The 52,835-nt window shown below is 44.7% G+C and overlaps 1 pseudogene; it reads left to right on the plus strand.

Annotated features, from left to right (window-relative positions):
* The first annotated feature begins 5,685 nt into the window (after window positions 1-5,685).
* Window positions 5,686-19,786, plus strand: LOC140474330 (beta-1,3-galactosyl-O-glycosyl-glycoprotein beta-1,6-N-acetylglucosaminyltransferase 3-like; annotated as a pseudogene).
* The last annotated feature ends 33,049 nt before the right edge of the window (window positions 19,787-52,835 follow it).

The following is a 52,835-nucleotide window of genomic DNA, read 5'->3' on the forward strand; positions in this document are numbered from 1 at the left end:
GAAATAGGGGATCAGCAGTAATCTTCTGAGAGTGAAGATGAAGATAAAGACAAGGACATTGAACAGGGTGAACATACATGAGCGCAGGCATACCTACATTATCGGGTAATGCACTGTCAAAGACAAGAAAACAGAAAGAACTGAATTGCAACACACGTCTAGGATGAATAAACTGGGTTTAGACTTCCTCATGTATAATTGTTTTTGGTTATATGGTAGCAACCATGGTTCGGGCAAAATATATGTGGACCAAGTTATTTTTGTAATCATCCAACCCATTCCTGTTGTTGAGTAAATGTTTTCTTAATCATATTAATGTATGCTTGGTGAAGGTAAAGGTAAAGTCCACATAGTCTGAGTAGACCATGGGTTGTTCTCATTACAGAGAGATGTGTATACTCAGTTTGGACTGTTTAGTATCTACACATCATAGACCCTTCAAACTGTTGAGGAGATAGCAGCAGTCAGTGAGAAAGGGACATGAACATAGCTTGCTGCTAAAGTTCGGTAGTTTTATAGCCTGCAGTCAAAATATGTAATTCAGTGTAATGTCAACTCTCACAATAGTAAGTTAAGAGCATTCCTGAGGCATTTTATAAGAATGATCCCAGGAATAAAAGGTTTGTCACATGAGGAGTGGTTGAGGACTCTGGGTCTGGACTCAATGGAGTTCAGAATAGTGAGGGAGATCTGATTGAAACTGACAGAATACTGAGACCCCATGGTAGACTGGATATGGAAAGGTGTTTCCACGAGTAGGAGAGACTAGAACCAGAGGACATAGCCTCAGAATGAAAAGGTGATGCTTTAAAGCTGAGAGAAGCTATAGACCGGTAAGCCTGACATTGGTGGCGGGCAAGTTGTCGGAGGGAATCCTGACGGACAGGATTTACATGTATTTGGAAAGGCAAGGACTGATTAGGAATAGTCAACATGACTTTGTGTGTGGGAATTCATGTCTCACTAACTTGACTGAGTTTGTTCAGAGAAGTAACAAAGAGGATTGATGAGGGCAGAGCAGTAGACGCAATCTATGTGGACTTCAGTAAGGCGTTCGACAAGGATCCCCATGGTAGACTGGTTAGCAAGGTTAGATCTCATGGAGTACAAGCAGAACTAGCCATTTGGATACTGAACTGACTTTGAGGTAAAAGACAGAGGGCGGTGGTGTAGAGTTGCTTTTCAGACTCAAGGCCTGCGACAGTGGTGTGCCACAAGGATCGGTGCTGGGTCCACTGCTTTTCATCATTTATATAATGATTTGTATGTGAACATAGGGGATACAGTTAGTAAGTTTGCAGATGACACCAAAACTAGAGGTGTAGTGGATGGCAAAGAACGTTACCTCAGAGTACAACAGGACCTTGATGAGATGGGCCAATGGGCTGAGGAGTGGTGCGTGTATGGAACGAGCTGCCAGAGGAAGTGGTGGAGGCTGTTACAATTACAGCATTTAAAGGGCATCAGGATTGGTATTTGATGAGGAAAGGTGCAGAGGGATATGGGCCAAGTGCAGGCAATTGAGTCAAGATTAGGTGAGGAGAACTGCTTGGCATGGACACGTTGGATTGATGGGACTGTTTCTGCGTTGTACATCTCTATATCCCCCTCCACCCAGTACACTCCTCCCTATCTCTTTAACCTCATCCAGCCCTGACACCTTCTCTATCTCCTGAACCTCCTCCGCCCCCTACACCCCACCCTATCTCTGAAACCTCCTCCAGTCCCAATAACCTTCTCTTAGCTGTAACATCAATGCTCATTATCACTCCATGATGTCAGCCCTCCTGTGATTCCAGCCTCTTGACCATCCCCTGATTCCATCACTCCACCGGACTTCAGCTGCTTGGGCCCTCCATGTCATCATCTCATGAGACTTTGAGCAATTTGCATTTCCCTTCTCTGATGAAGCCTGTCCATTTTTTCCTGGAAACAATGTTAGACCTGTTGTGGATTTACTAGAGTAATTCAGGAAGGGTCCCTCAACAGCACTTTGTAAACCCAACATCAATATCACCTTGAAGACAAGGCCAGCAATATGATGCAACACTACTCCTTCTGCAGTTACTCTCCACTTCACCCTTAATCCCAACTTTGAAAATAATCATCCTTCCTTCAGTTTTTCTGGGACAGAATCCTGGAACTCTCTCACATGTGACTTTGCATTTGTGGTCAGGGTTCTTAAAACACAAGGACAGTGGAGTTAAAGAGGAGAGTTCGTTATCATTTATGCCGGAGAGATTCGGGGGATGGGTAACAAGGCTGTCCCAGTCAGTGATGCCCACTTCATGTGAATCCACAAACAAGTATGTCATTGTGATGTTGCCATGGGAATGCACATTACATTCCTGTTCTGAGGGATACACAGGAACAGTAGGAAATGAGACTTGGTCGAATCAGTCAAAGAGCCAAGATGTTTCACATCAGTATCCCAGCGAGATGTGGACAGTTACAAGGGGAGTCAGGGTGAAACAATACCTGCTGGAGTGTGATGACCTTCATTGATCAGCTCTCTGAATATTGGAGTTGGGATGGTGTGCTGAGGTTGGACAGGAAGTTGGTAAGACCAGTTCTGGAAGACTGTGTCCTGTTCTGCTCACGCTGCTGTAGGAAGGATATTATTAAAATGGAGACGGTTCAGAAAAGATTGACCAGGATGATGCCAGGAGTACAGGGTTTGAGATATAAAAATACACTGTGGAGGCTGGGGACATTTTACAAAGAACATTACAGCACAGGAACAGGCCCTTCAACCCTCCAAGCCTGCACTGACACATTTTGCCTTCCATATTAAAACTGTCTTCACTTACAGGATCCGTATTCCCCTGTTCCCTTCCTATTCATGCCTGCTGCTGGATGCTTCTTGAAAACTCCAATTGTGTCTGCTTCCATTGTCTGTTCTGGCAGTGTGTTCCATTAACTCACCACCCTTTCCCCATGATAAACATGCCTCACATATCTCTTTTAAACACCCCCCTGACCCCTCCACCTTGAACCTGTGTCCCCAAGTAACTGACTCTTCCACCCTGAGAAAAGGCCTCATACTTTCCACCCTATCCATGCCATTCACAATCTTATAAACTTCTATAAGGTCGCCCCTCAACCTCCTGCATTCCAGTGAACACAAACCCAGTCTATCCAATCTTTCTTCACAGGTAAAATCCCCCATTCCAGGCAATGTCCTGGTAAACATTTTTTGTCCCCTCTCTGAAGGATCCACATCAGAACTGTATGTGTTTTTCACTGCAGCATAGGAAATTGAGGGGTGACCTTGCTGAGGTTTATAAAATCATGACAGTGATTGATAAGGTGAATGACAAGGGTCTTTTCCCTCGTGTGGGGGAGTTCAGACTCAGGGCCATGTTTGGAAGGTCAGAGGAAAAAGATTTAAAGATTGAGGAGCAACTCTTTTTTCCCCAGAGTGGTTTGTGATGGAATGAACTTCCAGACGAAGTAATGTATGTGGGCACAGTTACAATGTTTAAAAGATGCCATCTCTTGATGCCAGTCGTTTTTTTTCTCCATTCTGTGCTACTGAATGCCCAAATTTCTGTGACATGCATTTCCAGAGGACTAACATGGCAAGGGAGTACACGTTAAATAGGAGGACCCTGGCAAGCACAGAAGATTAGATGGATCCTGGTTTGTGTGTTCCAGCCATCCGTGAAGGCAGCAGGAAAGGCAGGTAAGGGAATTAAGAAGGATCAAAGCCACTGAATACATGAGCAGGGAGGTGTCATGTTGGAGTTTTACAGGATTTTGGTGAGACCACAGCTGGAATACTGTGTGCAGTTCTGGTCACCGCATTATAGGAAGGATGTGATTATACTGGAGGGGGAGCAAAGGAGAACCACCAGGATGTTGCATTAGATTGAGCATTGCCTAAACCTGCAGGAGTGTGTGTGTGTGTGTGTGTGTGTGTGTGTGTGAGTGTGAGAGTGTGAGAGTGGCTATGGTAACCCACCTAGCCTGCACATCGCTGGACATTATGGGCAATTCAGCATGGCCAATCCATTTAACTTGAACATTTTTGAAATCAGCGCACCTGAAGGGTACCCAAGCAGACAACATGCAAAAACTCCACACAGCCACCCAAGGCTGGAATCAAACTCTGGTTCCTGGTACTGTGCTCCAACAATGCTAACCTCGGAGCCACTCTCGGCCAGGGGGATTTTATTTTGGATTCATATCAACTTGCTGTGCCCACATTCACAGCTTTATTATGAATGGTCAAATCACCATAATTCCAATTTCGCATCAGAGAGAGATAGAGACAGGGATGACGGGTGGTGAAGTTTGATTCAATTTGATTTACATTTGTCATTTTTTTTACAAATAAATTCATGGGATGGGGGCACCATTGGCCAGGCCAGTGTTTATTGCCCATCCCTAATAGCCCAGAGGGCAGTTACGAGTCACAGTACAAACAGGTCCTTCCCGTCTCCTGGTCCTCTCTTCATCCAAGGGTTACCCCACCCACATTGTTGTGGGCTCGATGGAAGGTTCTTTCCTGAAAGAGCATCTCAGTCCAGGCTGGGGTGTGGGTTATTGGACTTGGCTGGCTCTGTGTCGCTCTGGTAGTAGATTCTCCGATCCAGACTGTACACCATCGCGATCCTCTCCTTTACTTCACCCGGGCGACACCAGTCCAGGAACGGTCGGAGAGAAGCAGAGACCGGGGAAGGAAACGCCTGTAACCAGGCAGGCAGACAGGAGGGAGGTGAGCCTGGACTCCGACAGAGAAACAACGGAACATTGGCTGGGTTTCATCCAGAGGAGGGCGGGAGGAGTTACTGAGAGAGACAGGGAGAGGAGGTAGTGAGAGAGGGAGAGAGGAGTTACCGAGAGAGAGAGTTACCGAGAGAGGGAGGAGTTACTGAGGGACAGAGAAAGAGAGAGAGGAGTTAATGTGTGTGTGTGAGAGAGAGAGGAGTTACAGAGAGAGAGGAACGAGATAGAGGAGTTACTGAGGGAGAGGGATGAGTTAGTGGAGGAGAGGGATTATAGAGGGAGAGGGGTTATAGAGGGAGAGGGATTACAGAGGGTTAACGGAGAGAGGGAGAGGTATTCCAGAGGGAGAGCAGTTCCGGGGGGAGAGGGAGTGAAAGTCGGAGTCATTCGTTGAATCTTGGGGAAAAGGAAAGACAAGAGTCTAACAAGGAGAGGGGACTGGCTGCTGCGACCTCTCCAGCAAATTGCAGCCACTCCTTCCCCACGGCCTGGTGGAGGCAGTGCTGTCCAGCACAGAGAGCATCCATTCTGCATTTGCCTATCGCCTATAGGCTGGGGACACTGCCCTCTGGGAAGCGCTGTGCCCAAGCTGAGCCAGCGTTGTACCCGCTGGTCGTGCCTCAGATCAGCGATGTGTGTGCTCAGTGTGGTCTTGTTGTGCCAAAGGATGCTGGTCCAGAGAGGAGGGGACCGGCTGACCCTCAGGCTGGTGAAACCAGGCGCCAGTCCAATGCAGGAACACCTCCTCCTGGTCGAGGAGAACTCCACCTGCTGGCAGATCATCCAGGGGGACAGGCAGGAGGTGGAAAGGGCCCTCCTCAACTCCATTACTATCTTCCTCAAGCACCAGGCCGTCACTGAGGGAGATTTCTGAACATGACCCGAAATTGCAGATCGATTGTGAGGGCCCGTAAGTATATCACTGTCCCCCTGAGCCCTGAGGAGTAACACTTCCCCTTGGCTTACTCCATGGTCATCCACCAGAGCATTGAGATGTTCGAGAGGCTTCTACGGAGCATTTACGCCCCACAGAATGTCTACTGTGTCCACGTGGACCGCAAATCCCCGAGTCAATTTCATGCGGCCGTTCGGGCCATCGCTTCGTGTTTCCACAATGTCTTTGTCGCAGCGAAGCTGGAGTGGGTCACCTATGCTGGCTGGAGCAGAGTTCAGGCAGATCTCAACTGCATGAAGGAGCTGCTGGAGAGCCCTGTTCCCTGAAGGTACTTCATCAACGTGTGTGGCCAAGACTTCCCCCTGAAGACCAACCGGGAGATAGTCCGCAGCCTCAGAGCTCTGAACGGCTCCAATGTGATTGAGTCGGATCCTGCACCCAGGTTCAAAAAGGTAACCGCCTTCCTGTCTGCTGGGCCTCTCTCCATCCAAGTGTTTTCCATCCTCCCTCCCTCTCTCTCCCCCCTCCAGTTCTTCACTCCTGCCTGTTACAAAGGGGTAACGGAAGGGTAAACCCTTTGTAACCCCTCTACCCCTATAACCCCTCTCCCTTTTGTAATCCCTCTCCTCCACTAACTCCTCTCTGTAACAAAGAGAAACAGGGTTGTTAGAACAGTTCAATTGCATGGAGGGAGGTTCAGAATGTACAAAGGAATATAGGCGGAGTTGGAGAGTTGAGCTGCAAACAGAATAGAAGGGCAATTGACGTTTCAGGTCGGAAACTTGCATCAGAACCCGGGGCGAGGAAGGGGCTGCAGAATGGGGGTGTGGGACTGGGGAAAGGTAGGTGGGATGGCAATTGGTGGATGCAGGGAGAAGGTGGCTGTGATTGGACAGTGGGTGGGGTGGAGCAGATGGGTGGAAGGGAACATGGTCAGGTGAAAGGGATGGGGTAGAAAGAGGAGGCTGAGCCTGGGATAAGGAGGGATATAGACTGATTACAAGAGTATACAGGAATGTAGGTAGGTTAAGAGTGTAGGAGAAAGTGAGGACTACAGATACTGGAGATCAGAGTCAGGTGTGTGGCACTGGAAAAGCACAGCGGGTCAGGCAGCATCTGAAGAATCAATGTTTCGGACATAAGCCCTTCATCAGGAATGAGGTTTGTGGACCAGGAGGCCAAGAGATAAGTGGGATGGGTGTGGGGCTGGGGGTGGGAGGTAGCTGGGAATGTGATAGATGAAGGTATCGGTAGGGGGGCGGGGGGGGGGGTTGTGGAAGGTCAAGCGGACAGGTGGGAAGGAAGATGGACCAGTCAGGAGGGTGGTGCTAAGTTGGAGACTTGGGACTGCGAGAAGGTGAGGTGGGGAAATGATGAAACTAGTGAAATCAACATTGCAACCAGACAGATCAGGGTTCCAAGGTGGAATATCCAAGCATCAGGACCTGCATTCCCTTGGTGGGAGGGGGAGTTAGTGTTCCGCCACGGGGTGGTGGGGTTGGTTGGTGTGGGTGTCCCAGAGATGTTCTCTGAAACAATCCGCAAGTAAGAGTTCTGTCTCCCCGATGTAGAAGACACCACATTGGGTACAATGGATGCAGTAGATGACATTGGTGGAGGTACAAGTATGTTTGTCAGATGTGGAAGGATCCTTTGGAGCCTTGGACGGAGGTGAGGTGGGGGGGGGGGGGAGGTGTGGGTGCAGGTTTTGCACTTTTCAGAGGCCAGGGAAGGTGGGTTGGTGAGGGGTGTGGATCTGACAAGGGAGTTGCAGAGGGAACAGTCTCTGAAATGCAGATGGACTGCAGAGGGAAATATGTCCCTAATGGTGCAGTCTGTTTGTAAGTGGCAGAAGTGGTGGAGGATAATGCAATGTGTCCGGATGTTGGTGGGGTAGAAGGTGAGGACCAAGGGGTTCTGTCCCTGTTGCGTTGGGAGGGGTGTGGTTCAAGGGTGAAGGTACAGGAAATGAAGCAGATGCACTGGAGGGCATTGTCAACCATGTGGGAGAGGAAGTTGTAGTTTTTGGAGGTAGGACACCATCTGGGATGTTCTGTGGTGGAATTGGTCCTCCTGGGAACAGATGCAGCAGAGGCAGAGAAATTGGGAATAAGGGATAGTGTTTTTACAGGGTCAGGGTGGGAGGAGGTGTATTCCAGGTAGCTGTGGGAGTTGGTGGGTTTGTAGTAGATGTCCACGGTTAGTCGGTTGCCAGAGATGGAGAGGTCCAGGAAGGGGAAGGAGGTGTCCGAGATTGTCCGGGTAAATTTGAGGTCAGGTTGGAAGGTGTTGGCAGAATTAGAATTAATGAACTTTTCAACCACCTCATGCAAATACGAGGTAGTGCCAATCCAGTCATCAATGTAGTGGAGGAAAAGGTGGGGAATGGTGCTGATGGATGAAGAGGCAGGCATATTTGGGGCCTATGTGGGTGCTTATGGCGACCCCTGAAGAGTTAAGAGTGAACAAAAAAAAATGTAAGTTTGGTTCAGAGCATGTAAAGGATTATTCTGAGATTGATAGTGAAATAGTCTCACAAACTTGATTGAGTTTTTTGAAGTAATAAAGAGGATTGATGAGGGCAGAGCGGTAAATGTGATCTATATGGATTTCAGTAAGGTATTCGACAAGGTTCCCCATGGGACACTGATCAGCAAGGTTGGATCTCATGGAATACAGGGAGAACTAGCCATTTGGATACAGAACTGGCTCAAAAGGTAGAAGACAGAGGGTGGTGATGGAGGATTGTTTTTCAGACTGGAGACCTGTGACCAGTGGAGTGCCATAAGGATCGGTGCTGGGCCCTCTACTTTTTGTCATTTACATAAATGATTTGGATGCAAGCGTAAGACGTACAGTTAGTAAGTTTGCAGATGACACCAAAATTGAAGGTGTCGTGGACAGCAAAGAGGGTTACCTCAGATTACAACAGGATCTGGACCAGATGGGCTGAGAAGTGGCAGATGGAGTTTAATTCAGATAAATGCGAGGTGCTGCATTTTGGGAAAGCAAATCTTAGCAGGACTTATACACTTAATGGTAAGGTCCTAGGGAGTGTTGCTGAACAGAGACCTTGGAGTGCAGGTTCATAGCTCCTTGAAAGTGGTGTCGCAGGTAGATAGGATAGTGAAAGCAATGTTTGGTATACGCTCCTTTATTGATCAGACTCTGGAGTACAGGAGTTGGGAGGTCATGTTGCGGCTGTACAGGACATTGGTAAGGCCACTGTCGTAATATTGTGTGTAATTCTGGTCTCTTTCCTTTTGGAAAGATGTTGTGAAACTTGAAAGGATTCCAAAATGATTTACAAGGATGTTGCCAGGGTTGGAGGATTTGAGCGATAGGGAGAGGTGGAACAGGCTGAGGTGGTTTTCTCTGGAATGTTGGAGGCTGAGGGGTAACCTTATAGAGGTTTACAAAATTATGAGGGGCATGGATAGGATAAATAGACAAAGTCTTTTCCCTGGGGTCAGGGAGTCCAGAACTAGAGGGCATAGGTTTCGGGTGAGAGGGGATAGATATAAAAGAGACCTAAGGGGCAACGTTTTCACGCAGAGGGTGGTACGTGTATGGAATGAGCTGCCAGAGGATGTGGTGGAGGCTGGTACAATTGCAACATTTAAGAGGCATTTGGATGGGTATATGAAGAGGAAGGGTTTGGAGGGATATGGGCCAGGTGCTGGCAGGTGGAACTGGATTGGGTCGGGATATCTGGTCGGACCGAAGGATCTGTTTCCATGCTGTACATCTCTGACTGTAAGTGGGTACTGCAGATGCTGGAGATTACAGTCAAGATTAGAGCAGTGTTGGAAAAGCACAGCAGGTCAGGCAGCATCAGAGGAGCAGGAAACCCCAACATCAGGAATAACTTCCCAGAGACCATTATCCAGTCACCAACTCACCATTTTGTTTACACATGGAGTCCTTGACACGGATCCAGCTTCCTCAGAGCCAGCTCAGAGTGAACAGAACATCTGATCATCCTGTTTATTTTTTTTTCAGAAGCAGCCTCAGGAGTAGCAATCAAAGTCATCCCCAGGTGTAGGTAGGCCCAGGCAGCAGCAGCAGGGGTGCAGGCGAGGTCCAGGCTTCAGTCGGAGGAGCAGGCCCAGACTGTAGCAGCAGTGGTAGTAGTAGCTGCCTGTACAGCTGAGCACAGCTTCAAATTAACAGAAATAAGCAGAAAGAAACCCCAGAAAACAATCACAACAAACCATGAAAAAAAATTAAAAATAAACTCCTCCTCAGTAGGAAGACACCAACAGCAGCACATAAGACACACTGAGGCTGTTTTGAAGTCACTCTCCTCAAGAGGATTGAAGAGTCCTTTATATGCTGATCCAGCTCCCCTAGAGCCAGCTCTCAGTGAGCAGATCCCTTGACATGCCTGTTTATTTTTCTTCCACTTCCACCCGATAGCAGTCATGCTTATTTTTCCCTAGTACCCATGTCAAGTGTGTTGGTGTTTTTCACTGCATCTGACAAATGTGTAAATCTTAAATTTATGTGGGAAATAGAACTCACTCACTTCATTAATTTCAGTCCAAGACAAGATCTGCAGCAGCAGTATCATCAGATATACTCTTGCAAGAGTGGTGTCTACAAGGTAGGCACACAGTACAAAACCTTGATACAATTCATTTCCCTTTCCCTCCTCCCACTACTCTAAACCCAGTGCCCATTCCTCTTGTTTATCTCTTGCCTTATCTGGCCTTGTGCGTAACAGTACAGGTTTTGCTTGGCCATTTCACCACATCCCTCTGTGGTCTATTGTTAGCGTATATATCCTCCTTCACTGCAATCTGCTTCCTTGCTTGCTAAAGCAACATTTCCTCTCATTCTTCGTTCACACTGAGCCTTATGACCTCTTGATTGTGGTTTTTGTTTTTGCAGAAGCGGGAAACAGATGCTTATAACTGTTTGTACAAGTATATCTAGCTTAACCTACACTCCCCTTCCTCTTTCATGATTCAGCTTTGTGATTTTCGCAGACAACATTAATAATTGCTCCTCACAATTTATATTCCATCACCAGGAAGAAAGGAAACAGACAGTCCTGTTTATTTATATTTTATTAAACAATTCACAGTTTATACAAACAATTACATTTACAGCTGTATACAGAGAAACAGCAATTTTACAAGGGAGGGGAATGACAAAGCCAAGCCCTAAACCCTGACATTCAACCGGTTTTCAGGGAAAGGAGGACAAACCTCAAATCCCTGTTTCAATCATTACAAACAGTAACAATGACATTCATACATATAAGACAGTCCACTTGTGCAATAAACAGTACATACAATACAGACCCCCCAAAATCCCAGCAAGTCTTCTCCCCACCCCACCCCAATCCCTCCCACCTTCTGGCCACTCTAAGGCAGCACGCCCCTACGTACCTTCCAGCTCTCGATCCGCCCTGACACACCTTACGACTGGGGCAGCAGCGCTGAGGACTGCTTCTGGCTCTCTGTCTGCCCCTATGCACCTTCTGGCTCTTGGCTGCTCTGAGACACCTTCCGACCACGTCTAGGACAGCCCATCCAGATTACCCCTTCTCAGGACAACTGCACTCAGAATGGCCTACTCATCTACTGGCTCTCGGGGCAACTGGCATCAGGGTGGCCTACCCACCCTCTGGTTCTCAGGGTGACAGCTTTCAGGACAACCCATGAACATCCCAGTTCACAGTAAGGCCTGCAGACCCAGGGACACACAAGACAGTGCAGGTGATAAGCCCAACAAGAAACACAATAGAGTTAATTGTGAAAAAACAGAGTCCTTTCTGGTACACAGAGACCAAATATACAGTCGTCAAAAAAAATAGAGTTCTCAGGAACAGAGTCTACTCCAGTTTACAACATGTGTTGTCAGAAATAGAGTCCACTGCTAAAAACAAGGTCTACAACCAAGGGCAGAGTCCACTCCCAAAGGCAGCAAATGCACACCCCACAGCACACAGGTGTTCAGTCTCCATGGAGTCCTGGCACATCCTTGGAGAGCCAGGCCCACTCACAGGAACACAGTACATTGTAAAGGTGGTTAACTCACAGGGGTTTTGGTCCACTCCTGAAGGGAAGGTCTTCTCCCAAACTCCAGGATACAGCAAGTGCTCACCTTCCAGCACACACACAGATGTTCAATCTTCAGAGGCCCAGTCTCAGAGCTAGACCTCCCCATAGGAACAGCTCCTCTGGTAAAATGTATGTCTTCCACAAGGGCCAAGTCCAAACAGTGAGGACACATACAAAAAACAAAGAAAACTAGAGTCCAAGGGCTAAGCCCTACCACAAAATTAACATTGTCCTTTTCTCAAAAGTGAAGAAAAGAGTAACACACAGACTATAACCAGTCAGTGAAACAACAGTCCCCTAATGAGAACAGAGTTACACCTGAAACACAGTATGTGCATCAGGAGTTTAACAATCAGTCCTCCCTAAAGGAATACCAGTTAACAAACTGGCTAAATAATTCAGCCAGTTCAGGAATCAGGTTTCCCCCACACAAAAAACAAGCAGAAACCAACAGAAACACACTGATTGTGACCCAGCCAGCACAGTCAGTCCCCTAAATTGAGAAGACCGCTGAATCTCCTGTTAATAAATTTTATTAAACAGTTACAAAACAGTTTACAAAAACAGTTAACATTTACAACTGTATACAAGAGACAGCAATTTTACAAGGGAAAGGAGCATTCCCCGTTTCTTTTTTTATTTTATTAAACAAATACAAAAAAGAGGTTACTGCACAACAGTTAACATTTACATCTGCATACATCAGCAATTTTACAAGGGAGAGGAGCAGCAAAGCTAGGCCTCAAGGACTGTCCGCCCCAGTACCCACCTGGGGTGACAGCGCTGAGGACAGCTACCCACCTTCTGGCTCTCGGTCTGTCCCTACATACCATTGGGCTCTCACCCACCCCGATGGGCCATCTGGCCAGTGGGCTATCCTGGCACACCTTTCGGCCACCTCTAGGACAGCCTGTCCCCTTCCCTGGGACGACAGCGTGCAGGGCAGCCCACAAGCCTTCTGGATCTCAGCCCGCCCCTACACGCTTTCTGGCTCTTGGCTGCTCTGACACAGCTTTCGACCACCTCTAGGACAGCCCGTCCCGATTACCCCTTTTCGGGATGACGGTGCTCAGAATGGTCTACCCACCATCTAGCTCTCGGAGAGACTGTCATCAGGGTGGCCTACCCACCCTCTGGCTTTCGGGACAGCCTACCAACCTTCAGGTTCACAGGATGGCCTACCCACTCGCCGGCTCTCGGGGTGACAGCTTTCAGGACGACCCACGAGCCTCCCAGCTCACAGTAAGACCTGCCAGACCCAGGGACATGCAAGACAGTGCAGGTGATAAGCCCAACAAACCATATGACAGTTAATTACCATCAAACAGAGTCCTTTCTAGTCCAGAGTCCATTAGTACAGACATTTTTCTTCAAAATGTAGAGTCCATTTCCAGGCCTGAGGGGTGGAGAGAATGCCATACAAGGCCTTGATGAGACCACATCAGAATCAGTCTGTACATTTTTCTCTCATTTAAAACAGCAAGTTTCACCTGCCTTTTTCCTAGGATGAAGGGTTTATCTTATGAAGGAAGGTTGAACAAATTGGCTTTTACACATTTAAGTTTGGGAATCTGAGAGATCTTTTTGAAATGTATAAATTTCTCTGAGGGGACATGATAAGGTAGTTGATGGGACATTGCTTTCTCTTGTAGGTTTGACAAGATGTTCTGGAGAATAAGATATCATCAGAGTCCTACAGCACCGAAACATACCCTTTCGTCCAACTCATCCATGCCAACCAGGTATCCTAATTGGAACTAGTCCCATTATCCTGTGTTTGGTCCATATCCCTCTAAACTTGTCCAATTTATGTTGTCTGTTAAATCTTGTAATTGTACCCACTACAACAATTCTTTTTGGCAACTTGCTCCGTATTTGCACCACCCTCAGGTCTCACCTTAAACCTATGCCCTCTGGGTTTGGACTCCCCCATCCTGGGGCTATTCACTTTTATTTATTTCCCCCACAATTTTATAAACCTCTATATGGTCACCCTTTACCCTCCAATACTCCAGTGAGAAAAGTCATAGCCTATCTAGCCTCTCCTTATAACTAAAACCCTGCAGTCTTGGCAACATCTTTATAAATCTATTCTGCATCCTTTGCAGTTTAACAACACCCTTCCAACAGCAGGCCGATCACAAATTTACCCAGTACTCCAAAAGTGGCCTCACCAATGCCTTGCAGAATTATTTTCCCCTGAGAGGGCTGTTGCACTGTGTAAATCTCTTCTGTACGAAGTTGTGAAGGCTGAGTTGATGAAGTTATAAAAGGGTGAGCAAGTGACCTTTTTTTAAAAAAAGATAAGGACCCCGGGGCAACCGATAGAAATGTGGAATTGAAATTGCAACCAGAAGAGCAGTGATCTTCTTGAATGGTGGAGCAGACTTGAAGGGACGAATCGCTGACTTTTGCTATGATATTGGTGGAGACAGGTTATGCCTTAGTTCAAGTAAAGAGGAGGGAGTTTTCTGACCACTCAGCTAAGGGCTTTGGTGTCCCTCCTGATAACATGAACCTTGAAGTTAATCTCCCTCTGCGCCAGTCACAGAATTAAAGAATTCTTGCGGAAGGATGCCATTCAGCCCATCGTGTATGTCATTATTCCACATCTAGTATCAATTTCCTGCATTTCCATACTCAACTCTGGCAACATCCTTGTAAATCTTTTCTGAACCTTTTCAAGTTTCACAACATCCTTCCTATCGCAGGGAGACCAGAATTGCATGCTGTATTCCAGAAATTGCCAAACCAATGTCCTGTTCAGCCACAGCATGACCTCCCCAATCCTACACACAATGCACTGACCAATAATGGCAAGCGTAGCAAACGACTTCTTCACTACCCTATCTATCTGCGACTCCTTTTTCAAGAAACTATGAATCTGTATTCCACGATCCCTTGTTTCATCATCACTTCCCAGACTTTACCATGAAGTGTATTATTCCTGCCCTGATTTGCCAAACCAAAATATAGCACCTCACATTTATCGACATGAGACTCCATCTGGCACTCCCGGCCTATCAGCCCATCTGATCAAGATCCCGTTGTACTCGGAGGTTGACCTCATTGAAATGGACAGGATTAAGGGGCTTGACTGGGTAAATGCTGAAAGGATGGTTCTCCTCATGGGAGAGTCCAGGTCCGGGGGGGGAGGGTATTGTCTCAGAATAAAGGGGCACCAGTTTGAGACTGAGATGAGGTGGAATTTCCTCTCTCAGAAGGTTGTGAATCTTTGGAATTCCTTGCCACAGAGAGCTGTCCTTGTATATATTTAAGGCTCAGATGGATAGATTCTTGCTCAGTTGGGGAATTAAACGTTACGGGGATAGGGCAAGAACATGGACTTGAGGAATGTTGAATCAGCCACGATCCGAGTGAAGCTGGCTTGAGGGACCAAATGGCCGACTCCTGTCCCGACTTGTTAATGGTCTTAAATTTACTGATGAAACTGTTCAAAGATGTTATCGCACAACTCTGGAACAGAAGCGACTTGAATCTGGGTCTCTGAGGCTCACACCGCATGGATCCTAGTTTACTTTATATCATGCACTTGACATTGATGCTGGTAGTTACGGCTGCAATTCGCACCAACCTGCCTTAGATCAAATTAATGAAGCAAAGCCAGTGCAGGGTTTCAAAAGATAAGTCTCCAACCTCGCATCATGCATTGATGAAGTAGCTGAGAATTTGGATGCAGAGAATGTTGTCTGAACTGGATTCAATGAAGTGTTTCACTAGGCACGAGATAAAAATGGCTGGACAACAAAATTGACAACACAAGCCCTGATTCATGGATTTTGTTTTGGACGAGAGGTTGGTAGGTGGGAATGATCCACACAGCTGGGACATTTTAAATATCAAGACCCGAAGCAGGAGAAGATGATTTGGCCCTCCATGAGGCCCACCATATTATGTGATCCTGGCTAATCCTTATCTCAATGCCATACTAACACTTTCTCCCATGCCTTTGATGCTTTTGAAACGTAAATATTTGTTAATCGCATTCTTGGATATATTCAATGACTCAAATTCCACGGCTTTCTGTGGTACAGAATTCCATAATTTCGCTATCCTATAAGTTAAGAAATGTTTCTGCATCTCAGCTCTAAATAGACGACTGCTTTTATTCAATATGTCAGTGATATCAATCTTGGAGTATGTGGCAAAATGCCCATATTCGGGGCAATGATAAACCTGGAGGATTGGCAAATGGTGAGGATGATGTGAATTGTCCAGAGTCACCACAGTGAACAGACAGCATCCAGTCAGAGGTGAATACAGAAGAGTGTAAGGTGATATGTTTTGGGAGAAGGATGTGGAGAGGTAATAGAAATGTAATGGCACAATCGTAAAGAGTGCGCAGGATGAGAGGGATCTGGCGATAAACATTCATCAACATTAGAAGATGGAGGAGGCCGTAAGAGGGTAGAAAAGCAGAAGGCTTCATAAATAGAGGCATTGATGCCAATAAATGGGTGAGTTATGCTGCATGTCGAATTGGTTTAGCCCCAGTTGGATTGTTGTAGTCATTTCCAGTGACTATAAAACGATGTGAGGGCCCTCAGGACAGGGAGGAGAGTTCGCAGAATGGTGCCAGGGTTTAAGTTGGATGGCTCAGTTGGAAAGGTCAACGATGCTCCCATTGGAACAAAGGAGATTGGGGTGAGGTTTATTCAATGGGTACAGGGTGAGCACTCAGTAATGAAGACAAGGAAATATACGTCACTGTTCACTGATTGTACAAGTGCAATGGAATGCAGATATAAGATTTTGGGTTAGAAGCATGGTGGGGAGGTCTGAGGAATTGAAATGCAAATGAAGCCTAAACTACATTTGTATGAGACGATGGCAAGTTTTGATGTAAGGTGGATAAAAAAAGATCTGTTCCCATACATACAAGGAACAAGAGTAGGCTATTGGCCCTTTTGATCCTGTTCCACCATCTACATTCCTGCATACCATCGACAATCTATCCTCCCCATGGTAACCAAGGATCCATATCTCCCATGCATGATGCTACAAGGACCGAGGATAAAAGATATCTTTTGGTACAATGTAAATAAAGTGTCTTGTGTCTTGCGGAAGGGGTGGCACGGTGGCTCAGTGGTTAGCACTGTTGCCTCACAGCGCCAAAGACCTGGGTTCGATTCCAGCCTTGGGCAACTGTCTGTGTGGAGTTTGCACATTCTCCCCATGTCTGCGTGGGTTTCCTCTGGGTGCTCTGGTTTCCTGCCACAGTCCAAAGATGTGCAGGTTAGGTGAATTTGTCATGCGAAATTGCCCATAGTGTTAGGTGCATTAGTCAGGAGTAAATATCAGGTAGGGTGATGCGTTGCTCTTCAGAGGATTGGTGTGGAATTGTTGGGCCAAATGGCCTGTTTCCATACTGTAGAGAATCTAATGTGTGGTGTCCTTCACTCTGAGGGAGGAGCTTTGGATTCAAGTCCTATTCCAGGAGTTGATGGCCATAGGAAGGTGTCTTCATTGCTATTGTGAGACTCTCAAGGGTATGGGCCAAGTTCTACAAAATGGGATGAGAATAGCTTGGAGCTTGTCTTTTTGACCAGTGCAGACACGATGGGCTGAAGGGCAACTTATTATTTTGGTGCTCTAAACCTCAATAACCAGAAAGCACGGAGTCATAACATCATACAGTATGAAACAGACCCTTCAGTTCAACCTGTCTGCGCTGACCAGTCATCCCGATCTGACTGAGTCCCATTTGCCAGCCTTTGGCACACATCTTTCTAACCTATTCCTAGTCATGTACACACCTAGATGCCTTTTAAAGATTGTCATTGTACCAGCCGCCTCCACCACCTCTTGGTAGCTCATTCCAGGCACACATCACCCACTGCATGAAAAAGTAACCCCTCAGGTCTTTCCCCTCTCACCTTAAACCTATGCTCCTAGTTCTGGACGCCCCCACCGTTGGGAAAAGACCTTTCGCTATACAGCCAACCTGGAAGGAATCAAAATGGGGCAAGAACAGAAAAGGAGGTCAGCTCAACAATTCTGAGCAGCAATAGAAAAGTGCAGCCAAGCACGTACGCAAGCTAGCTAGCTTACTGAAACTGGCTCCCATTAAGTGAGAAGGCAGGAAGACCGAAACAACACTCAACAGGTGTTGTAGAAGTTTAAGGTCAATGATCTAATGCTAAACGTCACGTACCTAGATCAGGATCTGATTGATCATTTGTGTTGCTAAGGCTTGGAATCAAAATGTAATGCGTGAAAGGGGAACGCTGATTTGTCTGTAAAAGTGTGATTGCAACTGCCTGTTTCAGACTCTCCAGGCAAGGGTGGGCTTTGACCCGGCTGGTTGAGTCTTCTTGCATGTATGTGATAAAGGAAGCTGTGTGAAGTGTACTATCATCTGGCTGATTATTTCAACATCTATCCATGCTCCTCCTGATTTTATGAACTTCTGTAAGGATACCCCTCAGCGTCTGACCCTCCAGGGAAAATAGCCCCAGCCTATTCAACCTCTTACTGTAGCTCAAACCCTCCACTCTCGGCAACATCCTGGTAAATCTTTTCTGCACCCTCTCAAGTTTAACAACATCCTTTCTTTTGACGGGTGACCAGAATTGTATGCAGTATTTTAAAAGTGGCCTCACCAATGTCCTCTACAGACAATAGATCACACTTGGTAATGGCAAAGGCATATCAGAGATAGTCAAAGATACTCCTACTTATAGACAATAGGTGCAGGAGTAGGCCATTCAGCCCTTCGAGCCAGCACCACCATTCATTATGATCATGGCTCATCATCCACAATCAGTATCCTGTTCCTGCCTTATCCCAATAACCCTTGATTCCACTATCTTTCAGAGCTCTATCCATCTCTGTTACAGCTGCAACATTACATCCCAACTCCTATACTCAATGCACTGACCAATGAAGGTAAAGGTATCAAACACCTACTTCACCACCCTGTCTATCTGCAATGCAACTTTCAAAGATCGATATCCCTGCACACCATGACCTTCTCTCTAAGGCAAAAGCTCTGTGTTCAAGTCCCACTCCAGGAGTTGATGACCACAGGAAAGTGTCTCCATTGCACTGGTGAGGCATGAAAGGTGATGTTCCCAGTGCTGGAAAATGAGACTGGAGTAGCAATGAGCCTGTTTTGCTAGCGCAGTCACGATCGGCTGAAGGATCTATTTTTCGGGTGCTCTCAACCTTTATGACCAGCGGTCATAGTTTGAAGTCTATTTTTGGAGCCAGATCCACTGGGAGTGTTTGAGGATGGGTTTAATGTTTACTCAGCGAATGAGCATTGGGAGATGGTTTGGGAGGCAGGGATATGGGGAAATAGGCAGGTGACTGGCACTAGGCAATAAGAGTGAGAAAGGCCTGAGGGGCTGAATGGCCATGTTCTCCACTGTAAGGTGAGTAACTGAGAGAAGGAGTGTGCATGGATCTTGCTGGAGCTGGGGGCGAGGAGAGTGCAGAGGAGTTGGGTAGGGAAAAAGCCATAGGCGAAGTTGAAAAGCTATCATTTCTACTTTCTCGTCTCTCTCACTCTCTCTTGCGCTGGCAATAGAAACGTTGGCAATACCACCACGATACCCTCGACCAAGTCATCTTGACGGCGCAACTGAAAGACCAGCCGAACATCAGCACCTCCATCTTCGTGGGCAGTGCCTACTTCATGGCCTCCAGAAAGATTGTCAGCCATGTGTTTGACAGTGCCGAGATCCAGGCCTTCCTCAAGTGGTCGGAGGACACCTACAGCCCGGACGAGCATGTGTGGGCTACCCTGCACAGAATGCCCAATGTACCAGGCTCCATCCCGTACACCCAAGCAGCCACCAGGACTCTAGGCCGGGCAGTAAAGTGGTCCTTTGAGGCTGGTGACGTTGCGAGGGGTGCCCTATAACCTCCCTGCACGGGAAGGTATCGCCACTTGGTCTGTGTGTATGGGGCAGGAGATCTACATTGGGTGGTCCGTCAGAGATATTTCTTTGCAAATAAGTTTGACCCCAACATGGACAACACGGCAGTACAGTGCATGGAGGAATATCTCCGAAACAGGACACTTGGTAAAACTGGGGCTGGGTTAGAGGTTGGGACAGAGTAAACCTCGGTGATGGTGATAGGGGTGGTGGGTGAGACATCGGAAACACTGAGAGACTGGGCACTGTGAAACTGGGCACTGTGAGACTGTATACTATAACACTGGCTGCTGTGGAGGCCAGACACTGTGAAACTGCATGCTGTAACATAGCCACTGAAGCATGAGGCAGTGTGAAGCTGGGCACTATAGTGTTGGGCACTATGGAGATTGGATACCTTAATACTATCCACGGTAACACTGGGCGCTGTGAGACTTAGCACTGTAAATTAGTTACTGTGAGAGTCAAAATGTGTGGTGCTGGTAAAGCATGGCAGGTCAGGCCACATCCGAGGAGCAGGAGAACCGATATTTCAGGTATAAGCCCTTCATCAGGAATGTGGGGGAGTAAGGAGGTTGAGAGATAAATCGAGTGAGGGTGGGGCTTTTGGGGAAGGTAGCTGGGAAGTTGCTCAATAAATCCAGCTGGGGGGGGTGATTGTGATTGATCGGTGGGGAAGGTCGAACATATAGTTAGGAAGGAAGATGGACAGATCAAGAGGGGAGAGCCGACTTGGAGGGTTGGATCTGGGATGAGGTGGGGGGAGAGGAGAGATTTGGAAACTAGTGACGTCAATGTTGATGCCATGTGGTTGAGGGTCCCAAGGCAGAAGAGGAGGTGTTCTTCCTCCAGTCGTCAGATAGCTTGAATTTGGTGGTGCAGGAGGTGTCATTGTGTTGAAGTGGTTGGCCACAGGTCGATGGGGTTGTTTGTGCCCAGTCTCACAGGGACACATCCACCAATAATACTCAACACTGCACGAGTGGGCACTGCATTACTGGAACACTGCACAAGTGGCATGTACAGCTGGACACTGCAAGACCAGTGTTGTGACCATCACTTTTTTTTATTTTTCTCATTTTGGTTTGGAACTGAGTCCAAATTGAGAATTGAACTTTGAACAGTGACTAGTTCTTCTTTAAAAAAAACTGGACAGACAAAAGACTGATGTTTGCTGTTAGGATCTGGCCAGGAAAGGTAACGCAGGTGAATTACTGCTCTCTGAACACAGCAGACGCTTCAGCACCGAGATGTAGTTCTGCTCAGGGACTGACAGCTAGATGGATATTGAATGGGTCAGTGAGTAAGAGGAATGCTGCCAGGCAGGTAATCACAGAGAATGGTGAGAAAGAAAGCAAAAACCATGAGTGACCTCGCTCTGACTGGATTTTGGGCTTGGAGGAAGTGCTTCTTTGGAAGTTGCTGGACTGGTCTGGTCTTCTTTTTGGTTTGACTTTGTCTAGATATTTCCCCAGTTGTTAACTTGTTAAAAGGTCTGAGATGAGAATGTGAGTCTTCGGGAATGAGTATTAGTCTCCACAGGTCTGCAGAATTTGTTCGCATTGACTGGTGACTTTAAGTTCAAACATGGTGTACAGTTCTTGTGCCTGTAATACAACCCAGCATCAAAGGATTTCATGATGGCCTATTATTTATCATTGAAACTGTTATCAACTGGCAAATTAAAATTTTAAACAATTTTATCTCTTAATTGTCTGCTGGTGTGCGAATTGGAGGGGTGCATGGGTTTATGATCATCTGTGTTCTGCTGAAGTGACATAAACAGAAATTAACAATTTATTCAGTTATAAACTTGATATCCAAGATCTGTTATTTGTAAATTCTGGTTAGGAACAATTGAACGATTTTGAGAGTCATTGAATGGTTAAATATCACTGTGTTGCAAATCCAGTGATCGGGAGGTTGGTTTTGGTTCAGCTTCATTTTCCTGTGTCACTCTGGACACCGTAGCCCCAGGCACATTATCTCTGGACATTGTCACTCCCTGAATGACACTATCACTCCGGTTACAACACTGTCACTCTGGACACTATCACTAAATACTGGGAGATCAGACTGTGACACTGGACAGTGTAATGCTGGACATTGCGATGTCATATGTTTTAACTATAGACACTAACACCGGAAATAGTGACACTGGATATCATTTGGATGCAGATAGAAATGAAAACAGTCAAAAAGAAAACAAATGAGATAGAATCTACTTGTAGAAATGGGAACTAAATGGGACTGAGTGAGAATGATTCTGGCTGTTTAATGAACAGAAATCAGAACACTGCAATAATGTCCACATCTAATTGAGGGTCTCGGGGTGGATTGTATAAAGAATACCAGGTATGCGGAGTGTGTTTCAGACTGGAATCTAATCGAGGGGTTCAGGGTGGTTTCTGTACAAATGACGGAAGCTGACCTATGTGTGTGAATGTCCCGAGTTAGTCTAACATCCATGGATTGTTTAATGGAGCTTGCTTCATACTTCAAGGACTCAGACATCTCCATTTTATCCGTCTCTCACCAAAATTGACAGGGCAATGACAGCAGAAGCTATACAAAGAGAAATGTTGCTTCTGTAATGCCACATGTAATGCCATCTGTATACATCCAGGGCAGGAACAATCCTGGGATTGATAAGAGTAAATCTCCCTCCACTCCATCCTCATCAAACACTCCCAGGACAGGGACAGAATGGTGTTAGGTACAGAGGAAGAACTCACCTCGACATTGTTCCCATCATTGTTCCTTTGGCCATGGGTTTCAAATGCCATCCCCACACTGTCATTGACTATAGATCTGTCTCTGAATTTTGTTTCATCATTTAGGGATGTATTCAGCCCAGTGAGCCCTCACAGCTCTCTCTCCCTCATAGGCATAGACAGCGTGTCTGTCTCTCCTCTTCTGTCTCCCTATTTCTTTCCCTGTGTGTGTCTCTCTCTCTCTCTGCCTCCCTCCCTCCTCTCTGCTTTCTGTGGGTTCGTGACAACATTGCGATGTTCGGAGAGACTGTGCCATGAATGTCACAGTGTTTGCTGTGTCCTGGAGGGTGGAGGACTAGCTGGTGGGCAGTAAACAAGGTCATTTCCAGCTCGGTGAGCTAGTACCACCCCAGCCTCAAATTTACCTGGACCGTCTCAGACTCCTCCTTCCCCTTCCTAGACCTCTCCATTTCTATCTCGGGCGACCGACTCAACACAGACATTTACTCCAAACCGCCCGACTCCCACAGCTACCTAGATTACACCTCCTCCCACCCTCCCCCCTGTAAAAACGCCATCCCATATTCCCAATTCCTTCGCCTCCGCCGCATCTGCTCCCAGGAGGACCAATTCCACTACCGAACAGCCCAAATGGCCTCCTTCTTCAAAGACCGCAATTTCCCCTCCGACGTAGTCGACGATGCTCTCCACCGCATCTCCTCCACTTCCCGCAGCTCCGCCTTTGAACCCTATCCCTCCAATCGCCATCAGGACTGAACCCCACCAACCTCCAGATACATCGTATCATCCTCCGTCATTTCTGCCACCTCCAAACAGACCCCACCACCAGGGATATATTTCCCTCCCCACCCCTATCAGCATTCTGGAGAGACCACTCCCTCCGCGACTCCCTCGTCAGGTGCACACGCCCCACCAGCCCAGCCTCCACTCCCGGCACCTTCCCCTGCAACCACAAGAAGGGCAAAACTTGTGCCCACACCTCCCCCCTCACCTCTGTCCAAGGCTCCAATGGATCCTTCCATATCTGTGGCAAATTCACCTGCACCTCCACATACATCATTTACTATATCCGCTGCACCCAATGTGGTCTCCTCTACATTGGGGAGACAGGCCGCCTACTTGCGGAACGTTTCAGGGAACACCTCTGGGACACCCGCACCAACCAACCCAACCACCCCGTGACTGAACACTTTAACTCCCCCTCCCACTCTGCGAAGGATATGCAGGTCCTTGGCCTTCTCCATCGCCAGACTCTGGCCACATGACGCCTGGAGGAAGAGCGCCTCATCTTCTGTCTAGGAACCCTCCAACCACATGGGATGAATGTAGATTTCTCCAGCTTCCTCATTTCCCTCCCTGCATCTTATCTCAGTCCCTACCCGCAGATTCAGCACCGCCCTCTTGATCTGTAATCTTCTTCCCGACCTCTCCACCCCCACCCCTCTCCGGCCTATCACCCTCACCTCCTTCCACCTATTGTATTCTCAGCGCCCCTCCCCCAAATTCCTCCCCCCCCCTTTTATCTCAGCCCGCTTGGCACACTAGCCTCATTCCTGAAGAAGGGCTTATGCCCGAAACGTTGATTCTTCTGCTCCTCAGATGCTGCCTGGCCTGCTGCGCTTTTCCAGCACCACACTTTTTAACTCTGGTCTCCAGCATCTGCAGTCCTCACTTTCTCTGAGTTAGTACCCAGTGGGGCTGCCTGAAGGGTCACTGCTAAAGACACAGACACTTTCAATTGATAGCAATGAGTCGCTGAAGGGAACAAATATAATGTTTCCAGGTTCACTGAAAAGACCTACAGTGGGTGCGAGAGAAAGCTGTGGGGACGACCAAAGATATGGGCAACTTCACTGACTGAGGAAGGAATTAGCAGATGGAATATAATGTGCAGCAGATATTTCCAAGCTAACTTAGTGACTGATTAAAATTCCCATTCCTTGCCCAGTCCATCCTTCTACACCCAAAGGTGATTTGTCCCTGTGGGACAGCAGTGTAGGTCAAACTGCGGGACATGAAGATGGGAACTGTGAAGTGTTCCCAGTCTGAGCCACAACATGAGGAGCACAAGGATTGAGATGATTATCCTGTCATGGAAGTTGAATGAGTTTTGGAAACAGGGTCCCTGTGATTGACAACACTATAAACTTGGCAGCATCCAGAACCAAAGTAAGGCATCAGAGAAATCACAGATGGAAGTGGGAAGGGACGGGGCAAGGGCAGAAAAAATCGAGTCAATGTTCTGGGGACATGAGTTTGAATCCTATCGTGGCAGATGGTGGGAATTGAATTCAATTTCAGGGGAAAAGGAAGGAGTCTTCCCCATTAAAACATTGTTGTGAAAACCCGTCTGATACATGAATGTGCTTTAGGTTAGGAAATTTGCCATTTGATCTGGTCTGGCTTACATGTGACTCCAGACCCACAGCAATGTGCTTGACCTTTAACTACCTTCTAGGCAATTGGGGATGGAAAATAATGCTGGCCCAACCAATGATGCTCCCATTTGTGAACAAATTTACATGAAGTTCTCCAGCTCTGGTAACCTCCTGGTAATCTTCCTGTGCCAACTCTCCAAGATTGATGAATTCTTTGGCAATGCAGTTCAGTTCAGTTCCCAGTTCAACATTTAGCTCAATTAACAGGGTTTGTGTAGCTCTAATTTTTAACGTTAGCTTTAATGATTAATTGCATTAGGTACTTATCTGTGATCGTCACTCAACTAGTCAAAGATCATAGAAGGAGAAAGTGAGGACTGCAGATGCTGGAGATCAGAGCTGAAAATGTCTTGCTGGAAAAGCGCAGCAGGTCAGGCAACATCCAAGGAGCAGGAGAATCGACGTTTCGGGCATAAGCCCTTCTTCAGGAAGCCCTTCCTGAAGAAGGGCTTATGCCCAAAATGTCGATTCTCCTGCTCCTTGGATGCTGCCTGACCTGCTGTGCTTTTCCAGCAACACATTTTCAGCAAAGATCATAGAATCCCTACACTGCAGAAAGAGACCATTTGGCCCATTGAGTTTGCATCGACCCTCCACAACCCAGGCCCTGGTGTTGACTCGGGCTGCTTCAGGCACAGCCAACTCCATTTTCACCTGTAGCTCCATGATCAGCTTGTCTTTCTCCCTGCCTCATAATTATTCATCCCTTTGTCTGCCAGACTGCTCTTCTCTCTCTCTTTCTGGGCTCCATCCATTGGAGGAGTGGGCACAAGTAAATTGTTCTCTCTTACTGGTCCCCTTCATGCGAGTTTCAGGTCTAGTCTGGTTGACCATCTCCTCACTTGTTGACAAATTTGGTCCCTAGTGCTGCTACTGTGAATGTGATGCTCCCCAGTCAGAATCTGTTCTCCATCCTTGCTATTTGAAGCACGTCTTTGAGGTGGTGTTTAAAGGGCAATCAACATTTAGGAGTGAAGTGATGTAATAATCAGCAAAAACAACCTAGACCATGTCTGTCTTGCTACCAGTTGTTAGGAAGAAGTACTTTACTGTGTTCATTGTGTGTGTTGCCAATTTCAATGTCGAAGCTAAAACCGGATAGCATTCCTGTTTTCATTCCTCACTCATGTCTGAAACATACATCTTTAACCGTGCATTATATATCAGTCAGAACTATTTAATGTCTTCTGAAAACACTTCTGGGCCAGACCAGGTAAGATTCCCAGATTCCCTTTGGTGAAGGACATGAGTGAAGCAGATGTGTATTTACAGCAATTGGTGTTTGGTTCTGCAATGGGACTATGAAACTAACTTTCAATTCAAGATGGATTAATTATTTGAGATTAAATTCTGCCAATTGCTGGTATTTGCATCCTGGGTCACTGCATTACAAGTCCAGTGAGGTTCCCCCAGTCCAACTACATCACAATTTACATTATTCCCCAAATATCAACACCTTAGTTTCCTACAGCACTGTCTGTGTGTGCAGCAGCTCATTTGATTCTCTCTCCCCCACCACTTACACCCATTTGTTACTGTGTAGCTGCTACAGTTTCATTTCAAAATGTGTGCATTTCAGTTGGAAAAATACAAATGATTCTGTAATTTTAACTTTATTAATTGGTTGGTTATTACTCATTTATTTCATTCTTAGATTATGGATTAATCAGTTCATTTCAGATGGAAAGAGGTAGCTCTGATCACTGAGATAATGCAGGGCTGGTGTCTGAGTATTTGTGTGATCAAAGGATCAAGAAGTTACCAACTATTTGGACTCGATATTACAGTGTGGTGTATTTCTCTCACCTCTATAAAGGATAAAGCAAAACACATGAGCCATGACATTGACTCAAGAAAAGCAATTCCTGGAATTCCTGAAATAAAATGGGAGTGATGTGGAGTCTTCCTTGTTTCAACAAGCTTCAGTGGAAAATTTCAGTAGCAGCTGGTGAGCGTTGGGGTGTGGGTGATAGTCACTGTCAAGCAGAGGGAGATGGACCTGTGATTGTGAAGGGTTTATAGAATCCTAGAGGTCTACAGCACGGAAACAGGCTTTTCAGCCCAATTTGACGATGCCACTCAGTTTTCACTGTTAAATAGTCCCATTTGCTTGTGTTTGGCCCATATACCCCCCCAGTTGTCGCTCACTCCCAGAGAATATGGATAAAGAGGACTCAGCACTAGCAGTGCCGCTAAATTTCATGTTAAAATGGTGAAACTTAACAATAAGTCTCTAAACAGAAAGTAATCCTTCATGTCGAGGAAACAGCAGTAATGAGGTGAGGTGATGTAATGCACATGGGCAGGACAACAAGACAAGGAAATACATGATGAACAATAGGACCCTGGGAAGCATTGACAATTAGAGAGATTTGGGGTGAATGTACACCAGTCTCTGAAGGTAGATAAAGAATGGAGATAATATACTTGCTTTTATTAGCCTGACATCTTGTTTCTGTCCTTGGGATTTTCACTTGCGATCTCTTCCTCCTTTGAACTCTCTTTCTCTCCTTCCCTCCATCTGACTGTCACTATCTCATTCTCTGTCTGTTGGTTCTTCTCTTTTTCTCTCAATGCATTTTCTCTCCCTCTTTCTCCCTGGGCCCTCTGCTCTGTCCCAGTGGCAGGGAAGGGGGATTGGGAAGATTTGGACTTAGTGCCAAAAGTTGCTGTACAGTTCATGCAGTAGGATACACATTTCCCCTGTCTCTCCCGGGTTTTACTTTCACTGTTGTCCAAACCAGGCCGGGGGTGGAGGGATGAGTGGAAGGGGCATAAAGTATCTTTCTCATTGAGTGTGTGATTGATTGGCTGCAGACTGGAATCTTGCTGTGCATTACAGCAGTCAGTCAAAAGACCAGTTAGTCTCTGAACGTACTCACCATGTCCTTCAGCCCAGGGGTTGTGAGTCTGCGAGGGGAGGCGGAGTAGCCGTGCCCCTGAGTTTTTGAGCAGAGGAATGGGAAGCAAGGAGGTGGTAAAAGAGAGCCAGGGAGAGGGGGAGTGTTTGATGGGGCTTGAGGGGGGAAGGGGCTATTGTAGGAGAGAGAGAGATGAAGGGGTGAGAGGACAAAGAGGCAGATTATGAGACAGGGTGGAAAAGTGGTCTCCCCACGTCGGGGAGTAACAATGCCATTCGGGGCAAGGCCTGAGTAGCTGGACAGCACCAGGATCATTTAATGGGGGGGGGTGTGGGAGGAGGATGGGGGGTTGTTGGTGGTTGTGGTGGTAGGGAGGCATAATGGGCTGAAAGGATTATCTGTGTGATGTGAAGCTTCCATAGTTCTGGGACTGGGATCTTGCTGTGCATGAAAGCAGTCAGTTACAGGCCAGTTGGTCCAGTCATTAATCTCTGCGCCAGGGAGTGGGGCTTAGCATGATATGGAGGACAGCAAAATATTTGTGAGGGTACACATTTGGTTAGGAATATATTTGGGAGGGCAAAACAATTGGGGAAGGGCAAACATTTGGGAGGGGAGTAAAATGGGGACAGAATAGGGGGATGCAATATTGTGTGGGCACTTTCAGATCTAATAGAAAAAGACAGAGTGAAAGAGAGAATGAGAGAGAGAGAGAGAGACAGAGGGAATAAGTGACAGAGAGAAGAGAGGAAGAGTGGGGATGAAGAAACAGGAACAGACAGAGAATAGAGAGATTGAGGAGGAGGAGAGCAAGCGAAGAACAGAGAGAGAGAGCGCGAGAGAATCTCAGAGAGGGAGAGAGAGAAGGGCAGATGGAGACATAGGGAAGAGAGAGAGAAAGATGGAGATGGAGAGAAAGGGAAGGACAGTGAGAGGGAGATAGAAAGAGGGAGGCAGACAAAAGGACAGAGAGAGAGTGAGAGAGAAAATAGGAAAAGTCAGACAGGGACAAACAGAAGTTAAGACATGGACAGACTGAAGTGGTGATACTCATATTCCAGTTAGTCCCAGCTCTCTTGATGGTGTCTCATATTCCCTCTCTCCCATGAGGTTTGCTTCAGCCTGGGAATGTATCAGTGTGTTGTATATTTGTGAGTAATCTCGGTGTCTGTGTCTCTGTCCAATGGAGTGTCTTTTGTTTTGGGGGTTAATTCCCTCTTTCTCTTGTGTTTAAAATGATCCCCTCTGCTGAACACCCCGTGCCACTGCACAAGCATCAACAGCATTTCCTTCGAGTGAACTTTTTTGGAATTGAAGTAACAGGTTGCTATTCCATCAAAAAGTCTGATCCACTTCATTACTCCCTTGATGTAAAACATGCTGTGCCAGCAGCTACCCTGACATATACAATGTACTGGGGGAATGTTCAGCTCAGTGTTGTTGTTACTGCAAACATTTATAAACTTTCAATTGTTAGCTGGCAACAACAAGTCCTTTCAATATTAGCTTACTCCCACCCTGATATACTTTCCAACCATCAATAACCACAAAGCAGTCTGGGGTTATTCAGCATCGAAATGTGATCTTCAATAAATCACCTCACTTTCACACAATGATTCAAACAACATGAAAAATGACAAATAAAAACTGGAAGAACTGCGAATGTTGTAAATCAAAAACAAAAACAAAAGTTGCTGGAAAAGCTCAGCAGGTCAGGCAGCATTGGCAGAGAGAAATCAGAGGTAATATTTCAATTTACGTGGCCCTACCTCGAACTGTCATCCAAACAGGAGCTGAACGTACTAAACTGCCCTATGTGAGGTCAGTTCCCTGAACAGCCATCCCCAACCAGCAAAGGGTCTCCTCACGTACAACTACCCATAAAGTGAACACAGGCGAGTAGTCATTCCCACTCACCTCCTTTCCAATCATCCAGAATGCAAGGAAGATGCAATAAAAATTCTAAGAAGCAGATTGGCTAAAATTGCCCAGCAAGATCTTGAACTGACTTGTACGACGGCAATTATAACGGTTGGAATTTATATGTCTATATAAATCTGCTTCTGTGGTGTGAATCACCATCACTACTTGGACAGACATCCCATGTGACAATCGGTGCAATGATGTCCCACACCATGATGCAAAGAGCATCTTGTAAATCATGGTTGTCAGGTGATTCATATTCTTTTAGCAGTGTGCTGCTGATGGACTAGGAATCAACTGATGATCCATTTACAGTTTCCAACCCACGAGTCTCTCAATGTTGAATTTCAGTTCAACTGGAGGGCACAACAGAGAGAAAGCACTGCAGATGCTGGAGATTAAAATTAAAGAGTGTGGTGCTGGAGAAGCACAGCAGGTCAGGCAGCATCCGAGGAGCAGGAGAATCAACATTTTGAGCATAAGCTCTTCATCAGGAATACACAATAGCAGCACTGACTTTCACTCTGTCGGGCCAAATGTTCTTGATCCTGATTGGAGCCTTGGAGCAGCACAAAAATATCAAATATCCAAAATCACACGTCAGTCACCATAAACCAACTTGGCTTTCATCTGTGAAAAATCCTTTTGGACCAACCAATTTCCACAGTGGTGAGGCCACTGGACCAGGTCCAATAACAGAGATTTCACAAGGTTGATGGAGTACTGCATCAAGGTTCCTCACAGTGAATTGGTCTAAAAATATATCCGGGCATTTATCTCTAAAATGTCAGTACCAACAAAATAATAATAACAAAAATAAATACTTACGCAAATTACTAGCCTAAAATGAAATAACAATCCCAAGCAAATGTACATGGGAGTATCTTCACATAGACCATTATCGTTTGGGGAACATCAAAGGATAACAGCAACAAAGGGCAAGATGGGAAACGTCCTGTTTGACAAAGTTGTTTGATCCTCTGTGGGACAGCTGCTACCATAACACTCCAGATCTCAGTGTTTGTCCTGTTAAACTGCACCACAGCATTATGCCTCTTTTTACAAATAGCATAACTCACATGTCTTTTTGACAAACAAATAAATCAACAATGCACATCATAAATGGAACCCTGTGCTTAACACCGCTCCCAGTGGGCTGTCCTCACAAATATTATGTCTCCACACATCCACTGATTGATGAAAACACGCAGATAGTCAATGCCATCCGTGCTCACCATCAGTTATCACTCCATAATGACTTGCTCAACTCACCTTTTGCTAATATTGTTGCATTTGGAGCAAGCTGCCTGAGCAAGATCCACTAACAACACCTCTTTCCATCAAGGAATGGGAAACACCAGGTGTTACTGAGAAGTGGGTCATTACAAAACCCATCTGAGAAATAGCAGGCTTTAAACTACTACAGGGAAAGATTGTCTTGTTGAACACTTTCTTGACCAGATAGGGTCAGTGCTCAGCTAAATTCCATCAATGTGGCTTCAGTGTATACACATTCTGTACAGCATAGAGAAACCCACAATACTGCATATTACTGAGGAGCCTCCAATCTGACAAACTATTCACTTTAAACTCAGTTAGTGAGCACACTGTCATCTGGCATATCAGACGTACAGTGGAAATGTAGAGATTTATATAATTTAAGTTGTTACAAGATTTACCTGGCACACTAACAATGTGAAGGAATGTGTAGCATGCTTTCAAGATAATTAGCCTTGGAAAGTACATGTTGTTGTTTGTGAAATAATTTCTCCCTTCCTGCTGCTGGCAATGTATCAGAATTGGAGAATTATCTCAAAATTGAAGAACAGACAGTTCCAGAGACTATTTTATCTTGTGTGGTATCTCATTATTTTTAAAATCATTGAATGATAGCAGGTTTATTTTAATGATGTGATATCATTGAGATTTATGTTTGTAATTCAATACTCCAACGACTGGATAAATCTAATCCTATTAGGTCTCAAATGCTAATTCCAACTTGTATTCAAATAACAAGACTTGCATGATTTCACCCACTATCAGTCCCATCAATATTGAAATATCTTTCAATATTCCTTTCAGCGATGACCTTCATTTTGCTGAGGCTAGTCAGCCAATCAATACCTCATGTTGTAGAACACCTTGAAAGCTGTTTTACTAAATACAGTTATCCCACTGCTTTTCTTGTTAATTCAGTTTTGCAACCCATTTAGGAAATTCAATCTGTGAATGAGCACTCTGGTACAGAACCAAAAGCTGATGCTGACCACAACAACTGCTAGAACTCACACTAGGTAATACTTTCTTAAAACAAATACAAAGAAAAACAGGAACAAATTCAGATCCTTATCCTCAGAATTCTCAAATGACAGAATCACAGCGAACAGAAGAGGCCCTTTGGACCATCATGTTTGTCTCACCAAAATGACACTAAATCTACATCAGTCCAATTTTCCAGCTCTTGGCCCATAGCCTTGAATGTTATGACATTTCAAGTGCTCTTCCAAGTACTTTTCTGAGGTTTCCGATTTCAATTTCAGGCCCCTTATCAACCTCCTTCAGGCCCCCTTTCCTCATGTCCCCTCTAAACCTCCTGCCTTTCAGCTTTAAAATTATACCACCCTGTTATAGGCCCTTTGAGTAAGGGGAACAACTGCATTCTATTCACCCTGTCTATGGACTTCATAGATACTCCGATCTCGGTTCTTAGTGAAGCAACCCGAGCTTATCCAGCCTCCCTCTTCACAGCTTAATTGATACAGCCTAAGCAACATTCTGCTAAACCTCCTTTGCACTCCCTCCAATGCAAACACATCCTTCCCATGCTGCGGTGACCAGAAATACACACAATAGTCCAACTATGGCCTAAACAAAGTCCAACAGCACTTCCCTGCACTTATAACCTACGTCTTGACGAGTAAAGGCACATATCCTGTATGCCTTCTTAACTACCCTATTAGCCAGTCCTGCCACTTTCAGAGATCTGTTAACAATTACCTTAAGATCTTTTGGTTGCTTTATGCAGCCTGGTGTCCTCCCATTCACTGAGTACTGCCTTGTTTTGCAACTTCTGGCAAAATGTATCACGTGAGGGTTTATCAGGATTAAATTTTATCTGCCGTTGATCTGCCTGTTTGACCAATCTACCTATTTTTGTTTGAAGCCTCAGAATATTTTCCTCACTGCCAACCACCCAGTCAATATTTGTGTCATCACAAACTTACTTAGTATCCCCAACCACCCCCATCCCCTAACAACACACATTCACCCACATACATGAACAAACACACATGCAGACATACACACACTTACTCACATACACGCGCACACACACACACACTCTTTACTATCATTTACGAATATCACAAACAATGAAAGATCCAAAATTGATCCCACTGGATACCAGTCTCCAATTACACTAACAGCCTTCTTTCAGCTTTGCCTCTGCTTCCTCTGACTGAGTCAATTTGCTAATTTATTCTGAATTCCATGTGTTTTTACATTAGTTGTCAATCTCCTACGTGTGGCTTTGGGACAGTTCAGTGACTCAGTGCTTAGCACTGCTGCCTCACAGCACCAGGGCCCTGGGTTCGATTCCAGACTGGGGTGACTGTGTGGAGTTTACACATTCTCCCTGTGTCTGAGCAGGTTTCCTCTGGTTGCTTGTTTTCCTCCCACAGTCCAAAGGTGTGCACGTTAGGTGAATTGGCCATGCTAAATTGCCCATGGAGATAGGTGCATTAGGCAGGGGTAAAGGTAGGGGAATGGGTCTGGGTGGGTTAACCTTTGGAGGGTGAGTGTGGACTTGTTGGCCTGCATAGCCTGTTTCTATACTGTAGGGAATTGAATATAACCTTGTCAAAGGTTTTGCTAAAATCCATATAAACTACATCAATTGCCCTACTCTCGTCCAAAGACCTGGTCACTTCCTCGAAAAATTTCACCACACTTGTGATGCATTTTGTCCCTCTGACAAAACCACGCTAACAAAAAAGAACAAAGAAAATTACAGCACAGGAACAGGCCTTTCAGCCCTCCAAGCCTCTGCTGATCCGGAACCGCAATTAAAATCCGTCGCCTATTTTCCAATGATCTGTATCCCTCTGTCCCCTGGCCATTCATGTAGCTGTCTAGATACATCTTAAACGACGCCAGCATGTCCATCTCTACCTCCTCCCTGTGTAAAGAACTTTCCACGCATATTTCCCTTAACCCTTTCCCATCTCACCTTGAACTTGTGACCCCTAGTAATTAAGTCCCCCACCCTGGTAAAAAAAGGCTTCTTGCTATCCACCCTGTCTATACCACTCATGGTTTTGTCGACTTCAGTCAGGATCCCCCCCTCAAACTCAATCTTTTTAATGAAAATTATCTTATTCTACTCAACCTCTCTTAATAGCTAGCACCCTCCATACCAGGCAACATCCTGGTGAATCTCCTCTGCACCCTCTCCAAAGCATCCACATCCTTCTAGTAATGTAGCAAACAAAACTGTCTGCTGTATTCCAAATGTGGCCAAACCAAAGTCCTATACAACTGTAACATGACCTGACAAATCTTGTACTCAATACCCCGTCCGATGAAGGAAAGCATGCCGTATGCCTTCTTGACCACTCTATTGACCTGCATTGCCACCATCAGGGAAATATGGGCCTGACCATGCAGATCTCTCTGTATGTCAATTTCCCCAGGGCTTAAGTCCAAAGATGTACAGATTAGGTGAATCGACCTTGCTAAATTACCCATCGTGTTCGGGGATATGTAAGCAAGGTGCATTAGATAGGGGAAGTCTAGAGAAATTGGTGTAGGGGACTGGGTTGGTGTGGACTTGTTGGGCCAAATGGCCTGTTTCCACACTGTAGGGATTCTAATTGACTGTATAGTTTGCTTGAGAACTGGGTCTTCCAAAATGCATCACCTCTCATTTGCCTAGACTGAACTCCATCTGCCATTTCTCTGCCCAACTCTCCAATCTATCATATTCTGCTGCATTCTCGGACAGTCCCCTTCACTAACTGCTACTCCACCACTGGTCACAGTTCTTCATTTTGAGAAACTCCCTTCCACTATCACTCACAGCCTCCTGTTGTCCAGCTAATTCTCGATCCATCTAGCTAATATACCCTGGATCCCATGCAACTTCACTTTCTCCATCAGCCTGCCTGGGGGAACCTTATCAAATGCCTTATTGAAGTCCACGTATATGACATCGACAGCCCTTCTCTCATCAATCAACTTTGTCACTTCCTCAAATAATTCTGTTAAGTTGGTATTATCTCAGAATAGATAAGGGAGAGCTCGTGGACGTGGGTATTTGGATTTTCTGAAATCTTTTGACAAAGTCCCACACAAAAAGTTAGTTTGCAACATCAAAGCAAATGGGATCAGGATAATATACTGACTTGAACTGAGAATTCATACCAAACAGAACATGTGTTGTTTGGAGTGGAAGGTAATGACACTAGGTAGGATAAAGATCAATGCTTGGGTTCCAGTTATTCGCAATAGCCTTCATGAGTTTTTTTCATTCATGCGATGTATATACTGGGTTCTCTAGACTACTCTCAGATATTTTGTTTCTTTATTAATTGGATAATTAATATGACAGGATACTTCATCATTTCTTTGACTTGCCGTCTGAACTTGAACTGAGTGTTTAAGCAGCAATTGAAATTCACCAGTGAAACGCCAACCATTGCAAATATAAATTCTAAACTGTTGTAATGTCTCAGGTATATTCCCCAAATGTTATAATAAAAAAGAATTCTATAATTCTTGCACCAACCACAGAATGATGAAAGTGTCGGATAACGACAAAAATAAAATCACAGACTTTCTTCTGCTTTCCATCTCTGGGTCACTGGGATCCTCACCTTTGCTATGGCCCTTCAGTCTCTGATGGGCCCAACTTGTCACAGAAATATGTCTCACTGTCAGTACTGAGCGACAGACTTAAAGTGTATGGAACCAAGGGCATTGAAACCCAATCAAAACAGTCAAATCCCACCAACCAGCACAGAAAAATAATTCTGCTTTGGATAACAGAAACAATTGGCAATTACCTCTGTCGGTTCATATCTATAGTAGTAGGGGATGTTTTTAAAAATAGACCAGAATGCATGTTATTCAGAGGACGACAGCTGCATTTTTCTTGGCGCAATACTGTGTATCCACATTCTGGAAACAGATGACAATTAAATCGATCAGAGGAGGAGGTAACTGTCAACCAGACAGAACAGGTTTTGGCTGAATGAATCAGAACATTGTGAACACTATACATAGTGGTGAGATCCAGGAAAGACAGGGGAAATTAATACATTTAATCTGCCACAGAATAACCTCTGTGATTATAATAAATAGATCTTCCATCACCACAGCTATGAGGTAATGGCTGGTGCAGGTTGAGAGGCTGCACTTTCCTTCGGCCAGCCTCATAATTCCGACTAAACAGGCCCTTCTTCTGTTTAAGATACCTCTTAAAATTCATGTCTTTGAATAAGTTATTGTCATCTGACATAATATAGACAATAGGTGCAGGAGTAGGCCATTCTGCCCTTCGAGCCAACACCACCTTCTGGTGCAGAGCACTCCACACACCCACCACTCTCTGGGTGAAGACGTTTCTCTTCAACTCTTTTCTAAATGGACTACCCCTTATTTTTAAACTGTGTCTTCTGGTTCAGGACTCACCCATCAGCAGAAACATGCTTCCTGCCTCCAGTGAGTCCAATCCTTTAATAATCTTATACATCTCAATCAGATCCCCTCTCAGCCTTCTAAACTCAAGGGTATACAAGCCCAGTCGCTCAAATCTTTCAAGGCCAAAAAATGGTTAGGACAAAAATTGGGCCCTTGAAGACAGAAGCAGGGGAATATATTACTGGGAACGAAGAAATGGCAGAGGAATTAAATGGGTACTTCAGATCTGTGTTCACTGGGGAAGACACAAGCAATCTCCCTGAGGTAACAGTGGCTGAAGGACCTGAACTTAAGGGAATTTCTATTTGCCAGGATTTGGTGTTGGAGAGACTGTTAGGTCTGAAGGTTGATAAGTCTCCGGGACCTGATGGCCTGCATCCCAGGGTACTGAAGGAGGTGGCTCGGGAAATCGTGGATGCGCTGGTGATTATTTTCCAGAGTTCAATAGAATCGGGGTTGGTTCCTGAGGATTGGAGGGCGGCTAATGTTGTGCCACTTTTTAAGAAGGGTGGGCGGGAGAAAGCAGGAAATTATAGACCAGTTAGTCTGACCTCAGTGGTGGGAAAGATGCTGGAGTCTATTATAAAGGATGAAATTACGGCACATCTGGATAATAGTAACAGGATAGGACAGAGTCAGCATGGATTTATGAAGGGGAAATCATGCTTGACTAATCTTCTTGAATTTTTTGAGGATGTAACTCGGAAGATGGACGAGGGAGATCCAGTGGATGTAGTGTACCTGGACTTTCAGAAAGCTTTTGATAAAGTCCCACACAAGAGGTTAGTGAGTAAAATTAGGGCGCACGGGATTGGGGGCAAAGTACTAGATTGGATAGAGAATTGGTTGGCTAACAGGAAACAAAGGGTAGTGATTAACGGCTCCATTTCGAAATGGCAGGCAGTGACCAGTGGGGTACCGCAGGGATCCGTGCTGGGACCGCAGCTTTTTACAATATATGTAAATGATATAGAAGATGGTATCAGCAATAACATTAGCAAATTTGCTGATGACACAAAGCTAGGTGGTAGGGTGAAATGTGATGAGGATGTTAGGGGATTACAGGGTGACCTGGACAAGTTAGGTGAGTGGGCAGATGCATGGCAGATGCAGTTTAATGTGGATAAATGTCTGGTTATCCACTTTGGTGGCAAGAACAGGAAGGCAGATTACTACCTCAATGGTATCAAATTAGGTAAAGGGGCTGTTCAGAGAGATCTGGGTGTTCTTGTCCACCAGTCAATGAAGGCAAGCATGCAGGTACAGCAGGTCGTGAAGAAGGCTAATAGCATGCTGGCCTTCATAACAAGAGGGATTGAGTATAGAAGCAAAGAGGTGCTTCTGCAGCTGTACAGGGCCCTGGTGAGACCACACCTGGAGTACTGTGTACAGTTCTGGTCTCCAAATTTGAGGAAAGACATTCTGGCTATTGAGGGAGTGCAGCGTAGGTTCACGAGGTCAATTCCTGGAATGGCAGGATTGCCTTACACGGAAAGACTGAAGCGACTGGGCTTGTATACCCTTGAGTTTAGAAGACTGAGAGGGGATCTGATTGAAACGTATAGGCTTATGAAAGGACTGGACACTCTGGCAGGAGGGAACATATTTCCGTTGATGGGGGAGTGCCGAACCAGAGGACACAACTTAAAAATACGGGGTAGACCATTTAGGACAGAGATGAGGAGAAACTACTTCACACAGAGAGTGGTGGCTGTGTGGAATGCTCTGCCCCAGAGGGCAGTGGAGGCCCAGTCTCTGGATTCTTTTAAGAAAGAATTGGATAGAGCTCTTAAAGATAGTGGAGTCAAGGGGTATGGAGATAAGGCTGGAACAGGATACTAATTAGGAATGATCAGCCATGATCATATTGAATGGCGGTGCAGGCTCGAAGGGCAGAATGGCCTACTCCTGCATCTATTGTCTATTGTCTATTGTCTATAAGTAAGAATGTGCCGCCATTCTGGGAATGGACATCGTGAATCCAAGCTGCACCCCCTCAATAGCCAGAATGTCTTTCCCCAAATTTGGAGACCAAAACTGCACACAATATTCCAGGTGCGGTCTCACCAGGGCCCTGTACAGCTGCAGAAGAACCTCTTTGCTTCTATACTCAATTCCTCTTGTAATGAAGCCCTGCAAGCTATTAGCTTCCTTCACTGCCTGCTGTACCTGCACGCTTGATGGGTCAAAATTAATTTCATTTAATTTGTCTTGATAAAAGTGGGTGACATCGGCATCAGGATGAACTGAATGGAAATAGACCAAGTAAAGTATTGCTGAAAATACATTTGCAATCAAAAGACAGATTTTTAAAAAGTATGTGATTTAATCTTTCTAATAGAGCATGTTGTCCTCTAAATTCTCAAACTTATATTCTCACTTCTTTACCTGTATTCAAAATGTTCCATGTTCATCATTAATTTATTTGCTTTCTTGGACAGGTGTGAATCACATTTTGTAAAATCTCTATGAAAGTGTTAGCTGTTCTGTTGTGATGTAAATGTTACCAGCTGGTGTGATCATGAAAGAAATGACCAATTTCACAGAATTAAGTGAAATGAAATGCAGGTAAGATTGTCAGAAACAACACTAAGTTTGACAATTGGGAACAATCCTGTGCCACTGAGCTGTCTAAACTTCTCGATTCCTTCTCTAAGTCATTCTGATTATCCAACTCCCTCTCCTAAACCTATACCCTCTAGTTTTGCACTCCTCTCCCCTGGGAAAAAGACCTTGGTGATTCACCCTATCCATGCCCCTCATGATTTTATTAACCTCTATAAGGTCACCCCTCAGCCTCCAATACTCCAGGAAAAATAGCCTCATCCTATTCAACTTCCCCGACAGCTCAAACCTTCCAACCCTGGCAACATCCTCGTCAATCTTTCCTGAAATTTTTCGAGTTTTACAACATCTTTCCTACAACAGGGAGACCAGAATTGCGCACAGCATTCCAAAATGTCTAACCAGTGTCCTGTACAGCCGCAACATGACTTTCTAACTCTCACACTCAACACACTGAACAATAAAGGCAAGCACACAAAAAGCCTACTTCACTACCCTGTCTACCTGAGACTTCACTTTCAAGGAACAATGAACCTGCACCCCAAGGTCTCTTTATTTGACAACACTTCCCATTAAGCGTATTGGTCCTTTCCTGATTTGCCATACCAAAATGCAACATCACACACTTATCTGAATTAAACTCCATCTGCCACTCCTTGGCACATTGGCCCATATGATGACGATTCCATTGTACTCTGACATAAACATCTGTACTGTCCACTAGACCACCAATTTTGGTGTGATTTGATTTTGATTATTATTTATTGTCATGTGCATTTTACATAAAAATTACAATAAAATACAGTGAAAACATTTCATTTGTCACCATGACACAGCACTATTTTGAATAATTTAAGAATAAGAAAAAATGGAAAGATATGGCTGAAGATGAGCCAGCTAAACACGGTAATCAATGCCTATGCCATCATCCTTTTTCCACCACCACTTCACCATCATCTGCAGTGGACCCAACCAACATTGAAGTTGCTGATCCTTAGACATGTACTGCTCGACCATTGCGAGCCAATGGCTGCGCCAAACCAACCAACGTCAGAGCTGTATTTCTCACCAGTAGACCGACCTCGTCGATATTGCCATCGTGCCTTTCTGCCACTGCTTCACTGGTACTAGTGCTGGACCCAACCAACAATAAAGTCGCCAAACCTCAGGCACGATCTTTTGCTGCTGGGTTGATCTTGATGATGTCGTCTCCACCAATCTGACAGACACTGATTTTAGGTCCTGTGCATGCTCTGGAAAAGTGAGTAGCAGCTCACTCGAGGTGTGTCCTGGGCCCACTCTTCCCTGTATTGGACGCTTGCTGCCATGATACTGTCCAAGCTCAGGACAAGATCAAGAATAGAAATAAAAAACAGAGAAGCAAAAGAAAGAAAGAGAAAAGCGGTCGGAGCAAATGAGTTCTGGCACAAGAACCGTTCTGCCATATGGTACTGTCATCTTAGGACGAAGCAAACTTATTGCAAACTTACTAACCATACCTCCTATATTTACAGCCAAATCAGTTATGTAAAATGATAAAAGGTAGTGGACCTGGCACCAAATTCTGTGGAGCACCACTGGTCAGAGGCCTCCAGTCCGATAAACAACCCTCCACCACCATCCTCTGTCTCCTACTCCAAAGCCAATTTTGTAATGAATTGGCAAACTCACCCTGAATCCTGTGTGATCTAACTTTACTAACCAGTCAATCATGCAGAACCTTGTCAAAGGCTGCACTAAAATCCAAGTCAACAACTTCTGCTCTGCCCTCAAACTTACTGATTACTTCCTCAAAAAACTCAAGCAAGTTTGTGAGGTAGGATTTTCCTTGCAAAAAATCCATGCTATCTCTACTCAATCCTTGCCTCTCTAAAAGCATATAAAGCCTATCTTTCAGAATCATCGCCAACAACTTACCCACCACTAAAGTTAGACCCACAGGTCTATAGTTCCCAAGCTTCTCCTCACATCCTTTCTTAAACAATAACACATTAGCCAAACTCCAGTCCTTTCGTTCTTCACCCACGTTCATAGATATACAAATATTTCTACTAGGTGCTCCGCAATTTCCTACCCAACTTCCCACAACATCCTGGGACACATATAATCAGGCACTGGAGGGCTATCGATCTTTATGTTTTCTAAGACCTCCAGTTCTTCCTCTTCTGTAATGTGAACTGTTTTTAAAATATCAATATTTATTTCCCGGAGTACTCTAGCCCCCATTTCTTTTTCAACAGTAAAAATTGATGTGAAATATTCCGTGAGCATCTCTCGCACCTCCGGAGGTTCAACACAAAGACAACATTGTTGATCTTTAAAGGGTCCTACTTTCTCTCTCTCATTGCTCTCCTGCTCTTGAAGTGTTTATAGAGTTTTTTTTGGGTTATCTTAAATCTTACCTGACAAGGCTATCTAACTTTCCATTTTTGCCTTTCTGATTTCCTTTTTAAGCATGTTCCTACCCTCTTTCTACCCTTCGACCAACAGGACCATATGCTTCTGAACTCTCATTATCACACTTTTAAAGACTCCCACTTGTCAGTCATACTTTTACCTGTAAACGGTCTGCTCTAATCAACTTTTGAAAGTTATTGCACCATTCCCTTAAATTTTGCCTTATTCCAATTAAGAGGTATAACTTTTTGGGAAGATTTATCCTTTTCCATAGCTATTTTAAAACTAACAGCATTACAATCACTAGTTCCAGTCACTTGCTCTGCCTTATTTTGCAAAAGGTATTCAAGTTTTGCTCGTTCTCTACAGGAACATTTATATATTGATAAAGAAAATTTTCTTGAACACATTTAACAAATTCTTCACCAACCAAAACTTTAACACTATGACAGTCCCTCAGAAATATCTATTCTAATTGCAGTAGTAATGTATTCCTTAATTAAATATGCCATTCCCTCTCCTCTCTTACTATCCCTCCTATAACACCTAAAGCCTGGAATGTTGAGCTGCCTCTCTTGTCAATTCTTCAACCAAGCTTCTGTAGTAACTTTGACATCCCAAACCCACATTCCCATACATGCGCTGAGCTCATCAGCCTTACCTGAGAGTTAAATCATTCTCTGACCGCTCATGTCTGTCTTTTCGAATTAACTTGCTCTTTTCTGATTCAGAACCATCCTCATATTTCTGTCTATGCACTGTTACTTAGAAGCTCCCAACTCACCACTCTAAAAATGTTGACAGGATCCGAAACTAGAACTAGCAAATCTCCCCAGTCGGATATTGGTCCCTTTCCAGTTCAGGTGACACCCATCCTTTTTGAACAGATCTTTTATGTCCCAGAAGAGATCCCAATGATCCAAGAAACTGATTCCCTGCACATTGCACCACCTTTTCAGCCACTGATTTATCAATCCTATCCTTCCCTCAAGCGAAACCCCAAAAACGCAGAAATGCTGTGCCGTCCACAGTTCGGAAATAAGCCCTTCATCAGGAATGTGACTTGTTTTCAATAGATTCCAGTATCTGCAGTAATCTGCTCCTACATTTTCCCCAGTATCAGATTTTATTTCTCCCTGCCTCACAATTATCCACCCCCTATATCTGTGTCTCTTCTCTCTCTTTCTGGGCTCCATCTCCACCTATTACAGGAGGGAGAGCCAATAACTGCACTTTTTTCCGAGCTACTTTCAGTACTGATGAAGAGTCACTGAATCTGAAACGTTACCTTTGTTTTAACTCCACAGAAGCTGCCAAACCTGCCGAGTTTCTCCAGCGATTTCTCTTTTCATCCACATTCACTTCCAGATGACGTTCCCAACACGGGACCGCACTTCTATTGGCTATAAGCACGAGATTGACAGATGTTCTGATCAATCAGAGCTGGATGAGAGTAAAGGCCCGCCCTGAGGGCTCACGCGGGGTCTCGAGGCGCGGCCGTTTAACCGACTCTGCGCGAGCTCGCGGACTGGGGCCTCGCGCTGGAGAGAAATAAGAGTTTATTTTTAAGTCTTTCCAGTGAAGGTGAGAAAACATCTATGATACTAATCAGTAAATTGTTAATGTGCGGATACACTGAGGAGGAAAGTTTTTCTATCCAATTACCTGTCCAAATGATGTTGGCACTCGGGGTTTACAGGAAACCAGATCAGGATGAGATCCATCCAAGGATCCTGATTGAAATGAGAGGGGCACTGGACACAACATTACAGTGTCCTCTGGACTGAGAGGAGGTGTCAGGAGACTGGAGGGTTATCAACATTATGACCTTGTTCTGTGAAGATTTGTAAGTTAATCCTGGAATTGACAGCCTTGTCAGTTTAACACTGGTGATGGGAGAGCTTCTGGAAACAACTATTGTGATAAAACTGATAATCACATGGATAAAGGTGGGTTGGTTAAAAAACTGTCAAGGGGAAATTGTGTAAAACTATCTTGCTGAAGTGTTCTGATGACTTAACAGAAAGGGTCGATGAGGACAATGTTACTGATGTGATTAACAGGGATTTCCAGAAGATAGCATACAACAAGTTGTGCAGAAGATTATAAGTCATGGTACAAGAGGCACGGGCAACATGGAAAGAACATTAACTGAGTGATAGGAAAGAGAGAGTCAATGGTCAGTGGATTTTTTTTGGCTGGAGGAAGAAGATTTGGAGTGGAGTTCCCAACGGGCTAATATTGGGACCGGCATGTTCCAGTGAGGAGAAAGGATAAGGATAGCAAGGTAAGGGAACCTTGGATAAAGAGGGAAGTTCTGAATTTACTCAAAAAGAAATAAAAGCAAATGGAAGGTTTAGGGAGGTAAAATTGGGCAAGGACTGTAAAGAATATAAAGAAAGCAGGAAAAAATTCAAGCAGGGAATTAGTAGAGCAAGAAGGGACCATGAAATTGACAAATAGGTTTAAAGAGAATCCCAAGGTATTCTAGGCATACATTAAAAAATAAAAACAAGAGGATAACGAGGGAGAAGGTAGGACCATTTGAGAATAAAGGAGGAACTCGTGCTTGGAGGCTTGCAAAATCTGAAATGAGTACTTTGTGTCAGTATTGACCCAGAAGAAAGATTTAGAGCATAGTGAGGTTAGTGTGGAGCATGCTAATATGCAAGGGCATTTTGAGATCAAGAAAGAAGTGATATTGGGTTTTTTGAAGAGCACTAAGGTTGATAAGTCGCAAGGGCTTGATGCTGTCTCCACCAAATTTTTCAGTGAGGCAAGAGTGGAGATTACTGGGACCTTGACCAAGACATTTGTATCTTCACTAGCCACTGGAGAGGTACCGGAGGACTGGCAAGCAGCTAATGTTGTTCCTCTGTTCAAGACTGCAATTAGGGATAATCCCCAGGAAGTTATAAACTGGTGAGTCTTTCATCAGTCATTGGGAAGCTATTGACAGAATTCACCGGGATCGGATTTAAGCACATTTGGAAAAGCACTGCCTAATTAGGGGCAGTGAGCATGGCTTTGTGTAGGGCAGGTCATGTCATACTAACTTGGTTGAATTGTTTGAGGAGTTGATCAATGAGAGTAGAACGAGTGGATATTGTCTCCATGGATTTTAGTAAGGCTTTTGACAAGGTCCCTCATGGTAGGCTCATCTAGAAGAGTATAATGCATGGGATCCATGGTGACTTGGCCGCATGGATTCAGAATTGGTTTGCCCATAGAAGGCAGAGAGTAGTTGTGGAAGGGTGTTTTCCTGGCTGGAGAATGGTGACTACTGGTGTTCCGCAGGGAATCACACTGGGACCTCTGCTTTTTAACAGATATAAATGACTTGGATGAAGTTGTAGATGGGTGGGTTAGTGAGTTTGTAGATGATGCAAAGATCAGTAGAGTTGTGGATATTGTAGAAGGTTGTGAGAGGATGTAGTGGCATATAGATCAGTTGTAGAAATGGCAGATGGTGTTTAATCTGTCTAAGTGTTTAGGAGATCAAATGTTATGGAAAAGTATACAGTTAAGGGCAGAGCCCTGAACACATTGATGTACAGCAGGATATTAGGGTTCACATTCGTAGCTCCCTGAAAGTGGCCATGCATGTAGATAGGGTATTAAGAAGATGTGTGTCATACTTCCAGTATTGGTCAGGACATTGAGTCCACAAGTCAGGATGCCATTTTACAGCTGTACATGACATTGGTTAGGCCATATGTAGAATATTGCATTCAGTTCGAAGTTAAAAATCACACAACACCAGGTTATAGTCCGACAGGATTATTTAGAAGCACTAGCCTTTGGAGTGCTTTTGGTGGTTGTGGAATTTTAGATCGTAAGATACAGAATTTATAGCAAAAGTTTACAGTGTGATGTAACTGAAATGATATATTGAAAAAGACCTGTGTCTTATAACCTTATACTCCACAACCACCTGATGAAGGAGCAGCACTTTGAACGCTAGTGCTTCCAAATAAACCTGTTCGACTGTAACCTGGTGTTATCTGATTTTTAACTTTGTACACCCCAGTCCAACACCAGCATCTCCAAATCATGGCATTCACTTCTGGTTGCCACATTACAGGAAAAATGTGGAGGCTCTGGAGAGGAGGCAGAAGAGATTTACCAGGATGCTGTCTGGATAGAGGGTATGAGATATAAGTAGAGGTTTGGAAAAACTCCTGTTGTTTTCTCTGAGGTATCAGAGGCTGCGGGGAGACTTGATAGAGGTCTATTGGAGACAGTGAGGAAAGTGGATGCTGGAGAGTCAGCTGAAAATGTGTGGCACTTGAAAAGACATAGCAGTTCAGGCAGCGTGCAACACGTGATGATGTTTTGGGCAGGATCAAACTTCATGACTGGGGAGGAGGAAGGGGGTTGGGGTTAGGGAAAGGTGGGCAAATTTAGGAAGTGATAGTGACATGTCGGTGGGAAGGATGGAGCGGATAGGTAGGTAGATCAGGTCAAGAGGGCAGATCCAAGTCAGAGGGTTGGGGTGGGGGTGTAGGGAGATTTGGAAACTGGTGAATTCAATGTTTATGCCATGTGGTTGTAGGCTCCTGAGGTGGAAGAAAAGGTGTTCCTCCTCCACCTTTACATGTGGCCTTGTGCAGGCAGTGGAGGAGGCCCAGAATGGTGGGGTTGGTTAGTGCTTACAGACCAGAGATGTTCACTGAACCATTCCGTGAGTTTGTGCTTGGTCTTTTTGATGTGGAGGAGACCACATCAAGAGCACCAGATGCAATAAATGAGATTGGAGGATATACAAGTAAATCTCTGCCAAATTTGAAATGATTCTCTGGGGCCTTGGATGAAGGTGAGGTGGGAGGTGAGGTCACAGGTTTTGCACCTCTTTCGGTAGCAGGGGAAGGTGCCAACAGTGGAGAGGGAGTTAGTGGGAACATGGACCTAACAAGGGAGTCATAGAGGAACGGTTCCTACGGAATGCAGATAGGGGTAATGAGGGAAAGATATTTTTGGTGGCAGGATCTGACAGCAGATGGCAAAAGTGGCAGAGGATGATACATGAGATTTGGAGATTGGTGCAGTAGACTGAAGCAGCCAAATACAAGGAATAACTGGCATTAAAGGAAACTAAAATATACACCAACCAAAGAAATACGAAGCTGGCAAATATGTCACAGTGTAAAATCACAGATTTCTTTCTGTTCTCTATCTTTGGATCATTCTCTGTTTTTCTCTGATCCCTCAATCCTTTGTGCACCTTAATGTCCTTGAAAATATATCTGACAGTCAAGACATTGATAAAGAGAATAAAAGTGAATGGGAACATTGGTTCATGGTGCTTCCAGGCTTTAAAGTAGTAAGGAGTGTTCTTCAAAAGAAAAGAAAGTACAAATTGTTGCCCGAACACTCATTGCAGTTTTTCACTGCAATACTTAGTTTTCATCTGATGAGAATAAAGGGCGACAAATTTATCAAAAGAAGAAAACAACAGTGAACCAGACAGAACAGTCAATGGTCAAGTGACTGAGAATGTAGAATACACTACAAGCAGGATTGATGGCCAGGAAACATGATTGATGATAATAATAATATGCAAATCTGCGAAATATAACATAAAAAACAATGAACAGTAGATCAGATGGTGACATGGCCAAAACATGGTGAGTGTTGCATGTAGGAAGACCACACTTATCCCGAACCAGGAATATAATCACCACTAGGCTAACTGTAAGAGAGAAAACAAAAGAGAGACTTGAAGTTACTGGCCAAACATTCTCCATGTCTGAGGTCAGACAATAGGTAATGGCACAAAATTAATTGTTGTTCCATGTCATGAAGTTTAAAGAATCTGAATCACAGAAGCTCACTGTCTCTAAATGAATCGTTTGCATTTTTAAAAAACATTGGAAACAACAAGAGCAGCACAGTCCTCGCAGAAACATGGTCATGTACTTTTTTTTTTGAGGTTGGCAAGTTTCACCTGCTTTATAGGTTACTTAAACTGGCTGAAGTTTCCCATAAGACCACAATATCCAGGCAAAGACATCCCGGATCATGGAAGCCAGGACGAGTTGGAATGAAAGGTTTGTTTCCGTGCTGTACATCTCTTTGACTCTATGACCTAACTTGGACATTGATTGTGAAGTTTCTATATTTGATTTTGGAACAACTCAGATTACCTCCAGAATAGTATATTCACACTATATGAACTACAGTACAGGGCACTGAATCACTCCACAGTGTCCACAAATGGACACACTCCACAATATGGATGAGCAAGTGATCAAGCATCGAGTCCCTCCATCGTGCACAGGACTGAACATCCTGACAATCTGAGCCATGAATTATTCAGAAATGAATCCAATCACCATGTTCCAAGTTGGATACCCACTGTAATCAGAAGAACTTCAACATTCTCTCGACCTGTCCAAGATTATATTCCCCAGTGAAATAGAATCTGAATCCATGCACCATTGGTCATTGCAACTGTTCAGTTTAGAAATCAGACTCTTTATCTGGGATTAAGCAAAGCTTCTATCTTTGGCCCTCTCCTTGTGAATGGTAAAGATCCTTCTCCTAGATTTTGAACACTCACTGGGGCTAGAAGTTGCCATAGTTTCCCCAGCATTCTCCATAGAGATCATTACAGCTTTGAATCAAAGACAAATAAACACATAGCTAAGTTGATAGCCAAAGACAAAATAACAATCCCAAAGGAAGGCACAATGGAGTTTCTTCATACAGACCATAATTGTTCAGAGAACATCAAAGGATAACAGCAACAAAGGACAAGGTGGGAAACATCCTGTTGGACAAAATTGTTTGATCCTCTGTGGGACAGCTGCTGCCAAAGCACTCCAGATCTTAATGTTTGTCCTATTAAACTCCACACCACAGTACTATGCACTGTTTTACAAATGGCACAATTGCATGCCTTTTTCATAAACAAATAATTCAACAATATATGTCATCATTGGAACCCTGTGCTTAAAACTCCTCCCAGCAATCTGTCCTCACAAATATCATGCTCTCATGCTCCCACACATCCACTGACTGACAAAAACACACAAGATGATCAAACCATTCTGTGCTGAGCCTCACATTGTTCCATAACCACTTGCTCAATCCATCCATTGCATCTGGGCTCCCATTTGGAGCAAGCTGCTTGTGCAAGATCCACCAAGAAAATACCTTCGCATCAAGGAATGTGAAACATCAAATGTCACTAAGCGGTGGGTTGTTACAAAACCTATCTGAACAATAGCCGGCTTTGAACTATGACAGAGAGAGACTGATCTTGCTAAACTGCTTGCTAGACCAGTCAGGGCCAGTGCTCAGCCAAATGTCATCAATGTGGCCTCTGCAAACGAGTTATAGAGAAACAGACAATGCTGCACATTGCTGAGGAGCCTCTTACTTGACAAACTATTCGTTTTTATCCCAGTAAGTGAGGACACCATCATCTAGCAATGGGATTTGCCTTGCTAAATGGAATAAAATAATTACCAGCCATCAGTAGATATAAATATGATTCAATACAGAAATTTATATCAGTTAAGTTGTTACAAAACTTACCAGGGACACCAACAGTTTCGAGGCTGCATCCATCTTGGACTCTGAGGTATCCTCAACACTAGATAGGGCAGAGCCAATCAGCCTTTGAGCTGTTCTGAGGGGCCAGGTATGATTTCTTTTGATGACATTTGGTTGAGCACTGGCCCGAACTGGTCTAGCAGCAGTTTATCAAGATCAGTCTCTCTCTCTCTCTCTCTCTCTCTCTCTCTCTCTCTCTCTCACACATAGTTCAAAGCCAGCTATTGGTCAGATCGGCTTTGTAACGACCCATCTCTTAGTGACCTTTGGGTTTCACATTCTGTTTGTGAGGTCACAGCTTTCAAGCGTTCCACATGTTTGTTCCGGACTTATATCAAGTCACTGAAAATGTTTTAAAACCCAAGATTTGGGTGACAGCATTTTTTGTCGGAAATGTATCTGTGTTTTGTGTGCTTATTCCTAAGTCAAAAACATTTAGGAGCCTTCCCAAACCATTTCTCAGTCATGTTGTCAATTTAGCTAGAAGAAAAAGCAAAATCATTTTTTTTTTTCATTTTTGGCAGATTTTAGTGAATGCGTATAACAAGGAAAATTGAAAAGGGAAAATTATATTATTATGCATGTGTGCTATGTCATTTGTTAAATCTCAGTTGAAATTTTGAATTTCCACAATAATTTAGTTAATTTGGCAACTAAACATATGTAGTGAGTTTTCCCAAGTCACTACAACATCTCTCGTACGCTTCATTGAGGTAAGATGTTACACAATGTTATATCATGACTACTGCTATTCTTTATTACAGCTACACCATGAAAGGATGTTGGGTGTATGCTTATTTCATATATATAATATAAGAAAAAGAAACAAAGCAAACAGAAGAAATTAGTTCTGGGGCAGGGGAGGTGTGCTGGAACCAGAGAAGAGCTCCTTGGGGGACCATTGGACAACAGATGCATAGAGCTGTCGTTATATGCCGAATGCCTTTCGACTTTAGGAAATATTCAAATTCCCTGCTGGTAAATGACATTCCATTGTCCGTGACCACTTCCAAGACACTGTATATCACAAAAGATACTGACAGCTTCTCAATTGCCATCCCTGAGTTTGCCAAACAGACTTTATGCATTATCCAACCACTTTGAATGGGCATTCACACTGACCAGGAACATTGTTCCGATGAAAGGACCAGCATAATCAACTTGTAGGCAAAAGTGAGGACTGCAGATGCTGGAGATTAGAGTCGAGTGTGTCGTGTTGGAAAAGCACAGCTGGTCAGGCAGTATCCAAGGAGCGGAAAATTGATATTTCGTGCAAAATAATATAAGAAAAAGAAACAAAGCAAATAGAAGAAATTAGTTCCTGGAAGGCCCTGGAACCTGAGAGGAGCTCCTAGGAGGGTAGCGGCCAAAAACTGGTTGAGAATCACTGGGCGAGACCATTGGACGATGGATGAAGGGCTTTTGCCTGAAACGTCGATTTTCCTGCTCCTTAATGTTACATTTCCAGCACCACACTAACCAACATCTAACCGAATCCAGGGTTTATGCAGCCATTCCCACAACTGTGGGAGTGCTGCTGGTAGCAATTGTTATCCTTCTTGGCACTCTGGGCATATCCAACCCTTCTTGCTAGTATCTTCATCTTAGAAACCTCTGGATGACCTTAGTCAAGTTTGGTAGCATCCTTTACTCAGGATAATCACCCTTGCTCCCCGTAATTGTATGCCGTTCTCGATGGTGATCTGGTCTCACTAGGTCTTGCTGGGTATGATGGCCCTTGTGTCTCCCCCATTACTAGCTTTAGTTTTGCTAGGATAGCATCATTTTGTGTCCCTGGTTGGATATTGTCAGCAGTGACCAGAAGGGTGTCCAGGAAGTTTAAAACCGAAACAAACAGTTTCAGGGGAGGCACCACTAGAACATAGAACATTACAGCACAGTAGAGGCTCTCCAGCCCTTCCCATCCAACCTACGCTATTCCATTTTTATCCATACTTCTATCCAATGAACATTTAAATGACCTTCGAGTCGACTACTGTTGCAGGCAGGCCGTACCACACCCCTATTACTCTCTGAGTACAGAAGCTACCTCTGACATCTGTCCTCTATTTATCACCCCTCAATTTAAAGCTATGTGCCCTTCTGCTCGCCATCTCCATCTGAGGAAAAAAGCTCCCACTGTCCACCCTATCTAACTCTCTGATTCTCTTATATGTCTCAGTTAAGTCACCTCTCAACTTTCTTCTCTCTAATGAAAGCAGTCTCAAGTCCCTCAACCTTTCCTCATATGACCTTCTCTCCATTCCAGTCAACAATACAGTAAATCTCCTCTAAACCCTTTCCAAAGCTTCCATATCCTTCTGATAATGTCATTATCTGAACTATACGCAATGCTCCAAGTGTGGCCACACCAGAGTTCTGTACAGCAGCAGCATGACCTCATGGCTTTGAAACTCGATCCCTCTACCAATAAAAGTTAACACACCGTACCCCTTTTTAACAACCCTATCAACATGGATAGCAACTTTCAGGGATCAATGTACATGGACACCAAGATCTCTCTGTTCATCTGCACTACCAAGAATTTTACCATTAGCCCAGTATTCTTTATTCCAGTTGCTCCTTCCAAAGTGAATCACCTCACACTTTTCCACATTAAACTCCATTTGCCACCTCTCAGCCCAGCTCTGCAGCTTACCTACGTCCCTCTGTAACCCACAAAATCCTTTGGCACTATCCACAAGCTTAGTATCATCCGTAAATTTACTAACCTATCCTTCTACACCCCCATTCAGGTCATTTGTAAAAATGACAAACAGCATAGAGTCACAGCCTTGCGGTACACCACTAGTAACTAAACTCCAGAATGAACATTTTGCATCAACCATCACCCTCTGTCTTCTTTCAGCAAGCTAATGTCTGGTCCAAACCACTAAATCACCCTCAATCCCATGTGCAATAGCCTACCATATCAAACACCTTACTGAAATCCATATATACCACATCAACCACTTAACCTTCATCCACCTGTTTGGTCACCTTCTCAAAGAACTCATTAAGGTTTGTGAGCTATGACCTACCCTTCACAAAACCATGTTGACTGTCCCTAATCAACTTATTTCTTTCTCGATGGTTATAAATCCTATCTCTTATAACCTTTTCCAACACATTACCTACAAAGGAAGTAAGGCTTACTGGTCTATAGTTACTTGGGTTGTCACTACTCTCCTTTTTGAACAAGGGAACAGCATTTGCTACCCTCCAGTCTTGTGGCACTATTCCTGTAGACAATGATGACATAAAGATCAAAGCCAAAGGCTCTATAATCTCCTCCCTGGTTTCCCAGAGAATCCTTGGATAAGTCCCATCCAACCCAGGGGTCTTTCCTATTTTCACACTTTAGAGAATTGCTAACAACCCCTCCTTGTGCACCTCAATCCGATCTAGTCTAATATCCTGTATCCCAGTATTCTCCTCGACAACATCATCTTTTTCCAGTGTGAATATTGATGAATAATATTCATTTAGTGCTTCCCCTGTCTCCTCTGACTCCACGCATAACTTCCCATGACTTTCTTTGATTGGCCCTTATTTTACTCTAGTGAAGTATCTGCTTGTGGGAGGTGGCTCAAGGCATCGGTATTAGTCGATTGGGTTCCGAGACAATGAGAAAAAATGAGGACTGCAGATGCTGGAGAGTCAGAGTCAAAAAGGTGGCGCTAGCAAAGCATAGCAGGTCAGGTAGCGTCCGAGAAGAAGGAGAGCCAACGTTTCATGCATATGACCTTCATCAGGAATGGAGAATGTTCTAACTTGTACTTGTACGTGCTGGGAATAAGGGCCCAATCCTGAATTCTACCAGAAGCAATGGGCAGCACCACCTTGTCTTCCTTCAGTCACCTTAGCAGGGGTTTGTGATCTGTTACTAAGACAAATCCCCAAGCATAAAGGTACTGGTGACTGCCAAACCTTGTTTCTCTATCTGAGCATATTTGTGTTCAGCATCATCCAAGGTCTGGGAAGCACACACACTATGGGGCGTTCCTTTTCATTTGGCCACTGTTGAGCCAATACTATCCTTCTAATCCACGGAGA

The sequence above is a fragment of the Chiloscyllium punctatum genome, unplaced genomic scaffold (genome assembly GCF_047496795.1).
Source record: "Chiloscyllium punctatum isolate Juve2018m unplaced genomic scaffold, sChiPun1.3 scaffold_946, whole genome shotgun sequence".
Classification (NCBI taxonomy): domain Eukaryota; kingdom Metazoa; phylum Chordata; class Chondrichthyes; order Orectolobiformes; family Hemiscylliidae; genus Chiloscyllium; species Chiloscyllium punctatum.